Source organism: Haliotis rufescens, unplaced genomic scaffold (genome assembly GCF_023055435.1).
Source record: "Haliotis rufescens isolate VD_foot unplaced genomic scaffold, xgHalRufe1.0.p SCAF_22, whole genome shotgun sequence".
NCBI classification, from domain to species: domain Eukaryota; kingdom Metazoa; phylum Mollusca; class Gastropoda; order Lepetellida; family Haliotidae; genus Haliotis; species Haliotis rufescens.
In genome coordinates this window covers 12,051,230-12,109,640 of record NW_025963913.1, presented here as the reverse complement: position 1 = coordinate 12,109,640, position 58,411 = coordinate 12,051,230, and the positions used below count along the sequence as shown (strand labels likewise).

The following is a 58,411-nucleotide window of genomic DNA, read 5'->3' as shown; positions in this document are numbered from 1 at the left end:
AGGTGCTTGAGGTATAGTGAGACACAACCAGGAGGTGCTTGAGGTATAGTGAGATGCCGACACAACCAGGCCATGACTGAGGTATAGTTAGACACAACCAGGAGGTGATTGAAGTATAGTGAAAAACAACCAGGAAGTGATTGAAGTATAGTGAGACACAACCAGGAGGTGATTGAGGTATAGTGATACACAACCAGGAGGTGCTTGAGGTATAGTGAGACACAACCAGGAGGTGATTGAGATATAGTGATACACAACCAGGAAGTGATTGATGTATAGTGAGATGCCCACACAACCAGGCCATGACTGAGGTATAGATGCCGACACAGCCAGGCCGTGATTGAAGTATAGTGAGACACAACCAGGAAGTGATTGAGGTATATTGAGACACAACCAGGAGGTGATTGAGATATAGTGAGACACAACCAGGAGGTGATTGAGGTATAGTGAAATGCCGACACAACCAGGCCATAACCGAGGTATAGATGCCGACACAGCAAGGCCTCGATTGAAGTATAGTGAGACACAACCAGGAAAAGATTGAGGTATAGTGAGACACAACCAGGAGGTTATTGAGGTATAGTGAGATGCCGACACAACCAGGCCATGACTGAGGTAATGATGCCGACACAGCCAGGCCGTGATTGAAGTTTAGTTAGACACAACCAGGAAGTGATTGAGGTATAGTGAGATACAACCAGGAAGTGATTAAAGTATAGTGAGACACAACCAGGAAGTGATTGAGGTAAAGTGAGATGCCGACACAACCAGGCCGTGTTTGATTTATAGTGAGATGCCGACATTCAGGAATTGATTGAGGTAAAGTGAGATGCCGACACAACCAGGCCGTGATTGAAGTATAGTGAGACACAACCAGGAGGTGATTGAGGTATAGTGAGACACAACCAGGAGGTGATTGAGGTATAGTGAGATGCCAACACAAACAAGCCGTGATTGAAGTATAGTGAGACACAACCAGGAAGAGATTGAGGTATAGTGAGACACAACCAGGAGCTGATTGAGGTATAGTGAGACACAACCAGGAGGTGATTGAGGTATAGTGAGATGCCGACACAACCAGTCCATGACTGAGGTATAGTGATACACAACCAGGAAGTGATTGAGGTATAGTGAGATGCCGACACAAACAGGCCGTGATTGAAGTATAGTGATACACAACCAGGAGGTGCTTGAGGTATAGTGAGATGCCGACACAGCCACGCCGTGAGTGAAGTATAGTTAGACACAACCAGGAGGTGATTGAAGTATAGTGAAACACAACCAGGAAGTGATTGAGGTATAGTGAGACACAACCAGGAGGTGATTGAGGTATATTGAGACACAACCAGAAAGTGATTGAGGTATAGTGAGACACAACCAGGAGGTGATTGAGATATAGTGAGACACAACCAGGAGGTGATTGAAGTATATTGAGACACAACCAGGAAGTGATTGAGGTATATTGAGACACAACCAGGAGGTGATTGAGATATAGTGAGACACAACCAGGAGGTGATTGAGGTATAGTGAAATGCCGACACAACCAGGCCATGACCGAGGTATAGATGCCGACACAGCCAGGCCGTGATTGAAGTATATAGTGAGACACAACCAGGAAGTGATTGAGGTATAGTGAGATACAACCAGGAAGTGATTAAAGTATAGTGAGACACAACCAGGAAGTGATTGAGGTAAAGTGAGACACAACCAGGAGGTGATTGAGGTATAGTGAGATGCCCACACAACCAGGCCATGACTGAGGTATAGATGCCGACACAGCCAGGCCGTGTTTGATGTATAGTGAGATGCCGACACAAACAGGCCGTGATTGAAGTATAGTGAGACACAAACAGGTCGTGATTGAGGTATAGTGAGACACAATCAGGAGGTAATTGAGGTAAAGTGAGATGCCGACAGAAACAGGCCGTGATTGAAGTATAGTGAGACACAACCAGGAAGTGATTGAGGTAAAGTGAAATGCCGACACAACCAGGCCGTGATTGAAGTATAGTGAGACACAACCAGGAGGTGATTGAGGTATAGTGAGACACAACCAGGAAGTGATTGTGGTATAGTGAGACACAACCAGGAGGTGATTGAGGTATAGTGAGATGCCGACACAACCAGGCCATGACTGAGGTATAGATGCTGACACAGCCAGGCCGTGATTGAAATATTGTGAGACACAACCAGGAAGTGATTGAGGTATAGTGAGACACAACCAGGAGGTGATTGAGATATAGTGAGACACAACCAGGCCATGACTGAGGTATAGATGCCGACACAACCAGGCCGTGATTGAAGTATAGTGAGACACAACCAGGCCGTGATTGAGGTATAGTGAGATGCCCACACAACCAGGCCATGACTGAGGTATAGATGCCGACACAGCCAGGCCGTCATTAAACTACAGTAAGACACAACCAGGAAGTGATTGAAGTATAGTGAGACACAACCAGGAAGTGATTGAGGTATAGTGAGACACAACCAGGAAGTGATTGAGGTATAGTGAGATGCCGACACAACGAGGCCATGACTGAGGTATAGATGCCGACACAACCAGGAAGTGATTGAGGTATAGTGAGATGCCGACACAACCAGGCCATGACTGAGGTATAGATGCCGACACAACCGGGAAGTGATTGAGGTATAGTGAGATGCCGACACAACCAGGAAGTGATTTAGGTATAGTGAAACACAACCAGGAGGTGATTGAGGTATAGTGAGATGCCGACACAACCAGGAAGTAATTGAAGTATAGTGAGGTGCCGACACAACCAAGCCGTGAATGTTTTGTGATGACACAATGCCCAACCAGGTCGTGATCAGGGTATGGTGACACACAGGTCATGTATATAACTTCTTTTCGTATCTTTGAATTATGACCCTAAGAGAGCACTTGACAGGACGTTGAAGTGAGTATGTCATAGACAGACGGTATAGTAGCATATCGTTATGTTTGTTCTTCATGAGTGCTGAGGATCATTATGAATGCATGCAAATTTATCGCTACTAACAATTTACACTTGAAAACGTTAAACGTAATAAACAAGGTGCCTTCACAATAACATTTTCAACAATGATCAACATACAGATGGCATACGAATAATACAAATAAATAGTAATAAAATCTAGTCTTCACGTAAAGGACACGATGTCTAAAAAAACATGCAATATTAACATTCAGGAAGAATAGAATTTCTACTTCATGTCTTCCTTTTCAAATTGTGTGTCGTGCTGTGTTGTATCCCATGTGTCGTGCTGTGTTGCATCCCATGCGTCGTGCTGTGTTGTATCTCATGTGTCACTCTGTGTTGTATCTCATGTGTCGTGCTGTGTTGCCGTGCTGTGTTGTATCTCATGTGTCACTCTGTGTTGTATCTCATGTGTCGTGCTGTGTTGTCGTGCTGTATTCTATGGCATATGTCGTATTGTGTTGTATCTCATGTGTCGTGCTGTGTTGTATCTCATGTGTCACGCTGTGTTGTATCTCATGTGTCGTTCTGTGTTGTCGTGCTGTGTTGTATCTCATGTGTCGTGCTGTGTTGTATCTCATGTGTCACGCTGTGTTGTATCTCATGTGTCGTTCTGTGTTGTCGTGCTGTGTTGTATCTCATGTGTCACGCTGTGTTGTATCTCATGTGTCGTTCTGTGTTGTCGTGCTGTGTTGTATCTCATGTGTCGCGCTGTGTTGTATCTCATGCGTCGTGCTGTGTTATATCTCATGTGTCGTGCTGTTGTATCTCATGTTTCGTGCTGTGTTGTATCTCACGTGTAGTACTGTGTTGTATCTCATGTGTCGTGCTGTGTTGTATCTCATGTGTAGTGCTCTGTTGTATCTCATGTGTAGTGCTCTATTGTATCTCATATAGGGGCGGTCGGGTAGCCTAGTGGGTAAAGCGTTCGCTCGTCACGCCGAAGACCCGGGTTCGAATTCAGACATGGGTACAATGTGTGAAGCCCATTTCTGGTGTCCCCCACCGTGATATTGCTGGAATATTGTTAAAAGCGGCATAAAACCAAACTCACTCACTCACTTGTATCTTATGTGTAGTACTGTGTTGTATCTCATGTGTCGTGCTGTGTTGTATGTCATGTGTCGTGCTGTCTTGTATCTCATGTGTAGTACTGTGTTGTATCTCATGTGTTCTGCTGTGTTGTATCTCATGTGTCGTGCTGTTTAGTCGTGCTGTGTTGTATCTCAAGTGTCGTGGTGTTGTATCTCATGTGTCGTGCTATGTTTTATATCATGTGTCGTGCTGTCTTTTATCCCATGTGTCGTGCTGTGTTGCCGTGTTGCCGTGTTATGTTGTTTCTCATGTGTCACGCTGTGTCGTATCTCATGTCGTGCTGTGTTGTATCTCATGTGTCACGCTGTGTTGTATCTCACTTGTCGTGCTGTGTTGTATCTTATGTGTCGGGCTGTGTTGTATCTCATGTGTCGTGCTGTGTTGTATCTCATGTGTCGTGCTGTGTTGTATCTCATGTGTCGTGTTGTGTTGCCGTGCTGTATTGTATCTCATGTGTCGTGCTCTGTTGTATATCATGTGTCGTGGTGTGTTGTATCTCATGTGTCGTGCTGTGTTGTATTTCATGTGTCGTGCTGTGTTGTCGTGCTGTGTTGTATCTCATGTGTCGTGCTGTGTTGTATCTCATGTGGCGTGCTGTGTTCTATCTCATGTGTCGTGCTGTGTTGTCGTGCTGTGTGGTTTCTCATGTGTCGTGCTGTGTTGTATATCATGTGTCGTGCTGTGTTGTATCTCATGTGTAGTATTGTGTTGTTTCACATGTGTCCTGCTGTGTTGTATTTCATGTGCCGTGCTGTCTTGTGGTGCTGTGTTGTATCTCATGTGTCGTGTTGTGTTGTATCTCATGTGTCACGCTGTGTTGTATCTCATGTGTCGTGCTGTTGTATCTCATTTGTCGTGCTATGTTGTATCTCATGTGTCGTGCTGTGTTGTATCCCATGTGTCGTGCTGTGTTGCCGTGTTGTGTTGTATCTCATGTGTCACGCTGTGTTGTATCTCATGTGTTGTGCTGTGTTGTCGTGCTGTATTGCATCTCATGTGTCGTGCTGTGTTGTATATCATGTGTCGTGCTGTGTTGTATCTCATGTGTCGTGCTGTGTTGTCGTGCTGTGTTGTATCTCATGTGTCGTGCTGTGTTGTATCTCATGTGTTGTGCTGTATTGTATCTCACGTGTCGTGACGTGTTGCCGTGCTGTGTTGTATATCATGTGTCGTGCTGTGATGTATCTCATTTGTCGTGCTGTGTTGTCATGCTGTATTGTATCTCATGTGTCGTGCTGTGTTTTATCTCATGTGTCGTGCTGTGTTGTATCCCATGTGTCGAGATCTGTTCACGTGTGTGTTGTATCTCATGTGTTGTGCTGTATTGTATATCACGTGTCGTGCAATGTTTTATCTCATGTGTCGTGCTGTGTTGTATCTCATGTGTCGTGGTGTGTTGTATCTTATGTGTCGTGCTGTGTTGTATCCCATGTGTCGTGCTGTGTTGTTGTGCTGTGTTGTATCTCATGTGTCGTGCTATGTTTTATCTCATGTGTCGTGTTGCGTTGTATCCCATGTGTCGTGACGTGTTGTCGTGCTGTGTTGTATATCATGTGTCGTGCTGTGTTGTATCTCATTTGTCGTGCTGTGTTGCTGTGCTGTATTGTATCTCACGCCTCATGTGTCGTGCTGTGTTGTATCCCATGTGTCGAGATGTGTTCACGTGTGTGTTGTATCTCATGTGTTGTGCTGTATTGTATCTCACGTGTCGTGCAATGTTTTATCTCATGTGTCATGCTGTGTTGTATCTCATGTGTCGTGCTGTGTTGTATCTCATGTGTCGTGCTGTGTTGTATCTCATGTGTCGTGCTGTGTTGTCGTGCTGTGTTGTATCTCATGTGTCGTGCTGTTTTGTATCTCATGTGTCGTGCTGTGTTGTATCCTATGTGTCGTGACGTGTTGTATCTCATGTGTCGTGCTGTGTTGTATCCCATGTGTCGTGCTGTGTTGTATCTCATGTGTCGTGCTGTGTTGTCGTGCTGTGTTGTATCCCATGTGTCGTGACGTGTTGTATCTCATGTGTCGTGCTGTGTTGTATCTCATGTGTCGTGCTGTGTTGTCGTGCTGTGTTGTATCTCATGTGTCGTGCTGTGTTGTATCTCATGTGTCGTGATGTGTTGTATCCCATGTGTCGTGACGTGTTGTATCTCATGTGTCGTGCTGTGTTGTATCTCATGTGTCGTGCTGTGTTTTATCTCATGTGTCGTGCTGTGTTGTATCTCATGTGTCGTGCTGTGTTGTATCTCATGTGTCGTGCTGTTGTATCTCATGTGTCGTGCTATGTTTTATCTCATGTGTCGTGCTGTGTTGTATCTCATGTGTCGTGCTGTGTTGTATCGCATGTGTCGTGCTGTGTTGTATCGCATGTGTTGTGCTGTTGTATCTAATGTGTCGTGCTATGTTTTATCTCATGTATCGTGCTGTGTTGTATCCCATGTGTCGTGCTGTGTTGTCGTGCTGTGTTGTATCTCATGTGTCGTGCTATGTTTTATCTCATGTGTCGTGCTGTGTTGTATCCCATGTGTCGTGACGTGTTGCCGTGCTGTGTTGTATATCATGTGTCGTGCTGTGTTGTATCTCATTTGTCGTGCTGTGTTGTCGTGCTGTATTGTATCTCATGTGTCGTGCTGTGTTGTATCTCATGTGTCCATATCACAGGGAGTTTAATCACATAAACATAGCATCGACAAAAACACAGAAACCAAGACTCCTTCAGATGCGTTACATCTGACCACTTTAATATTGATAGATGTGCCTTGAAACAGTATTTGCATGTAAATGTGTCGATTATTGTGAGAGAGCTTTATTTCAGCAAAGGGGCCACCGGCCAAGACATGATATCAGAATTAGACAATTTCAGCGCCAATGAGAAAGTAATATAAATTTACCTAAAGCATTAATTATGCATGGGGTTTTAGATGTACAGAGTGTTACAAATTTATCAAAAGTTACATTTGTGTAAAAATAATAAGGTAGAACATTACGTCTCAAACTGCCATAATATGGACATTGTAAACAAAAATGATATTCAGCTTCCAGCTTAAGGTCTTACACAAAATGGACATAGTCTCTTTGCTCTAGGTATATTGTACTTCCTTCGATTTTCAATTAGCAAAGTATGACCAGAACATCTAAATTTACTCATGCAATACGATAGGCACTTACTGGAATACAATCTAGATACTTTTCAAATACATTATATTGCTTAATACAAGAATAAAAAGAAAGTTTTGAGTAAGTTCTTAAACTGCTAGACCACTGTTGGTTATCTATATCAATACATCTTGTTTTAAAAATATCAATAAAACCAATATGATTTACTCCTTGACTATTCCAAACATGGCCCACACCATATGAAAAAAGAAGTTGTTTTACCTTTAGTGCCCAGCAATTTATTCCTTCTTCTGCCAGATTGTATTGATATGAATAAGCATGACTAAGGATTATATTAGTTTTTTAGATACAAGTCGGAGCCAATATTTGACAATACGAACATGCTGATTGACTTTAAGTGAATAACGTCCAAGATCACCACGAGCAACTATCACAAAGCATCGACAAAAACACAGAAACCAAGACTCCTTCGGATGTGTTACGAGTCGTACATCTGACCACCTTAATATTGATAGATGTGCCTTGAAACAGTATTTGCATGTAAATGTGTCGATTATTCTGTAATAATTAATTGCTTTCATAAGTTTTATTTAAAACCCCAATTTTTCTGAAAAGTAGGTGCTCATTCGGTAAAAAACAAGATAAGACCGGAGAAATAACATAATGTTACTACACAATATAGAAATAAACTGGGCATTTATATTACATGTATACATATCAAGTTTGCCATAAAAAAGCCTTCTGCACTCAACCATATCATTTTTAGGGCACTAAAATCAAATTAGACAGGGAGTGTTCTCTTTCTGAAGAACATCACTTTCTGAAGACGATCTCGAACAAACGTTTGGTAACAGGGACAGCAGTGACACCAAAAGGTGAAATTAAGCACTTTACAAATAAATTCGGCACAACAAAACAATTGATTACTCTTGACGATACAAGGATCCTGCAGCCTCGGTCTGGTCAGAGCTCCCCAGACCTCGGGTCTTCCGGCCCTTGTATTCGCATAATGACGGCGCAAAGAGTGCTTATTTCTATACTGTCTCGTAGTCGTAGTAATTATATTTGGACTAATTCATTTCCTGACGACTGACCTGAGATCTAGACATAGTTCAGGTTTCACAAGGCGTCAAGGAGCAGTATCTTGAGGTGAAGGAGGATCAACTGGGTTGAACACTCACACAAATGGGGATTTTGCATGGGACAAATCACATTAACACAATCATTACCTGATTGCTATTTGGTTTAAAGCCTTCATTTGGAGGCAGTATTTGAAAGATATGAGGTGATGCATTTCAACAGATTTATTAAATCTTTCCATTTGTTAACAACATGAGATATATGACAAAACCAAGTTATTCTCTATCAAAATAAATACACAGTAAAAGAACATTTCAGGTGTGTTTGTTTGTCTGTTGTTTAACGCAGCAATATTCACGCAATATGGCGGCGGTCTGTAAATTATCGAGTCTGGGCAAGACAAACCACTGATTATCATCTCGCAACTGGGATATGATGACATGCATCAAACCAAGTCGGCGAGCCTGACCACCCGATCCTGTTAGTCGCCTCTTACGACAAGCATAGTCGCCTTTTAAGCATGAGTTGCTGAAGACCAGTTCTAACCGGATGTTCACGGATCTGAGTATAAGACAAGAACACCCATTATATATCCCATATCACATACATCGTTTCTACGTGGATTCATATCATACATGTATCTATCTAACAAAGGTTATACGAAACGCTCTCAAATCACAATAATAGGATTGAAATATGTAAGAAATTATACTTGTACTGAGTACTGCGTAGTGCCTACCATTTATGTGGACTCAGGTCGTAAGTAATGAAAGTTGCTCACTCAAATGAGCATTGATATGGTAAATATCGAAGCCTTATGTGTATAATAGACCAACGATTGCCGGCATGTCTAGGGTTAGGACCGGGTTACTAGAATGGGGCCATTCTCCTCATCCAACGTCATTGCACCAAGCTATCGACGGCGGGTCTCGGTAACACCCACCACCTGATGTCACACCGGAGTCACACCGCTTGAGCTCTACTACAGGTTGTGAAGCTGGTCACTGTCAGCTTCCTGTTGTGTCGGCCACTCTCTGGAACAGATAAAAGATTTAACTCATGATGGCAACTCGTCGTATGTCCATATTTGGTCAATTTTACAAGCAATGTACACCACAAAAGCATAGTAATATTCATTGTTTCCATAGTGAGTGAGTGAGTGAGTATGGTTTTACGCCGCTTTTAGCAATATTCCAGCAATATCACGGCAGGGGACACCAGAAATTGGCTTCACACATTGTACCCATGTCGGGAATCGAACCCGGGTCTTCGGCGTGACGAGCGAACGCTTTAACCACTACGCTACCCGACCGCCCCGTTTCCATGGTGAACGTTGATCTTTATCATTTAAAATAAAAACAGATTTAAATTTACATACATGCGACTTTTATCTGCAAATTGATGTTAATAAAAACAACAATTAGTAGTGTAACAATATTACTTGTATGGGTTACCTTGTATATGCCATAGAATTCTAGGTTGTTGTACTTCTACAATTAATAAATTAATGTAAAGACACCGATCACTAAATTTAAACAATGTGCAGGTTTCTGTAAGAGCTGTAGGTCGAGTGATATACTTATGGTCCCATTGTGAAAGCATCAGTCCTCATAATAAGGAGGTGACAGAAACATAACTGCTGAATTGATTATGACAAACAATGTAAACATGTAACAAATGCTATATTTGGGATAACACTTTCTTAGTAAAGTACAGATGGATGCTAGTATTTTTTTCGGTTAAGTCCCATCCAGGATTCGAACCAACACTGACATAGTGAGGCACCTAATCGCCAGCACACAAAGTCAGCGATCTAACCTACTCAGCCACCGAGGCTTCCATGAAATGAAAGTCCGACAACTGGTAGTCTAGATCACGTACTTTGAGTACCCCCCTGACAAGTGTAAATTGGCATGGCTCCCATGGCCGAAAGCTATGAACACACAATGCCATTTAGAAAATGGTCAAATGTAACAAATGTTATATCTGGGAAAACACATTCTTCGTAAAGTACAGATATAACATTTGTTACATTTGACCTCTTTCTAAATGGTTTCATAGCTTTCGCCCTGGGAACCGTGCCAATTTCCACTTGAGTGGTGTCGACTTTAGTAGTGTCGATTAGGAGTGGCTATATCATGTCAAGCGTTGTCACAATATGCCTGCACATACACTCTATACCATAAATATTTAGGTCATACTGCGTCATGGCAGAAAGTAACGCAGTGTTCGATTTCAAATTAATTCAATAAATAGTGTGATAGGCTATTCAACACAGCCCCTGCCCGCATCGGTTGCTCATGGAGGTTCAAGTAGAAATGAAAAATCCTGAAGATGAGGCTGATACCTTCATTTTAGCAAACCAAAAATCTTAATCAAATATGTCATAATAAATCAAGATATCATAGCTATATTCTAATCGTTATTGAATGTTCTTATTCAAAAGAGTCGGAGAGAACGCATATTCGAATCCACAGACCTATTCCTTGTGACTGTTAAAATGAGTTGAAATTCAACAGTCACTATGATATCTGACGCTTGTAGAAGGTCGCATGAAAACTTTCTCGTAACATAATTTGTTTCTTAAGGCTTTACCAAAGAAATTATTTCTTCTTTGAAAAATACACATCCCATTAAATGTAAATCGTGGAGAGTTTCTAGTGAAGCACCTGCAATGACAACCAGAATGTTCTTACCATACAGAGTGGTGGCAGGCGAGTTCAGATCTCCCTCGTGTTTCCTCCTGACAAGCCAGCAGCTGCAGGCGAGGGGGAGTAGGACAAACAATCCCAGAATAAAACAGATAAGAGCAATTTTCAGAGCGTCCAGCTCCATTGTCGTTTCGTCCTGTTTTTCTGCTCGGAGAATTCCATCCTTGAATCATCAGTTATTGTTGCTGAGCAACGGTTTCAAAACAACCGACAGCTGCATATACTGATTATCACACCAAAGCTAAATGTATATAAGTCATATTATGCAGGTCTTTGATTTCCAAGTCATGTCGGCATCTGTCCATGAGTTTGAATGTTCGTGATTACATGCCCAACATTATAGTTACAACTGTCTCTACCGACATGAAGATAAAAGAATAAAAACATAAGAGGAATACACGTTAATGATATGGAATATATTTTGTCACAATTTGCTGATGACACCACATTAACATTAGATGGTAAAGAAATATGTCTCTATGCTGTGCTTAATGTTCTTTTTTTGCACTTTTTAGGATTAAAAATAAATATAGGAAAGACCAAAATATTTTGAATAGGATAAAAAACAGATCAAGACACAAACTATGTAAAGAGTGGAATGTTGAGTGGGCACAGACAGAATTTACTCTGATAGGGTTATGTATTTATATCTACCACGAAAATATGATGAAAAGCCCCAAACCCATCAACTGATACTATGCTCATCTACAAAAATTATGCTTTAGATTTATTTGGAAAGGTAAAACGGACAAGGTAAAACGCGAGATATTTAAGACCTTTATTCCAAAACATTTGGTAATCAAGATACAAAATATTAAATAAACTATATCTGCCCAAAATGTTAGACGGATTAATATTTTAATATTTGATAATCAAAAGTGGGCTGTTTTTCTTAATAACATGCTTGATAAAAAGATTTTTATTTGACATGGGGACAACCCTCATATTGATAAGGAAAATAATACCAATATTTACAAATATTTCAAGGAAGGACATTCTACACTCATGCTCGTCGCACAGTGCAGAAGGGAATCTGGTAAAGAATCTGAAAAATAATCACAATCCATATGGCATCTGTACTGTCAACTCCCACACTGAGATCTCTTTATATGGAATGGTATGTACTGTCAACTGCCACAGAGAGATCTATTTATATTTAAAGGTATGTACTGTCAACTCCCACACTGAGATCTATTTATAAGAGACCGCCTCCGTGGTCTTCTGGTAGAGCGTGCGCCCGGAGAGCGGAAGGTACGGGGTTCGATCCCCGGCCGCGCCATACCAAAAGACGTTAAAAGATGGTACTTGTTGTTACCCTGTCTGGCCCTCGGCATTAAAGGGCTAAAACAAGGACTGGTCGGCTCGGAGTCAGTATACTGTGTCTGAGTGGGGTATTCATGTTAAACTGCGGCATGATATCTCAGTGTGCTAGCACTATAAATCGGCATCATTCCGGACCAGTACAAGCAACCACACACACACACACACGTGCATGCACGTCGCTATATAAGTGCAATAATCTTGGACGCAACGTTAAACCCAATTTCATCTCACCTCACCTCACCTCACCTAATTATAAGGAAAGGTATGTACTGTCAACTCCCACAAATAGATCTATTTATATGGAAAGGTATGTACTGTCAACTCCCACAAAGAGGTCTATTTCTATGGAAAGGTATGTACTGTCAACTCCCACACTGAGATCTATTTATATGGAACGGTATGTACTGTCAACTCCCACAAATAGATCTATTTATATGAAAAGGTATGTACTGTGAACTCCCACAAATAGATCTATTTCTATGGAAAGGTATGTACTGTCAACTCCCACAAAGAGGTCTATTTCTATGGAAAGGTATGTACTGTCACTCCCACACTGAGATCTATTTATATGGAACGGTATGTACTGTCAACTCCCACAAATAGATCTATTTATATGAAAAGGTATGTACTGTGAACTCCCACAAAGAGGTCTATTTCTATGGAAAGGTATGTACTGTCAACTTCCACAAATAGATCTATTTATATGGAAAGGTATGTACTGTCAACTCCCACACAGAGATCTATTTATATGGAAAGATATGTACTGTCAACTTCCACAAATAGATCTATTTATATGGAAAGGTATCTACTGTCAACTCCCACACAGAAATCAATTGATATGGAGAGGTATGTACTGTCAACTCCCACACAGAGATCTATTTATATGGAACGGTATGTACTGTCAACTCCCACAAATAGATCTATTTATATGAAAAGGTATGTACTGTCAACTCCCACAAAGAGGTCTATTTCAATGGAAAGGTAAGTACTGTCAACTTCCACAAATAGATCTATTTATATTGAAAGGTATGTACTGTCAACTCCCACACAGAAATCAATTGATATGGAGAGGTATGTACTGTCAACTCCCACACAGAGATCTATTTATATGGAAAGGTATGTATTGTCAACTACCACAAATAGATCTATTTATATGGAAAGGTATGTACTGTCAACTTCCACACTGAGATCTATTTATATGGAACGGTATGTACTGTCAACTTCCACAAAGAGATCTATTTATATGGAAAGGTATGTACCGTCAACTACCACACAGAGATCTATTTTTATGGAAAGGTATGTACTGTCAACTCCCACAATGAGATCTATTTATAAGGAAAGGTATGTACTGTCAACTCCCACGCAGAAATCAATTTATAAGGAAAGGTATGTACTGTCAACTCCCACACTGAGATATATTTATAATGAAAGGTATGTACTGTCAACTCCCACAAATGGATCTATGTATATGGAAAGGTATGTACTGTCAACTCCCACACTGAGATCTATTGATAAGGAAAGGTATGAACTGTCAACTCCCACACTGAGATCTATTGATAACGAAAGGTATGTACTGTCAACTCCCACACTGAGATCAATTTATATGGAAAGGTATGTACTGTCAACTTCCACAAATAGATCTATTTATATGGAAAGGTATGTTCTGTCAACTCCCACACAGAGATCAATTTATGTGGAAAGGTATGTTCTGTCAACTCCCACACAGAGATCAAATTCTATGGAAAGGTAAGTACTGTCAACTCCCACACTGAGATCTATTTATATGGAAAGGTATGTACTGTCAACTCCCACAAAGAGATCTAGTTATATGGAAAGGTATGTACTGTCAACTTCCACAAATAGATCTATTTATATGGAAAGGTATGTACTGTCAACTTCCACAAATAGATCTATTTATATGGAAAGGTATGTACTGTCAACTTCCACAAATAGATCTATTTATATGGAAAGGTATGTACTGTCAACTTCCACAAATAGATCTATTTATATGGAAAGGTATGTACTGTCAACTTCCACAAATAGATCTATTTATATGGAAAGGTATGTACTGTCAACTTCCACAAATAGATCTATTTATATGGAAAGGTATGTACTGTCAACTCCCACACAGAAATCAATTGATATGGAGAGGTATGTACTGTCAACTCCCACGCAGATCTATTTATATGGAAAGGTATGTACTGTCAACTCCCACACAGAGATCAATTTATATGGAAAGGTATGTACTGTCAACTTCCACAAATAGATCTATTTATATGGAAAGGTATGTACTGTCAACTCCCACACAGAGATCAATTTATATGGAAAGGTATGTACTGTCAACTCCCACACTGAGATCTATTTATATGGAAAGGTAAGTACTGTCAACTTCCACAAATAGATCTATTTATATGGGAAGGTATGTACTGTCAACTCCCACAAAGAGATCTATTTATATTGAAAGGTATGTACTGACAACTCCCAAACTGAGATCTATTGATAAGGAAAGGTATGCACTGTCAACTCCCACACTGAGGTCTATTTATATGGAAAGGTATGTACTGTCAGTCCACGTCTATCTATATGGTATGTACTGTTAACTTCTGTGCTGGAGATCTATTTATCTCAATTTATGTGGAAAGGTATGTGAAATCAACTCAAAAGATCTCCATTTATGTGGAAACGTATGTGAAATCAACTCAAAGATCTCCATTTATGTGGAAACATATGTGAAATCAACCCAAAGATCTCCATTCATATAGAAACGTATGTCAAATCAACTCAAAGATCTCCATTTACGTTGGAAGGTATGTGATATCAACTCAAATATCTCCATTTATGTGGAAAGGTATGTGAAATAAACTTAAAGATCTCCATTTATGTGGAAAGGTACGTGAAATCAACTTAAAGATCTTCATTTATATGTAAAGGTATGTGAAATCAACTCAAAGATCTCAATTTATATGGAAAGGTATGTGCAATCAACTCAAAGAACTCCATTTATATGGAAAGGTATGTGATATCAACTCAAAGATCTCCATTTATATGGAAAGGTATGTGAAATCAACCTAAAGATCTCCATTTATGTGGAAAGGTATGTGAAATCAACTCAAAGATCTCCATTGATGTGGAAAGGTATGTGAAATCAACTCAAAGATCTCCATTTACATTGAAAGGTATGTGAAATCAACTCAAACATCTCCATTTATGTGGAAAGTTATGTGAAATCAACCCAAAGATCTCCATTTATATGGAAAGGTATGTGAAATCAACTCAAAGATCTCCATTTATATGGAAAGGTATGTAATATCAACTCAAAGATCTCCATGTATATGGAAAGGTATGTGATATCAGTATGTTAGATCTATCTATGTGATTAGGCATACTGAGTCAACTCCTGTACAGGTCTGGGAACTGTACAGCATTCAATATATCAGCTCGCATAACTGTACAACATAAGATAAGCCAGAGAATAACTAGCCTCGATTATATGCCTCAACAGATTCTATTGGGCATAAAAGGCAAAATAGTGACGAAAATTATGTGAATGGATCACTGAAAATCACTGACGATACCAGGTGGTTGCAAAAATGGTAAATATGTCCTGCTCTACCAGTAATACCCGTCACTCACACAACTTGTATATAAAAAATGAAAGCTACTTGCGAACATGCACCCAGCAATACTCCTGTCATATGAGACTGGCCTGTAAGCAATCATGTTTGGAATAGACAAGTCAGTGACAGCGAGTTATTCAACTAAAACAACCCTCCCAGCAACAGGCCTACACATAATTGCAAGGCATCACATAAAACACTGGGAAGTTTCACTTAATTTTATTAATAGTTTTAGAGAGGTAATGTGAATATAATATAAAAAAACTTTCAAGAACAATCCAATAAATGAATGTTATAAACATACAAAATATATCACAGCAGTCCTGTCACAGGCTCTGTGGCATTCTTACAGGACTACTGATGCTACAGCAGCCAGATACAAGAAATGGACAATAATTCACAACCACAAGCAGATGGCAGGTGCCCCTGACAAGTAAAAGACCATCATGTTGAGGAATCACGTGTGTCAACATTGTTCCATATCTCTGATCAAATCGGGTAGGGTTTGAGGCTTTTCATTTTGGGGCAGTAATAAATAAATCAAGCAAAATGTTATAATCAAAAGGCCAGTAAAATAATGGTTTCCTTTTCTAGGACCAGTTAGCTCCACATACAAAAGAATTACTGACTAAGAATCAACATTAGAAATCTTATAAATCAGAAATTAAAGATCTGAAACATTCAATGCCATTCAGAGTAAAGCAATGGAAGTGCTTGCATTGTCAAGAATATATACTTGGACTAAAGTGACTACACACGACACTGCACACATATTGTAAAAGTACCGGTAGCTGAGATAAAGTTTATAGTTGATATACAAATTGGAGACACGTCACTGACAGCTCGTTGGAATGTGGACAGTACACATTCTTCATAAACAATTTGGTGAAATGCATTAAATGCTGGCTAAAACTACTTCATATGCCATCTAATAGACTTCAATTTAAGACAAAAGTGTTATTTAATCATAATTCAGTAGGCAAACAGAACTGGGCAAGTAATGTTAGACTTATTCTATTTAGTTCCGGTCTTGCCTATTCTTGGGACTACCAATTTGCTGGATGTAAATAAAGTTAGTTTTCTTAGCCTTTTACAAGCCAGATTGAAAGATATCTACAGCCCAGAATGGACTAATATGTTTTCATGTAGTAATTGATATGAATGTTGTACACTTTTTAAGGTAAGCTTAGCAGCCAGGTAGTATTTAACAAATTCAACTTTGTATACATTTGCTATCGATTTTGCTCATGCCTAAGTTGGATGTGAATGTCTTAATATTGGTACTGGGAGAAAATCCAAAATCTGAAAGAATATGTACATAAATACACATTGTAACCTACACAATATCGGAGATCAGTATTTTTTCACCTTTACATGTCCTCAAAAGACATTTGAAAAACACATACCAAACAAATATGTAATTTGCTCTTCGGAATAACAATTTATTCAACGTATGGCAATCATAAAAGGCTTTCATGCGAGGAAATGTACTTAAATTAAACATGTGAATCTATTTGTAACATGACCCTGCACTGTATAGTATACACTTCACGTATTGGCCAAATGGCCTTTCACATAATACACACTTGAACTAGAAAAAAGTAGTTACCAACTGAGCTCAGTGCCCATATCTTGCATGTGAAGAATATTCATAGTGGATTCAACCAACACAAATCTCAGATTGTACCTTCACCCAAACAGATTGGTCACACATCTACCATTACATGCTAATGTATACTTCACTCAAAGCTCTACTACAGCCCACCTGATACAGTTTCATGTATATCTGGAGCCAAGTGATACCTACGTCAAATTGTTCACGTGTAAGTTGTAAACATTGAACTTGACTTTACAATATGGGTCTGTTCAATGTGAATAAGCATGGAGCTCAACAGAGGGGTGGCCTAGTGCACTCACACAAACAAATAAACAAAGAAACTGACATTATGATAATTGTTTTCTATACCTTCCACAGCCTAGAATTAGTCAAGGTACTTTTCAATAGACTGAACGTTTGATTTGATAGCAATGTTACACATACTTTCTGAAAACTCTAAATTTAAGTCCCTAAGCAAGAATGAAGAGAGAGCCACAAGACTCCCCTGGCTTATCCTCACCACACTTCAACATTATTCACACTTGTCAATCACAGTTTTGCTTTTCAATTCTCAGCTGCATTTTTGCTTTGAGAGATTAGGATGAAATAGTTTAGTGTTAAATATTTTGGCTACAGGAAACTGTCTTGGAATTTCAACCCAAGCCACTTTCACTCGCTACATTTGTTAAGAATTTATTCAAATGTCTACTCACCCTTGTAGTGTCACTAGCAAAGCTTGTGCCTTCCTCGATCCTTACTATGATCCACATTATCCTTACAATATTCCCTCCTACACTTTACTGTCACAAAGTCACCCAACAAATGATTAAATATGCTGTCATTCAAGTGTACTCATGAATTCATAGTCTGATGTTTTCAGATCAAGCCATATCATCTCATTCCTCACCACTCGGTATCTTGAGGATTACAGAACAGGACGAGCATGCCAATGGCATCAAGGACACTCATTAGAACCCAAAACTAAAGTCACAAGACACCATGCTTACCTGTAACCTTTGTAACAATCCAATGGTCAAGGGTTTGAGTCTCACAAATACTGATGGCTGGTGTGAGTGCTATGCGACCTATACCAGAGTGTGTGGTTCTGAATTCTAAAGGTGCTCCAAAATGTTGAACATGCAAAAGTTAATGACTGGCAAATGACAGACAACGGTTTATGACATAAGCTCATTTGACTTTCAGTCAGGTTAGCAAAAAAATTAAAACTATTCCTGAATTAATCTATGATGCTTTTTGTTTGCGTTTTAAAAATCAATACTGCATCTTGGGCAAAATCTCAGTCTGTCAGGATCACATTATCACTAAGCCTGGACACTCCATCCATTTCATCTCAAAACAAGCACAGGTTGCTGGGGACCACTACAGAAACAAACTCTTCTGCCTTCATTTGAACCAAAGTCTAGCTGCTTTAAATGCCCCAAGATCTAAAAATCTTTTACAATCCTGTTTAACGAATGGCACCAGATCAGCCAGAGTGAGTGAGTGAGTGTGGATTTACGCCGCTTTTAGCAATATTCCAGCAATATCACATTAGGGGACACCACAAATGGACTTCACACATTGTACCCATGTTGGGAATCGAACCCGGGTCTTCGGCATGACGAGCGAACGCTTTAACCACTAGGCTACCCAACTGCCCCTCAGTCAGAATTAATGAAAGAAGTAATCAACACTTTATTAGTAATGTTCCAGGAATGAACCCTACTTTCACTTGAAGCTAAGTACAAAAAAAACCCCACAAAAATGTCTATAGTTTGTGAAAAGCAAAAGGCACCAGTTCAGCAAATGCATAAGTATGTGTATACAAAGTGTATGCCAGACAGAGCCTGTTTCTAGTGTAACACCTATATTCACTCTACAACACTGTCATGGGAAGACATTACAGTCACATGACTCTCCAAGCTTCTGGGAAAGGAAGGAAGAGGGAAATAGGATGGTTTGTGACTGTCTTCCTGAAGCTATAACCTCCTGACCTTTACCGTGTTATTGTCCATGTGCTTGAAAGTATGTATTCAATGAAATAAAGACAAGAGTTATAATGATTGCATAAACAGATGTCATAAGCTCATGTTACAATAGAAACATCAGTGAAGTCATTGGGGAAATGTATAACACAATAACCAGCAGATCATCTAAGTAGACAGGTGGTGAGTTTCTCTTGGTAGAATCGACCTCCTTAATCCTGGAAGGCCTTCACCTTTCTTCTAAGATATTTTCTTCCCTTATTATCTAATCGCATTACACTTGCATCAAATTATCATCTGTAGCAGTGATGTCAGACACAAACATCAAAATGGTATTTTACACACATTAAAAGCAACAGCATCAGTGTTTGGAGTTTTCCATGCTGTCAGTCAGTGATATTGTACAGCTTCACCATAGGATGGTGGTGGCTGGTCCGGCTCCATGGGGTTGAAGTGTGTCCCACCCCTTGATTGCACTCCACCGTCAGGAGGGCCTGTGCTGGTGTTCGGTAATGCTGCTGGAGAACTTGGAACAGTGTCACTCTGGTAACCACGGAAACCACTGCTGGTTGGAACAAAACTTGGAGAAAGCGAGTATGGAAGAGGGGAATTGTTAGAGGATCCTGTAGTGTACCCATTGTTTCGGATTGATGACTGTAAAATGGCATCGTTGACTTGACTGGTAGAGGTGGGGTAGTTTTTTGCCATTGTATGATGTCCCCCACAGGCAGGGTGGGATCTGCTGTCTACCTCCGAATTGTAGCAGTCCATACACGTCAGTACCAGCATCACCAGGCCAGCTGTGACAGCCACCGACCCCAAAACCACCGCCAGCACCATCACCTCGCCACCCTCACTGCTCACTGCCAAACAAAACACTACATATATAAAACACTTCATTTATTTGTCCCTCTGGATGAAGAGGATCTTGATTACAACTGGGATTAAAATGTTATATATACACTCCATAATATTTTCTGCAAAAGATGTGAAAAAGATATATTTTCCTGAGTGAGGCTCCTAGGAAAGAAAATACACAGAGGTCTGTTACCTGATACAGCAGCACCCTGGGCAGGGGAGGGGGGAGACACAGAGGTCTGTTACCTGATACAGCAGCAGTCTGGGCAGGGGGAGGAGACACAGAGGTCTGTTACCTGATACAGCAGCAGTCTGGGCAGGGGGAGGAGACACAGAGGTCTGTTACCTGATACTACAGCTACAGCCTGAGCAGGCGGAGGAAGAGACATTGAGGTCTGTTACCTGATACAGCAGCAGTCTGGGAAGGGGGAGGAGCCACAGACATCTGTTACCTGATACAGCAGCAGCCTGGGCAGGAGGGAGGAGACACAGACATCTGTTACCTGATACTACAGCTGCAGCCTGAGCAAGGGGAGGAGACACAGAGGTCTGTTACCTGATACAGCAGCAACCTGGGCAGGGGGAGGAGACACAGAGGTCTGTTACCTGATACAGCAACAGTCTAGGCAGGGGGAGGAGACACAGATGTCTGTTACCTGATACAGCAGCAGCCTGGGCAGGGGGAGGAGACACAGAGGTCTGTTACCTGATAGAGTTGCAGCCTGGGCAGGGGGAGGAGACACAGAGGTCTGTTACCTGATACAGCAGCAGCCTGGGCAGGAGGGAGGAGACACAGACATCTGTTACCTGATACTACAGCTGCAGCCTGAGCAAGGGGAGGAGACACAGAGGTCTGTTACCTGATACAGCAGCAGCCTGGGCAGGGGGAGGAGACACAGAGGTCTGTTACTTGATACAGCAGCAGCCTGGGCAGGGGGAGGAGGAGACACAGAGGTCTGTTACCTGATACAGCAGCAGCCTGGGCAGGAGGAGGAAGAGACAGAGAGGTCTCTTACCTGATACAGCAGCAGTCTGGGCAGGGGGAGGAGACACAGAGGTCTCTTACCTGATACAGCAGCAGCCTGGGCAGGGGGAGGAGACACAGAGGTCTGTTACCTGATACAGCAGCAGCCTGGGAAGGGGGAGGAGACACAGAGGTCTGTTACCTGATACAGCAGCAGCCAGGGCAGGAGGGAGGAGACACAGAGGTCTGTTACCTGATACAGCAGCAGCAGGGGGAGGAGGAGACACAGAGGTCTGTTACCTGATACATCAGCAGCCTGGGCAGGGCAGGAGGGAGGAGACACAGAGGTCTGTTACCTGATACAGCAGCAGCCTGGGCAGGGGGAGGAAGAGACACAGAGGTCTGTTACCTGATACAGCAGCAGCCTGGGCAGGGGGAGGAGGAGACACAGAGGTCTGTTACCTGATACAGCAGCAGCCTGGGCAGGGCAGGAGGGAGGAGACACAGAGGTCTGTTACCTGATACAGCAGCAGTCTGGGCAGGGGGAGGAGGAGACACAGACGTCTGTTACCTGATACAGCAGCAGCCTGGGCAGGGGGAGGAGGAGACACAGACGTCTGTTACCTGATACAGCTGCAGCCTGGGCAGGGGAGGGGGGAGACACAGAGGTCTGTTACCTGATACAACAGCAGTCTGGGCAGGGGGAGGAAGAGACACAGAGGTCTGTTACCTGATACAGCAGCAGCCTGGGAAGGGGGAGGAGACACAGAGGTCTGTTACCTGATACAGCAGCAGCCTGGGCAGGAGGGAGGAGACACAGAGGTCTGTTACCTGATACAGCAGCAGTCTGGGCAGGGGGAGGAGGAGACACAGACGTCTGTTACCTGATACAGCAGCAGCCTGGGAAGGGGGAGGAGACACAGAGGTCTGTTACCTGATACAGCAGCAGCCAGGGCAGGAGGGAGGAGACACAGAGGTCTGTTACCTGATACAGCAGCAGTCTGGGCAGGGGGAGGAAGAGACACAGAGGTCTGTTACCTGATACAGCAGCAGCAGGGGGAGGAGGAGACACAGAGGTCTGTTACCTGATACAGCAGCAGCCTGGGCAGGGGGAGGAGGAGACACAGACGTCTGTTACCTGATACAGCAGCAGTCTGGGCAGGGGGAGGAGACACAGAGGTCTGTTACCTGATACAGCAGCAGTCTGGGCAGGGGGAGGAGGAGACACAGACGTCTGTTACCTGATACAGCAGCAGCCAGGGCAGGAGGGAGGAGACACAGAGGTCTGTTACCTGATACAGCAGCAGTCTGGGCAGGGGGAGGAAGAGACACAGAGGTCTGTTACCTGATACAGCAGCAGCAGGGGGAGGAGGAGACACAGAGGTCTGTTACCTGATACAGCAGCAGCCTGGGCAGGGGGAGGAGACACAGAGGTCTGTTACCTGATACAGCAGCAGCCTGGGCAGGGGGATGAGACACAGAGGTCTGTTACCTGATACAGTAGCAGCCTGGGCAGGGGGAGGAGGAGACACAGAGGTCTGTTACCTGATACAGCAGCAGCCTGGGCAGGGGGAGGAGGAGACACAGAGGTCTGTTACCTGATACAGCAGCAGCCTGGGCAGGGGGAGGAGACACAGAGGTCTGTTACCTGATACAGTAGCAGCCTGGGCAGGGGGAGGAGGAGACACAGAGGTCTGTTACCTGATACATCAGCAGCCTGGGCAGGGGGAGGAAGAGACACAGAGGTCTGTTACCTGATACAGCAGCAGCCTGGACAGGGGGAGGAGGAGACACAGAGGTCTGTTACCTGATACAGCAGCAGCCTGGGCAGGGGGAGGAGGAGACACAGAGGTCTGTTACCTGATACAGCAGCAGCCTGGGCAGGGGGAGGAGGAGACACAGAGGTCTGTTAACTGATACATCAGCAGCCTGGGCAGGGGGAGGAGACACAGAGGTCTGTTACCTGATACAGCAGCAGCCTGGGCAGGAGGGAGGAGGCACAGTAGAGGCAGCCATGACAGATACATCTACAATACAAGTACAATGTCACACATTACAAAATGATGAATTTCAATAAAAAAATATATATCCTAATCATGCCATTCAACATGAGTGCTGATAATTAATTTCCTGACAGCAATCACATATGTGACCATGTGACAAGATGGAGCCCACCATTTGGTAGTATCATAAGCTATAAAAGGGTGTGACCACATTTCATGCTGTATTCTGAAGCCGTTTCACCAACGGGGTCAAACTGCCTTATTTTGGTATAGCTACAAGTCCCTAGGATGGAGTATTGAATTGCATGGTTTCAAAAAAGACTTAACATTAAAAAAGATGGGGTTGCACTATAGCAGATTAGCATGATTACAAAACTTGCAGGATGTTCAATGACATCAGCCACAAAAAGTCATCATGCAGTGTTTCCGATTGCCAGGTGTCACCACTCGGAGCTGTGCCCCCCATGTGTGCCCTCATGGTTTATTCTCCCTGCAGTGTTTTATTGTATGATAAACAACTCCCACTTATCATTTGTTTCTTAAATAAACAACATACTAATAAGATGCCAATTGTTTAATTGATGACAATGATACTGGTCACCTTGGGTGCTGTCTTGTTTGATCGCCTTTACAGGGATGGCTGGTCATGACGATGTTCATGACGAGTGGGTCATAAACCATGGGATGGCCTGTATTACTCAACCAGAAAAATAGGTGGTGGTCTAATGCTTGAAGAAGGTCCTATGCCCCTGACACAAAGGTAATACACGGCAACATCAGTTTTAAAAATTAATGGGACACTTGTCTCATATCATGTCCTCCCATCAATCTGAAACGCTTAGTTTTTCAGTATTACTGACTTTTGCTGTTATGCAATACCACAGCTGTAGACTCAACCCTGGGAATAAATCCTACATGCAGTTTACCAGCATCCACCAGGTTCTGACATCCATGTGTGTTGGGCTGTTATCAAAGTATGCTGCAACTTCACATTAGGATTAATCATGTTTGGGATTGACTATAAAAAACAAGAATGTGTTTTTACTCATAAAAACAGATGTCTTCCCTGCTCCTCTTTTTTGATACATTAATTGAAGTTGTTACCATAAATGTGTTTGCAAATCGGAAAAACAATAATAGCAAAAAAACTACCAGTACAGATTAATGCATTAATGAAGCAGCATTACAGTTGATGCCATGTTGACTCCTAAATGGCAGATAAGACTATTTACATTTAGTACTAGCGACTCAATGTTTTTATTGCAGGTATATCATCTCATGTTTACAATTTCATCTTCTTCTGTAGCGTAATTGCATGCACGTTTCCTCAGAAGTTACGTAACCATCTCGTGGTGACATCATCACTACTTCTTGAAATGCTATTGCTACTCATCACTTTCGAGACAGCCTTTCATCGCATCTCATATCGCATTATTATTGACGGTGAGCTATGGCTAAAATACATGTTCCCGCAGTCAGGGCGTCTACAGGTCGGTGGTTCATTCGGTTCAGCTGACTGCTTCAGGTGTTTCAGACCCAGCCCTCAACGTATGCTACACACTCAACAAACATCGCCGGTGCAAAAATTGTACATTTTCTAATAAATTGTATATTTATATACTTATCCAAATATTTGTTTTTTATTATACGCCGATGATGTTGCCAACATGCTGATACCACTGGAAGATTACAACAACAGATCAACTGTATAAGTGAATTTTGTAAAAATTGGGGACTGTCTCTAAATATGAACAAATCAAAGATAATAGTTTTTAGAAATGGTGGACCTTTAAGGAACTATGAAAATTGGACTTACAGAGAAGAAAAGATAGAGACTGTTTCATCTTATAAATATTTGGGACTATTTTTCACTCCTACATTGCTATGGACAAAAGCAACGGCAACACTTGAACAACAAGCAGAAAAAGTATGTCATTATATCTATAAAATAAACTATCTATGTGGAGGATTACCAATCACTACTGCAATCAAGATGTTCGAATCCATGGTTTTACCAATATTAACATATGGCTCTGAAGTTTGGGGTTTCCAATACTACGAAACTATAGAGATGGTACAGACTAAATATTACAAACGGATTCTTAACCTACCAAATAATGTAAGCTGTTCTTGGTGAAACTGGAAGACAACGATTATATGTGTATTATATCAGTAAATGTATTTTATACTGGACAAAATTAATCTCTATGAACACTGATCGTATTTAATGATGTACAAATTAGATGAAGCTGGCCATATATCCTGGGCAACATACATAAAAAAACATTCTTTTCAATATGGATTTGGCTACGCCTGGATAATTCAAGATGTTCGAGATCCGCAAATTTTCATTTCACAATTCAAACAACGTATCGTGGACTGTGATCAACAACGTTGGATTAAAAAACCTATCTCAAAAAACAAAACTTAAAACATATTTAACTTTCAAATCGGTATTAACAATAGAAATGTACCTTCAGGATGTAAACAAGAAGATCTATCAAGAAACCCTAACAAGATTCCGATGCAGCTGCCATAAACTTATGATCGAAACTGGACGTCATACCAATACAGAAGAAAACAAAAGATTTTGCCCACAATGTCAAAAATTGGACTTCAACTACATTGAAAATGAATATCATTTCCTTCTTTTTTGTACTTCATATTCAACATTACGTTTACATTTTATTGATACACATTTTCACACTAATCCATCATATGAAAAATTTGTAAATCTTATGTCTTCTAAATGTAAATACACCATTACACAACTTGCTAAAAATATCTACCACACTTTTAGATTACGCGAGTCACTCACAATTCACTGAGTTTCCAGCTTCAAAAACACCACTCACCCAAACACATCCCATACATCACCAAATCACCACTGTGATCATGGTTCATGCACCACTAAAAACCTGTGCGACAGGACCCGTGTCAGATAGGAGAGACATCGTCAGACAAAAGCTTAAAAAAGAACTGGATCTGAACAGAATGGCAGGACCATTAATCACTTGCCCCTTGGCATGTTCTCTCCTAGAAGTCTAGTCCCAAAGAAACAGTCAGACTCACAATGATAAGATGATCCTCGTCTAATACATCATTTGTCTTATCCCAAAGGTGGGTCAATAAACGACCAGACAGATACACAAGCATGTTCCTTCTCTTACGACAAGTTCATAAAGCTGTACAAATGGTGCAACACTTGGGAAAGGGAGCGCTGCTTGCAAAGTTTGACATCAAGTCAGCATTCAGAATTATATCAGTACACCCGGATGATTTTGAACTGCTGGGTATCCAATTTGAAGGTAAATTTTACTTGATAAATGCTTACCATTTGGCTGCTCAATATCATGTGCTATCTTTGAGACATTCAGCTCATTCCTACAATGGTGCATAAGTCAGCGTCTCCCAGCAATACTGATCATGCATTACCTCGATGACTTTCTGACCGGGGAACAGCAGGGCACAACACAATGCCAATCCTATTTGCAGTCTTCTTTAGACATGCTAACTCAGCTAGGTATTTCCATCGCCCAGGACAAAACAGTTGGCCCAGTGTCTCAACTTACATTTCTGGATCTTGAAATAGACACGCTAGCTACACAGGTGAGAATACTGGAAGGTAAGATCAGTGAAATCACAGCTCAAATACGGCACATCCTCGCCACATCCAATTCAAAGGCAACGAAGAAAGAGTAACAGTCGCTCACTGGTAAGCTCAATGTTGTATGCCATCCCAATGGGTAGAGCGTTCTGCCGAAGACTCATCGACCTCCTCTGCCAAGGTAAGCAACCTTTCCATCATGTTCAAATCACAGAATGGGTTAAACAGGATCTTCAAATGTGGCTTACATTTCTCACGAACGTTAACGGTGTATCAGTTTTTCAGGACAAGCTGTGGGTAGACAACTCTCACCTTCAGCTTAACACAGATGCAGCAGGCAGCATAGGTTTTGGGGCTCCCTCCAGGACAAATGGTTCTGCGACAGATGATCTAACCAGTCGGTTAAGGATGGGTTGGTTGGTTGGTTGTTTTACACCGCACTCAGCAATATTCCAGCTATTTGACGGTGGTCTGTAAATAATCGAGTCTGGACCAGACAATCCAGTGATTGACATTATTAACATCGATCCATGCAATTGGGATCCACGCCTTTTACGGCAAGCATGGGTTGCTAAAGATCTATTTTACCCCGGATCTTCAGGGTCTTAAGGATGGGACAACACTTGACATGGGACAACACTTTGTGGAGCTGTTTCCCATTGTCTTGGCCATCCAGTTATGGGTGATGAACACAACTGATGAACAAGAACATACCTTTCAACTGCGTCAAGCAGGCAGTGGTGTCAATTATCAACAAGCAATCAACCAAAGCCCCTCGGGTGATGAATCTTCTCTGTCGCATTATCCTTTGTCTTAATCATAACATCTTGTTTAAATCTAAATACATTGCAACCAATGCTAATGTTATAGCCAATAAACTCTCAAGGTTTCAGCTCAATCGCTTCTGGGCAGCAGCACCAGAAGCATACCCTGCGCCAACGCCGGACCTGGACAACATATGGCAGATCTAAAACAAGACGCAGACAGGCTACTGCAACAGTCCCTATCTGAAAATATCTGGTCGACCTACAAGACAGGCATCAACACACTGAAGTAGTTCAGATCTGTACATCAGCTTCCAGAAACATGGCCAGTACCCCTTGATCAGGTCGTAAACTTTATTGCTCACCAACACCAACCATTCTCCCAACACAGTAAAAACATATATCGCAGCAATAACTTCTTACCATTAATTTGATGGCCTTGAGGATTGTACCAATCATTTCCTGGTTATGAAACTAATAACATGTATGTACAATCAAGCTTTATGGCAAGGGCAAGGCTACAGCTATCCCCACAGCGTCCGGAGCTGGTGCCCCACAAAAGGAACTTGTTGTTGGCGAAGGGCAGCCTCCGGTGGAATGAACTGGACCAAGTCATAGATGCTCAGGTCAAGGCAACGCGGTGCAGCCCTTCATCTGTGGTTATACACCAGGGTGTTGTTGTACAAAACAACCTTACTGCTATGACTGTCATAAGTCTATGTTAAGGTATGGGAGTTAAGTACTATCACCTTAGTGCTAAGATCACTATGTACAAAGACACCCTGGGTTGCAATGACCAGGGCTCCACAAAGACAAGCTGGCTCCTCCTTGATATGGAGACATCCATCAAGTGCGCACCTGCAGGGTACCTCATGTTTGTTTTTCTGACATTCTTCCACGTCGTTACTGGCACAATGCACGCGACCCACGTAAGATGGAAGAGAGCCAATCTATGCTAAACAGGCAGCTATCCAACCAACTGTCTCTGTGACATAACAATCCCCCATCCCAATAGTTGCCACTGACTGATCCTTGTTTCAGTGGGAGGGAACCCACCTTAGCCTTAAGGGAATAAAAGAATATGTCAGAAATATCCATATCATTATTTGTATTAATACAAATATATATATACTAATAAGGGTTTCTGGTTACCTGCTTTCCAGCATAACCTAGACTGTCCCAGAATTTAACTCGGGAATCAAGCAACAATTATATTTTGCAGCACAATTTGACAAATAGCTGGGCCTGGCGGCGTTCGTTTCCACTTAGACCCCCAGCAATGGTCGGATAGAGATGTTTCGGTCATTTGGGCCTTAGCATTAATTATATATTAACAATGGAGCATATGGTCATTGCACATGCATAGTTTCATAAAAATTATTTACTGCTTTGACTTATGGCTCGGAAACAAAGCCTAGAGTTCTTTGAGACTAAGTTCAAATTGTTTCCATGGAAACACAACAAAATCAAATTTAGAAATATTTAAATGAGCAAATGGCACTAGGTAAGCTGATGAGCAATGCATTTCCCAATGAGACATACGGTAATAAGCACCCTAGGGACTCAGTCCTTCCAAGGTGTACCGCTTGCATCTGTTATACTGAGAAGAGTAGGACACAGCTAGACACCTACATATACTAGCCACAAAAAGCAACTGTACATTGTCAAAATTATTTCAAATTTTCAAATATAACAACAATGAAAAGTTTCCATGTAAACACAATGGTAAACTTTAATAGGTGGATATTGAGATTATAAGTAGATGGCAGAACAGCATGTTTAATGTCCATGACATTGACGTTGAGGGGTCAAACAACAATGTCACAAACTCTATAATGTGTATGCCAACCGTGAGCAGTGATAACAGCAGTGCATCACTGACATAAAGAGTCTATCAAATGGGCATGGAAGTCTTGTGGAATGGCTAGCCATTTTCTCTACAACTCTGCTGCCAAAACACAAACGTTATGTGGCGGATTTGGTACACGACGTAGACGTCGCTCTATTTCATCCTACACATGATCCACAGAGCAGAGATCTAGTGAATTTGCAGGCCAAGGCAGTACTTGAACATTGTGCTGTTGAAAAGCCATGGCAGCCCTAGCCTTGTGAGGACGGGCATTATCCTGTTGGAATGTCAAGCCTGTGCTATGACATTGACGAAACTGAATTGCCACTGGTTCGTGAATCTGATCTCTGTAGCCCACACCTGTCAAACTCCCCTGTTCTTTGATGTGCACATATCCCACCCCAAATCATCATGGAACCACCCCCACAGCGATTCCTCTCCATGACACAGTCTTGGGCATAACGCTGCCAAGACATCTGACGTCCGTCACTGTGGGAAATGTTAATTCTGGACTCATCTGTCCGAGGTTGACGGATGTGATTTCGGCACCACCTTTGACGGTTTGGACGATGACGCTGCACCAGGATAGGTCGTATGACGGGACAACGTGGTTGTATCCCGTAATCACGTAAGTGGTTCCTATCAGTGTTGGGGTGGATACACTGAAGTCTGGAACCAGTGGTTCACCCGTATCCATCTGTCCTGTCATGGCGCATGGACGTCCTGCACGTTGTGATCGGCAACTTCATTATTGTTCTGATAACGTCTCAACAGGGCAATGGAAATGTGCAGCCACCTGACGATAAGACATTCCCCAACGGACCACCCCAATAGCCTCATGACGTTGTGCAGTCGTGAGTCATGGCATGATGTGTGGTTCATTAGCTGCTTAATGTTGTGAATGGTCAAACAATCATGCTTCCCAAATTGACAGCAGTTTTTGACATTCATGTGCTCCACACAGTTTATCAAGAGTGAGTGAGTTGGGTTTAATGCCGCTGTTAACAGTATTCCAGTTATATCGCGGCGTGTCAGCTTAATGTGGGAGGAAAGCCCGAAGTGATGCAGGTCTCAGATGTTTACCACTTCGGTGAAACCCACGAGCACGTGTATGGTGCTGACAAACCTAGAAACGTAATCGGGGTGAACCGGGATTAAAACCCACAATCATAGGTTTCTGGTGTGCCCAAGGGACGCAACTCTGCACAGTGAATTGCGGCACCTTAGTAGACCGGGCCACCTGTGCCCCCAGTCTATCAAGATACACATGCACAATGCACAAACATGTTGCATGTACCGATGCCGTAACCACTGCCAACAAGAAACGTTGCACACACATGTGTTCAATTCAATTCACTAATTACTGTGTTTAAATCTATATTTATGTATACATGTAGTTCCAATATATATTTTGATTTCCTATGTGCACAGTTTCCTTCTGTGGCTAGTATATATAATACAGGAAGTCATATCTGAAGGAAATGTTTTCAAAATCGGATGGCTTCCACAGGAGATATCACTTTTTGGAGAATGGCAGTGGCACTGTGGTATTTTACATTATTTTTATAAATACTTTTATATATAACATAGTTATCAATATTATACACTTACCTGTTCAGTTTATCCTCATCCTCAGCTTAAAATTTCACATTCAATCACGTTTCACAAATATTTGTGTTTGCATGTGAACCCGTGAGTTTAATTTCATGTATTGCGTGTTTTAAAAAAAACTATTAAGTAAAAAATAATAATTAGGTGCCGTTTTCGCCTCGCAATAGTACATGAAGTAGCCGCTTTTGCTTTGGGTGAGGTTCCGTGTTCGCTCGGTGATTTTTTTGCGGAGGGTCGTTTTAGCTTTACCACTCAATGATTATATGATACAAACATTTCCCCACAACACAAATTAACATTTCAGTTGGAGCCATTTGTTGAACTTTGTGGTCTGAGTTTGAACTATTTTCACTGTCCATCAAGTTATGACAACATTCCTAAAGTTGATTCTCTACTGAATAATCAATAAAATGCCATTCATTTCAAGTAATATCATTTCAGATAGTTTCTGAACTACATATTTTCTGTTATAATGATGGTACGGTCACACGGAAATTCACCTTCTTAGCTGTCACAACTTAGACGTCTTCTTCGCAGCTACGTTAACGGTGGAAACTTGCGATACCCAGAGTTGAGCAATAACATCAACATGTTGCCAGTAAACCCGGAAGTATCTGACATCTAAGGGAAATAACTCCAAACTACTACTTGGTTCATATTATTTGTACGCCAGTGGATATTTTCACGATCTTTCCAAGCTGAGAAAGACATGTTTTATTGACTAACTGCACTTAATTATTAAACTCCCGGACGTCTGATGAAACCTTCCGGGCGCCCCCTGGACGTAGGACCCGTTTTCGCGTGTTATGTGTGCATGTATGTATGTATGTACATGTACGTATACGCGTCTTTGGTTCGACCAGAGACCATATAATAGATTATTATATGGTCTCTGGTTCGACTCATATGAACCGAACACGTGAAGATTCCGGCTTTGAATAGGTCTGATGCATGTCATCGATCCCAATTGCGTGGATCGATGCTCATGATATTAATCACTGGATTGTCTGGTCCAGACTCGATTATTTACAGACCGCCGTCATATAGCTGGAATATTGCTGTGTGTGGCGTTAAACAACAAACCAACCAACCAACCAAATCATAGGAAGAGAATCATGTTTAGTTCCCCATTAATCGTATAATTTCCAGTGGAGTAGAAAAGACGAAAGGTAGACACGTGAATGTCGCCTTCCACTGCGCAACAGGATATGTTATAAGCGGAAAGTAATAAATAAAATGCCTAAGTCGCTCCCGTGTAATACCAATTTTATTAATTTCGTGAATAGTTGTGGTATCTCCCTGACTCCCTTTCGCTCTTCTGAGAAACCAGAAATATTCACTCGTTGGGAGCAGATTTAGTTATGCGTTATTCTTTTAAAATCATAAATCGGGATATATTTACTGTACGCCCTTTTGTTTGATTCTGGCCTTAGTTCGCAACTGTCCTGTCAAATCCATAATCAACTGGTCAACTTACGTTTATAATCTGCAAGTCATCTCTTGGCATTTACTAAAGAATTGGAATCAAACGAAAATGCCAAAGAGACTATGGCGTGTCGACCAGAGAGTCCTGAACCCATGTTGGGCAAGTCTTTCAGATTCGCAGTTGTCATCAGTAGTCTGAGACAAATCCGTGCTGATTACACTGCATGGGAAGAGCTGTTGAAAGAGGATTTATCAAGCACGGGGAAGTGAAGTCTTTACTTCCCCTTGCTTCATCATAAGTCCCCTCAATTAGAACAGTCTGATTTGTCCAAATGGCCGTTTTGAAGCACAGTATTCACGACTAGTTCACCCCACGACAGATGAAATGGAAGAATATTCAGCCAATTCATTAAACTGCAACAAAATATACTTGAGCAACCAACTGTTGACATCAGACGATGGAGAGGACGCTGGAAAGACGTCCCTGCACCCGAAAAGCCACCATTCCTATTAGCAACATTGGATTTTGCAAAAGAAGATCTTTATCCAAATAATTATGCTGCCGTCAAAACACTTGTCACAATATCAGTATCTTCTGCTACTGATGAGCGTTCGTTCAGAGCGAGACGTGTGTTGTGCCCTTAAACCTGCAGTGGTCTTAAATGAACACTGGGAGGAACTTATCTGATCATGTGACACCATCTCCCGCAAAACTTGTCGTCTCGGCAGTCATTGCGTGATACGATGTTTCACTTACTATCTGGATATGGGGTATATAACATGTACTTTATGTGTCTTTGAAGATTTGCTGTACTGTATTTTCGAGCTGCGACTTCAGAAAGGTCGTAAGTTACGCGAATTACAGAGTTCACCCACTCGCCTATCTCCGAAACATTCAGTGGTGCACAGTAGCCCTCGTGCATTGACATGTCTTTGCTACAACCTAACTTTTCACAGCAATTCACCCCAAAACATAGTAAAAACATCTTGTCACCCAACACAGTACTTGTAAGAAACAGCTTTCCCTATTTGTTATTAACGAGGTTAAAGCAATCTCTGCGTATGGCAAAAGTAGGTCAACCACAAGATATTTTTCAATTATCAATTTTCATTTTCAGAGTCAAAAATGTAAAGTATACACCTAGGGAGTAGATTAACGTGTTGATAAGACTTCTGCCCGTACCCACCTTAAATAGATATATGAGGGGGGATACTGGCGAAGTCTTTCAGAAATAAAGTGAAATATATATATATATATATATATATATATATATATATATATATATATATATATATACTCACACGCAAAAGAAACGTAAGTGGTTTTAAGCAAATAGGTAACAAACACGGAACCATAAATTGATACGAGTTTTAGCATGTAGTGAAGCCTGACGGTGTTATCAATATTTTTAGTTGCATTTTGGAAGCCCCGAGTAAAAAAGTAACATAAAAAACGAATCGCCAAAACGCACCATTTCAATGAGGTGAGGTGAGGTGAAATGGGGTTTAACGTCGTGTCCAAGATTATTGCACTTATATAGCGACGTGCATGTACGTGTGTGTGTCTGTGTGGCTGCTTTTACTAGTCCGGACTGATGCCGATTTATAGTGCTAGCTCACTGAGATACCATGCCGCAGTTTAACATGAATACACCACTCAGACACAGTATACTGACTCCGAGCCGACCAGTCCTTGTTTTAGCCCCTTAATGCCGAGCGCCAGACAGGGTAACAACAAGTACCATCTTTTAACGTATTTTGGTATGACGCGGCCGGGGATCGAACCCCGGACCTTCCGCTCTCCGGGCCGACGCTCTACCACCAGACCACGGAGGCGGTCACCATTTCAATGAATATGTGGGTATCATGCACCCATTTCTCGCGAAATCGAAAATGCACGAACTGTCACGAACTGTACTGGGTATAAAACTGTGGCCGATTCTTGGGCCTACCACTCCTTGGTCAACAATGCCACGCCTAACTCATATTCAGAGAAACCAGGCTATCGGACGTTTGGAAGCTGGAGAGTCTGTCCAAGATGTTGCCCGTCATTTCAACGTTAACATAACCACAATTTACCGTCTCCTGCATCGACACAATGCTACACAGACCACAGATGACCTTCCTCGGAGCGGTCGTCCTAGGGTCACCACACCTCGACAAGATCGGCAGATTACCCGTCAACATCCGTTCCTAACTGCAAGTGAAAGTGCTCGACAGACCATAGGAACACATAATCGACACATTAGCCGGGACACTGTGATCCGACGTCTGCGTTCCAACAACCTCAGATGTCGCCGACCAGCACGTCGTCCTGTTCTCCAACCACGGCATCGACAAGCACGACTTCAGTGGGCACTGGGTCATCGCAATTGGCGTCATCGTGAGTGGAGGCGTGTCATCTTCTCTGATGAAAGTCGCTTTTGTGTCTCCCATGCAGACGGAAGAGTCAGAATTTGGCGGCGTCGAGGTGATCGTTTCGCTGACAGAAACGTTGTGGAAAGGGATCCATGGGGTGGACCTAGCATCATGATATGGGCAGGGATTGGACTTCATGCGAAACTTTGACCCTTGTGCTTTCTGAATGTTGGTCAAGATCGGGGACACGGCGTCACTGCTCAGCGGCATATCGACCAAGTGATCAGACCCCACGTTGTTCCATTTTTTGCACAACATCAAAAACACATTTTCCAACGCTCGTCCCCATGTTGCCAGAGCTACCATGGCCTTTCTGCAACAACACAACATCCGTGTTCTACCGTGGCCAGACCTCAGCCCTGATCTGAACCCAATCGAACACTTGTGGGATGAGGTTCAAAGGCGTCTGCACAATGTGCGCCCAGTCCCTACAACTGCCAATGAACTACGCACAGTTGCTCTTGATGTGTGCAGGAGGATCCCTAGGGCCTTCACAAATCGTCTGATCCACTCAATTTACAGGAGATGTGTGGCAGTGATCAATGCTAATGGTGGTCACACCAGGTATTGACTGACATTTTGGGTATTGACCCAAAACTGTGTAAGCCCTTAACATTTGAAAAAAACAATTGTCATCTGCCTGTTAATCCAGTAAACTGTCTTCAGTCAAAATTTTGTCAATCTTGCCCTATTAGTATTTCTTGTCTTTACTGTTGAAAATAAATGACATGTATAGTGCATACTCGACTTGCGTTTCTTTTGCGTGTGAGTATATAAACTACCAGGCAAAAGAAAGTTTTCACTTTAAAAATAGTTGTATAAAAAGCAAAAAAGCTGGTACAGGTTTGAACCCCCGCAGAAAACATTCGCCCTAATGCAACATGACCACAACCACAACGCAGATTTTCGAACGCAACTTTCCAAATCATGCATTGTTGAAAACGTGCAAAACGTGATTTTGAGACATTGGTCCAAATGCACGTGCGTGATTGTGGCATAAATACCGACGTTGGACAGAGCAGGCATTCAGTAGGCAAAAAAACACCAAGAATATGCCCAGACTTACACAAACGCAACCAGACAGAGCGATCGGTATGGCCAATATGGGGGCTACTCATCGTCAGATATCCAGAACCTTCAACTGCTCCCAGACCACCATCAGCAAGTTGATAATCCGCTACCAACAGGCAGGACAGACTCAAGACCGGCCAAGATCGGGAAGACCGAGAGTGACAACACCGGCCGAAGACCGCTACATCCGGCAGATTCACCTCCGAAACAGATGTGTGACGGCGACGTCAGCGGCGGCAACAGCACTAGGGCATGCCATCAGCAGACGAACAGTCCTTCGACGACTTCGTACGGCCGGTATACGAGCCTACCGACCCTTCCGTGGAATGGCCTTGACCCGTCTACACCGTCAACGCAGACTGCAATGGGCACGAACTGTACGTCGGTAGCAGCGACGTGACTGGGCGAGAGTGTTCTTTACAGATGAAAGTCGGTTCTGTCTGTTCAGGAACGATGGCAGAGTTCGAGTTTTTCGACGAAGGGGAGAGCGACTGGCGCCAAACTGCATTAGAGAAGTTCAACTGTTTGGAGGTGGAGGCGTCATGGTATGGGGTGGTATGGGGTGGCATGTGTGGCCAGATTACAAGAAGGCTGGCTATCATCCGAGGAAACCTTAATGCTCAGCGATGAAGTGTTGAGACCTGTTGTTGTGCTGTTTATTCAACATCAGCCAAGAGGATTAATTTTGCAACAAAACAACGCAAGGCCTCACACCGCCCGAATTGTTAAAGACTACCTGAACAATGTTAACGTCAACATATTGCCCTGGCCACCTTGTTCTCCAGACATGAACCCCATTGAACATCTCTGGGATCATCTTGATCGTCAGCTGAGACAACATGTACCGCCTCCAGCGAACCGACAGGAACTTGAACAGACTCTATTGAACTTATGGAACAGGATTCCTGTTGACGTTATCTGCCGACTGAAGACGTCAATGAGGCGTGTGTTGGCGTGCATGGATGCCCAGGGTGGTCACACTCGCTATTGATGACGTGTTACCTGACTACTATGTCATTAATGCACTTCATGCACTTTTTCAATGAACTCTGCTTTGTGTAATTTTTAAATTGGACCCCTTGACTCTTTCTTTGTGTATTGCGGAGAATGCAATATCGGCATTACAATGCATTTTCATTCTAATTCATGGAAAATGATTTCTGTTTATAAATTAATCATCATAAATCTCACATATGCCCTTGTTTTTGGTGTTTGGTCAAGTGAAGTCGGTGAAAACTTTCTTTTGCCCAGTAGTTTATATAAAATATATAATAAAATCAAAATGGAGCCTAGAACAATGTTTTAACATGCCAAGGGCTGAGACAATCAGGAATTGTCAAATCATTCTTGAGTTGAGTTGGATTCCTTTCTCAGTTTGTTCTTTAGATACGACTACCCAGTCAGGTGCAATCCACTTTCATGCTTGTCATAAGAGGCAACTAAGGTATCTGGTGGTCAGGCTTGCTGACTTGGTTGATGCATGTCATCGTATCCCATTTGTGTGGATCGATGCTCATGATGTCAATCACTGGATTGTCTGGTCAAGACTCAATTATTTACAGACCACCGTCATATAGCGGCATTTGGCAACAAACAAACAAACAAAAGCAATCCTCTTTCTGGTTGATTTATTGTTTTACGCCGCACTCTGCAATATTCCAGCTATATGACAGAGGTCTGTACATAATGGAGTCTGGATCAGACAATCCAAGAATAACCATACAAACAGAATTTTTTTTTTTTTCCTACTTTCATCCACACAACACTTTAGCAAGACGGAAACTGAATGGTTCATGGTCTGACATTTTAATCTGAAATAAACAAGAATTTGTTGGTATTAATCGATGCAGTAGTCTTTACTGCAACCACCTTAGTGTGGAGTCTCAAGTAACATTAAATGTTTTGACATAAATTTGGGCCCAGTCAAGATTACTATTATTTGCAAAGTGGCAATCTTTTCATCTAAGTAGTGATTACACAAGTAGGTTTGAAGTTAACAGAGTTTTTGTGCTTTTGGGTCAATCAATGTAGCAAAGTTTATCCAGAATACCGAGATAGTGTGCACTGATCGCCATAGGGCTGCATTAACTATATATACTATTACAATCAATGATGATTACATTGCAATAATATTTGAAAACTTGTAAATTGTGTATTTTAAGAATATTTCATTGGTCTTCAAATCACCCCCAGAATCTCTAGTAAAAGAAGTCTCTTAAGTGCTGGTGCAAAGGCCCCTAATGATCCCTTTGACCATGCACAACTCCATCTGGACTGAAATATTTCATTCACTCTCTCAAATTTCAGCAAAAATGGGCGTCTTCTTCGGCGTGTCAAGGTGGGCAGTCAGTGTGCACCTCAGAGGTTCTGCCAGCTTCAAATCAGCCCCATGCACCCAAGGGGATTAGTAAAAAATCAAATCCACCCTCTCTTTCTGTCTTTTTGTAAAGGACCTGTGTGCACTTACGACTTCCCATAGGAAACCTTAAAGCTACAGATTGTCTTAAGTGCACAGTGTTGGGTTGGCCCCTTCCTGGATCCTCCAGGCAGTCATGGGCTGGTTCAGGGGCCCCTCCTGATCCCTTTGACAATGCCTCCCTCAGACTGAAAAGTTTCATTCACTCTCTCTCAAATTTCAGCAAAAATGGGTGGCTTCCTCGGCATGTAAAAACAGTTGTTTGCCAGGTGAACTTCATAGCTAGCCAGTATATTTGAGAATTTAAAAAGAGCGTTAGATAGCAGGTGCATTGTAAGAGCTGAAGTATTATTGAAATACTGAGGCATCACTGTCCCTTAAAAGAAAGAAAGCCAACGTGTGCCTGTTGATCTTTATTGACTGCACTCAACCCCAACCACTCCGTAGTGTGACATCAAAGTGTGCTACATGTTGTCCTGTAACTACTACAGGCACAAAGGAGCATGTCCTACATACTACATCATACTGCTTGAGCAATGGACATTTCCTCATCTCATAGCTTGGGGTTCTAACATCAAATTTAGGAATGATGTATAATTCTGACTATTATTAAAATGCTACACTCTTGTGTAACTATTTATTGTTACACATACATAGCACCATCATGTTGTGGGAGACACTCAGTACTTGGTATTGTCTGTTAGGTATCCTACTACAAGCAAAGAGTCCATTTAATCAAAAGTCCTCCACATACCCTGCCAAGTAAGACCATCCTTCCTTCCAAGTTGAGGTGTGAGCCCAACATGTATCTACTTTTCTGATGTTTCTCTTCAGGATCAAACACATTAACAGTTTACTGATATGGAATCTGACCAGATCAAAATAACAAAACACTGGTGTTGTCATAGAAATACAAAAGAGAAACTTTGGATTAAAACTGATAGAATTAGAAAGGCACCACTTGAAACTTCCTCATGTACATGATTTTCAAATAGATTTGAACTGTATTCAATAATAGCTCCAGAAAATAAAGTTTACTGCAAATGAATGGATTTCAATAGTCAAAAAACATTTTACAAGAGAGAGGGTAGGAGCTTTAGAATGGAGAGGTTCACTGAGGTGCTATGGGGACAGGGAGTTTATAAATGGACCTGTGAGCAGAGGTACCAGGTTGTATATAGGGACAAGAATAGATCTGTGTGCAGAGGTACCAGGGTGTATATAGGGACAAGAATAGATCTGTGTGCAGAGGTACCAAGGTGTATATAGGGACAAGAATAGATCTGTGTGCAGAGGTACCAGGGTGTATATAGGGACAAGAATAGATCTGTGTGCAGAGGTACCAGGGTGTATATAGGGACATGAATGGATTTGAGTGCAGAGGTACCAGGGTGTATACAGGGACATGAATAAATTTGTGTGCAGAGGTACCAGGGTGTATATAGGGACATGAATGGATCGTAGTGCAGAGGTACCAGGGTGTATATAGGGACATGAATCGAAATACTACAGGTCAGCAAACTACAACTACTTTGTTACATGGAATTTGGTTGCAATGTGCAGAATTTGTTGCTTCACAAAATAAAACTCATAGGCACAATCTCAAAAAAATGTCTGTATTACCTCACCGAAATAAAAAGTTCATAACTAAAATGATTGCACATAACAACTGGTTTACTAAGGGAATAATAGCAAAAATGAAACCTCATGACAGTTTGAGACATCATAATTACACTACAATTTATCTATTTTGGGTTTCTTTCCCAGCTTCTAGATGATGGCCTTTGCCACTCCAATTTGGACAATGATAAAAACACACCATATGTATCTTTTTTAAAACCTTACTTTGGCAATCTTTCAGCCATGTTTCACCCTTGTTAAATATTCACACTTCTTTGTAGAGCACATTTTTTAAACGCACTTATAGATGTATGAAGAATTGGGCAGAATTAGGAGAATATCTGCCTTTGTTGATCTTAGGTACCGACCATTTAATATTCTGGGATTGGGGGGTGGGCAATCGGGGCTGAAATTTTATTAAAACAACCAAACACTTCTTGAAAATAAAAAAACAACTTATTTAGGCTGTTAAAAAAATGACATAGTTTCAAGAAACTTCTGGCTCATAGTTTTAAATACAAAAATGTCTGTTTTTGTTGCTGTAGCAATAGCTGTAAAAAATCTAATCTTGATACAAAATCCCAGCCCCTCACCCAAACCCAGAATATGAAATGGTCAGTCCCTTACCGTTCACAGGCACAACACAGTTGTCCTTGGAAATAATTGTAGGATTACATGAGACATACAAAGAAGTAAGTGGGTAACTTAGAGGTGCAGCTGTGTACAATAACCTTCCCCAGGATCTCTGTATGTCAATAAAATAAGAAAGCATCCTACAGACCATCATTTTACACTGAATATCAGATTAAGTGATAGCTATAGCAATAAACTTTGTACCTCAATATAATATTCACTATCAGCCGATTTTAAATTATTTCTTTCACATGAGCAAATGTCTTTAGTATTAGGCTGCATACAGGGCATATCTAATGCAGTTATTATACATTCTCACGAGACTAATACTAAGCGTCCTTAAGATCAATTATAAAAGTGACATCAATCGGAGAGGGGGATGTGAAGGAAAATCTTTCCATCATGAAAATAACCCCTTGAATCAATCAAACAATAATATGAAAATGCAGATATTGTGAATGTCATGGTCGCAAGTATTGGAGATATGCTGATTTATACAAAGAAGACACCAGGCTATTTACATGTTCCACACACAACACGACAACTTGGACAAGGAGATACATTCACTTTACCCACAACTGAAAAGGCACAAAATTCACTGCCAGAAGCCTTGCCACCCTCCTGTATCCCACTTCAAGCAGCTGTACAGGTTCTTCAACAATGTGGCATCATTGGATGGACAATGTCACCAATCTTTCCTCAGCTTCACAAAAACTCATAGGCACAATCACAGTAAAACGTCTGTATTATCTCACCTGGAGGTTATCAGGAATAAAAAGTTCATCATTAAAATGATTAGACAAAATATCTTATTTACTAAAAAGGAAAAAAAAACAGCACAAAACTCATGACAGTTTGAGAGATCATAATTACACTACAATTTATCTAATTTGGGTTTCTGTCTCACTCTTCTAGTGGATGGCCATTGTCCAATCCAACTGTTGGTTTTGATATAAACACACCATATGTATCTCTAAAAATCAATTATGTTGGCAATCTTTCAGCCTTCTTTCAACCTTGGTTAAATATCCACAAAGAGATATCTTTGTACAGTAGATCTTTGAAAAGCACTAGTAAATGTAGGAGCATATGGAAACCCTGCTAGTTAGGGAAGGAACAAGAACACAGTGAGAATATGAGCATACAAACAACATAGGAATACACGATCTCTGTACATCACAGGTAGACATAACAGGGGAACTTGGTTACCTTAGGGCATGGAACAGATGTGGAAGAATCAAGTCTTGACATTTAATATATACATGATTAAAATTGTATGATGCTGTAAAAAGAAAATATGTAGTCTGGATGAAGATGTGTAATCATGAAATGGACGTATGAATTGTCAATAAATCTTGATACTTTGTGTTGCCTGGGATGCTGTTACTAGTAATAGACTCCAGTGAAAATAAGTGTTTTGACAGTATTTAGAACAACCATAGCCATGACACCTCACTACTGATCTCCACTCGACATCATGCTGATGCCCAGACTCACATGTTCACACGCTACCAACACTTGCCAGAAGGTAAGCACAGAGCAAACTCCAGTATTTCCCAACCCAACTCAATATGTTTTCTTTGCCTTTTCATATTCTTGTATTAGTTTTATAATACATTTCAAACTGAGAGTCTATGTAAATATGTGTTCATTGTGCTGGCATGCATCAATATTTCACAAAGTAATATCATAAAAAAATGCCATTTTGGTACAAGGTAACTTATGTTTAACATGCAAATAGACAAATGTATTGATTTATCTTCATAAGTAATTCCTCATAATAACAAAATTCAAAAGAAGCTGCTAAACATTAAAACGAAAACTCATCTAAGTTCCACCTAGACACATGCCATAATTGGGATTGTATTCAGCATTAAGAACATTAAATGTAGTGTGGAAACACTTGCCATCTGATCATCCAAATAAACCCCACTGAGGATGTACCTCCACCGTGTCCACATGTTTGCAACCTCACAAGTGTGCAAAGTACATATCAGTGTGCTCAGATGCCAGTCATTATCACAGAAAAACAGGAAGTATGTATGAAGACATAAATGCTAAAAGAACTGCACATGAAATGTGTGTTACACTGAAAGAAGCGCAGTACTCTCTCACTATCCCCCTTAGGTTGTTTGGCAAAACATATGAATGGCTTGAACTTCCAATGATGCTGTGGAAAGAGTTTAAAGAATGTAACCTGAAATACCCACCTCAGCAACTGATATTGTTTCTCAGATATTCCATGACTGACACTGTCATACATTTATTGCCAAATTATGACACTCAGTTTTCTTTGTCAAAATGGCATAACTGAACATTTTTTAGAGAAAATTCAACAATTTATTCCAGAAAGAAACAGGTTCCACCTATTTAGTCCCAACCTACCTATTTCTACAAGGTGTTATCCTGTACAGTTCACGGAAAGCATACAAAGCTTTGCACCACCTTTAGCAGAATATCAGCTACACCATCAAGAATAAGCTATAGAAAGTGTATCCCTGTGAGCCCTGTAACACTCAGCCAGCATAGTAAGGTAGTCATATGTTCTACCAATGTACATAATGAATGATAATATTTAATTACAAAGTGCTTGTTATTATATACAGGAAATGATACCATATGACAGTATTTATATGAGAACTAAAATATTATTTGTCCCATATGAAGTACATGTCTGCCTGTCTATGTAACTAGGCCAATAGTGAGTATAGCTTACACCGTTTTTAGCAATATTCCAGCAGTATCACGGGCGGGGGACCCAAGAAATGAGCTTCACACATTGTACCCACGTTGGGAATGGGCGTGATGAGCAAATGACAAAGTAGCAACCAGGGGAGGGATATGAAGCATTCTTTTAGCATTTGTAACACACTATACACAAACTTTAAGTTTATACAGCTAGATACTGGATGCAGTGTATGTATGTAAACAGATTATTTGCCATGATCACTGTGATGAATTGAAATAAATCTTTCCATGGTCCATGAAGATGCAACCAAATACAAAACAAATTAATGAAATCTGATTGGAAATAATGCCCACACTGCCTTAGTGGTCAGTGAAGCCTATAGAACAACCACAATATGAGTCAGGTGAATAGCTGCAACAGATGAGGTTGCATGCACAACACTAAAACATGGCAATTTAATTACAAGAAATATTTGTGGGACTAAATGAGAGAGCATGGTTACAGGTGATGTACGACACAAATTTTCTTTCAGGTTGTCGGTTGTCATCAAACACTGAAAAATGGCGGACCAATCTCACCTTTTCCTGAATGCCTCAGAACTTTGTACATCAAAAACCTGTATCCTGAACTATTTTGATAGTGACATCAGGAATTAATTTGAAATTTCCTGAAATTTGAACCATGTTTCATAATTTAGCTGTAGTGAAGCTCACCCAAAGGTTGATGTGTGTGAGACCAATCCCTGGAGATTTTGTGTACCAAGTTTTGTCATTTTTCAAATCCGAAATACTGAAGTTATCATGTACACAAGCTTTTTTTACTACCTAGTTCATACAGAGTGACCATGACTTCCAATGTCATATAATCACATGTCATACAAATGTCCCAGGGGTATTTATCAGGGATGAAGTCTTTAACATCTGTCAGAAGCACATGTTTGAGAAAACCTGCTACAGCAGCAGAACTCAAATTCGAGCAACTACATTAAGCAGCGCCCTTTACAGGAGGTAGCTTAATGACCATGTTCCAACTTTAGTATCTCCTAAGATCATAGTGCGCAGAAGTATCTGCCAGCTTGCTAAGATTAGGTTAGTACATAAATGAATTTTTAGATCATGTGCTGGAAAAAAGAGTAACACTCACATAGTTGTGAATGCAATGTGTCTTATGCATGAGGAACACCAAAGGCTTTTACTTGGTTGTACATACCAGCCTTGTCCATTCCAGACACAGTCAGTACTAGATATGCAGTAATGCCCACTGTATCAATACCAAGTGAGGGGCAGTATGCTGTCCAAACAAAACTAACATCTGTATCCACAGAGAGGAAACTAATAAACAAAAAAACAAAAATGAATAGACATGAATAACTTTGACAATGTAGGAATGATTAAACACAAATTTGCAAGGCAACTGCAGCCTCACAATCAGGACTAGGATATGTAGAATGTCACAGCAAGTTATAGTAACTCTTTGCTGAAATAGCATGTGCATGTTGTTGGTATTGAGTGACAAATATTCAACATTTCACAACTCTTCAATAAACATTTTGCTGCCAGTGTTAATTCGATATTGGTGCCGGCAACTAGCGGGGATGCATGCGAGGCTTCCTCATCACATATGATGTCAAATTTAAAGTCCTGAAGAGTAAAGTCTCATGCAGCACAGCCTTTAAACTAAAGTGGAAAAGTGAGCTGAACTAGGCATTGGCATAAATGGGAGAATCGGGTGGTTTTGGCATTTCAAGTGCTTCTTCATAAGATGGGGGCATGTCACCCTCCAAGTCCAGAGAACCTTTACTCTCGGTGCAGTATTCTGGAGGGATCACATCCACATCTGTTGACTGGGGCATATGGCCATTAGTTCGTGAACTGTTCTGGTTTACAGTCAGCAGTGATCTTCTCTCATCCTGGGAGTTGGTGCCATGAATGCCGCCATTCCGATGAGCACCTTCAAGTAAAAAGAACATTTCAGAGATAATCTACAAGTACAGCACCTTGAAGTAAATAGCACATTCCAGTGAGAAACTACAAGTGAATTGAGTGTTCCAATGAGCACCTACAAGTACATAGAATGTTTCAATGAACACCTACACATACATGGAATACATACACACATCAGACACAGTGGCAGAAAACGATAATTTACTAACTACCAGGTGCCCACTAATCCCATACATATGGCTTTGGCCTGTAAACACGATAAAAGTTTTGCAAGAATTTAGTCAGCATATGGAGGACGTTTACATCTTGTTTACATCTCTGAAGCAATCTCTGAAGCAAACGCTAAATCTCCTGGAATTAATCCTACAATGTTGAAAGGAGATGTATAACGAGCTCCACGGATTGTATTACATTGAAAAACAGCAGCAGCCCCATCCCCGCCATTTCCTAAATGCCCCAAAGCTTTCCCATCAGACTAACATATGTAAAACACCTTTTAGCTGTAAACATCAGGTGACATTTGTCTTCACACATGCCTAATGCATGAAACAGAAAGTCCTATGCCGCGAACTACCTTATTAACAAAGTCAAAAGCACAGTTAATCAAAATTTCCTAAATTATTAACCATTTCATAATTTGACCTTCAGTGACCTTGACCTCACTTGGAGGTAACCCGAAATTTGATGTGAGCAAGACTCCACCTCAAGGACCAAGTACACTAAGTTTTGTCACATTACAATCAACAGAAGGCTGCTGTATGTACCGACTATGTACAAGAGTAACATGTCAGTTGTTGAATCCTACCCATTTTTAATACCTGTGTGAGTGTTAGCACCATTCTCTAGCCTCTGTCCTGGCACTGGTGTATTAGGTCCTATGTCTTGTCGATCCAGCTCCTGAGAGTTGTAGATGTACAAGGCTGATTCTATGGCTCGTTCCGCTCGCCTCTCTCGCAGGACAGAATTTTTCAAACGTATGTACTTTATAAGAATAAAAGCAATGATAGCGATGACAGCAATAAGAGCTGCTGATATTCCAATAATAACAGCAACACTTGGACCTGTTTTGGGTGGACCATCTGGAAAGAACAAAGAAGAACTGTGAGGACCAAATCAGACCAAATTAGTAAAATCTAAATATTTTTTACATTTCTATACTTATACTGCATTTACTGCTGTTCTTTGACAGAAATACAAAGCAGTGAGAGGTCCAGCTGCAGAAGAAGTTGTTCCAACAGGTTGCGTGGCAAATACCCTCACACAGCTGCCATTTGACCCTGGAAGTGGAGACGTCTTGCTTAAGCACATTACTGTTTACACATTACAGCACACCTGAAGACTTTGTGCAATTTCAGGGTTCTTAGATGAAGTAATGCAGGATAAGTATACAAATGTAAAAAATATTTAGATTTTACAAAATTTTAACTTATCCTGCATTAATCCTTCATGCATCTTTATGAGACAGTACTAAGGGGGGCATACCTTCAGAAGTGATCCTCATGAGACCCTGGTCAAAATGTCCCTGGAACCATCAAAGCATCCTTTGCGATGACCAGAACTGTGTGACCATTTTTGTCAGAAAGAAACGAGAGTGTGGGGGATGCAGGATATCCAGGTAACAGTACATTAATAGCAAAAAGAGTGAGCTTAGGTCTGGACCTATCGTACCGAGCTAATGCCAGTAGCACATAAGCCCTCTATTCTGGGGTGACAAGCACCACAGAGGTCAAAAGGTCAGCTCTGGGCATTGGAAAGAGTAAATGGCCCTTGGGGTTGGTTACCTGCAGAGCAACAACCATGGGGCCAAAGCTGTGGATGCCCTCCATGTCCTCACTATGTAAGGCTATGTCTTGCTGGTAGTGGTTTGGGAGGAATGTGTCAGAACGCCAGAAGCAACTTTCCATGATGGATGGGACGGAGCGGTTGCTGTGTAGAGCAACGGTGGAGGCGATTGCTCTGATCTTGTAGCCGGAGCCAAGTGACTCAAGGGATGCTGAATGCAGCCACCTTCCAAGAAACACCTTGCGTGTGTGCTTTTAACAGTATTACAGTTATATCACGGTGTGTCAGCTTAATGTGGGAGGAAAGCCCGAAGTGATGCAGGTCTCAGACATTTACCACTTCGATGAAACCCAGAAACCTAGAAACATTCGCGGCAAACTGGGATTCGAACCCACAATCATAGGTTTCTGGTGTGCCAAAGGGATGCAACTCTGAACATCGAATCACGGCGCATGAGACGACTGGACCACCCGTGCCCCCTGACACCTTACAAGGAAGCTTTCCTTCCTGACCTAGATAGAGTATCTGCCAGAATGTTCCTACATCTGAGAATGTGCTTGACCCAAAAGCGTAGGACCTGCCGATCTGTTGAATATCTGTTGAAGGAGGGAGTGAGTGTGTGTCGTCGCCTGATTGCGTAGGCACCAAACCAACATGATGTTGTTGGTGGAAAAAGCGAGTTAAGTGTACCGGAGATGCTCCTGCCACTGTCATATCGCCAATATGAGTGCCTTTAAATCTAGGTTGTTGATGTGCCAAGTGCACTGTGTGTCTGACCACAGGAGGGACGTCGGGGAAAACTCTGTTAAGGAGACACCTCCTAAGATGTTTGACTCTTCCGTCCACCAGCTCAGATAACTCCTGAGGTGCGGATGTAGAGCAACGGATAGGCAAGGGTCTCGACGTCCTATGTAAGGGGCCAGGAACTGTTTGATCGAACCCAAGTGTAGGCGACCTCTGCTGGGTTGACGTGAGCAATCACATGATTACTTGTCCCTGATCACTGACAATGTGTAAGCGGCTGTTGGAGAGCGGGAAGCGGATTTAGATTAGGCTTTCTATGAGACTGTAGAGTTGAAAAGTCAACTTCAGGAGGGTTTCTGATCGTGTCGGGCCTTGACGATACATGTAAAATTGTGTATGTCTGTGAACCAATGCCAGATCCCATAAACATTGTTAAAAAACAGCAGTAAATGCATTAAAGAGTAATGCAGGATAAGTTAAAAAATTCATGTGTTAATTGCAGATTGGGTGACAGAAATTCTCATCAAATAGCGTCCAGGCACAGTTTCTCGTCAGATACTATCTTAGTGAGCTGAATGTTATGTTTGGTGAAATCTGTATGCATCAAGTGGAGACATTGATGACAGCTTGATACAAAAGGACAGTAGGATCTCAACGTAATATTCTAAAAATTGGGGTTGGGAAGATACTTTAAATGAACAGTTTGTTCAGAAATATGCCAAAAATGAATAGTTTGGTGTCAGTGGCGAATAAAAAGAATACAGGAGAACACAGAACATGGAAAGAGCAAACAAACAGACACCACGAACTGTAACAATATCCCTGATTTATCTCCTTTGTATTATCATATAAGATTTACATACATAACAAACTTCTTACAGCAAACTAACGGATATAGCGAACTGATATCTGATCACCCGACAAGCCCAAATACCACTAAGTAGTGATATGTATAGGCAACTGGGAAATCTTCCTCAGTGTCAAGTGTCACTTACAATTGGCTATATGGAATAAGCCGCAATTCAACACAACCGCGGCAAATTAACTCAATCACCTGTGATGATTCCATCTTGTTTTAGGTGCGGAGGTGAAATTTGGTTTAACATCACATCCAACATTATTGCACTTATATAGCGACACTGTGTGTGTATGTGTGCTTGGACCTTATGTTGCCGATTTATAGTGTTACCTCACTGAGATACCATGTGGCAGTTTAACATGAATACACCACTCAGACACAGTATACTGACTCCGAGCTGACCAGTCCTTGTTATAGCCCCTTAATGTCGAGCGCCAAACAGGGTAACAACAAGTACTATCTTTAAACGTCTTTTGGTATGGCGCAGCCGGGGATCATACCCCTGACCTTCCGCTCTTCCCTCCATGTAGTTTGACTAATCTTGTCTGTAATACAAACATTAAACCTATGCAGTTTTACGAATGCAGTCAGCAAAACGAGACCAGAGCACAATCACTGACTACACATCTCCCCGTATGTAAATCACAAAATGCTAAATACATGTTTGATAAACAAGGTTCTAAAAGAATTTTGAATTTTTTTATTTTAAAAGAATTTTGTGAAATGTTATCAATTGAATGCTATGAAGTGATCACTGCTAATACAAGTCAATGCTCCAAAATTTACTGCTTATTTTTGACAGAAATGAAGCTGTGCAAAGTCTAAGCTGCAGAAAAAGGTTGTTCTAACCAGTTGTGAAGCCGACCCTCTTACAGCTGCAACATGATCAACCGGAAGTGATGACGTCCCGGAATCTTCATATTACTGCTTGTCACAGGACAGCCATGTTGTGTTTATAAATGCAGGGCTCCATATAATGTTTCAGCAGCAGGAGAACTTACTCATTATTTCAATAAAGGAGTACTGGCAAAACTATAGAGTACACTTAGAGTACTGAATGGATGTTAATGGATAATACTTGTTTATCATTTTAGATATGTACCACAGCATTACTACTCTCATACAAACAGGTAAAAAACAATAAACAATACCCTTTTAGTTGTACATGTATGTCTAAACGAACAGATGGTAACAATCTTGGTAAATACAAATTTGAAATTTTAAAAAAAGTATCACTAGACATGATGATTCATTGTTTAAATTGTATTTCCGGTTTTATATGCAGAGATTTAAGATTACCATGTGAATTTTCTCGTAAACTAAGCTGGAAACAGCCATCAGTTGTACATAACGTAAAAGAATTTTGATGCAGTGATTGGAAGAACTATACCTGAAACTACTATTTTATCAAGAATAATATATTCCAATATTGTGTTATTTTAGTTGCAGCTTTACTATAATATTTAAAATAATAATAACCACACAAGCGTAATACAAACTTTGGTAAAGCTGATCACTATTGATGGATATATTTTACGTATGGAACAATCGAGGCTCTCATCAACGTCATGCTTGCAAAAAAAAATGTGACTACAACAAATGTGCCTTAACGAGTCAAAGTATAGCAATTATGATATGACATATGTCTTTGTCAACTAAAGTTTGTTTCAAAGCATCAATAGCGGTAATCTGACCATGGCTGCTGTATTTCACTCGCAATTTGGCCGAAATTAATGTAGACAATATTGAATGAAATTTTGAACAAAATCAATAAAATAGGTGACAAACAAGTCAAGATATACATTGAACACTTGAAATCACAATATAATTTTTGGGAAATTTGTTTATAAATGAATGTTGGACCGTACATAAATGCTGTGATGTGTATCTGATACATTTTCTAAATTATCCCCCACCGTATCGTGCATTTTCATCCATACATACGCCGAAACAGCCTTTATCTGGAGCCCTGTAAATGGTCTTCATATTACTGCTTGTCACACGTAATTACATCTGAAGATATCGTGGGAAGATAGGTTGCGATGGGTAGGCTCTTAGACGTAGTAATGCAGGATAAGAATACAAATGTAAAAAATAATTATATTTTACTGACTTTTTAAACTTATCCTTCATTACTCCTTAATGCATCTATATCAGATGGTACGGCAGCAGGCATACCTTCAGATGTAGTCCTCAATTTAGATAAACCCTCACGATGCAAGGTCTGGTTAACCTGTTAGTATAGTGCGTCAGTTGCGCAGATTGGCACTACTAGCTCAATCCTATCTGCGGAAAGAAATAGAGATTACTACACGAGTGACTGTCAGATACCATTGATCGTACGAGTTGTTTCAAAATGTATCTAACGAGCGAAAGCCAATGAATGGTATCTGACAGGCATGAATGCTGTAATCTGTTTCTTACACACCCTAAAATCGCACATTTTTAGCATCGAATCGATGCATTTTGTCTATTCTCATGATCGCAGTAGCGCATTAATATGTAACACCACTGTCATAAGTGACGTCATCCTATCTGTGGATTATCTAGGAGATGATGATAATGCAAACTAGACAAAAACAAAGAACACGCTGGAGCTGGATGCTCAAAGAAACTACAAATATGTACAACAATGTGACTGACTTTTACAAAATGGCGTCTGCCATCTAAACACACAGTAAATAACACCGTGAATTGTGATTTGGCTAGATTTACGATGTACCTAATTTTCAGAAGTCACTTTAAGTAAATATGCTTTGCCTAAAATGACAGTAAATGATAAACAGAAGGGGGAATTCAAAACTGTGATGTGAATTAGTTTGCATGATATATTTTGAATTTTATTCGACCTCAAAGTGAGGGTTGAAGAGGATTGACATATGTGTCACTGTGGCATCCAGGTGGTTTACACTCTAAAAAATGATAATGTTGACATAACAACAGACAATGTAACTGATAGTAATAACAAACAAACTCGCAGAGCAGGGAGAGTTTGTTATCATCCATGAGTATCCGTCATCATCTGACCTCAGGTCATCACCATGGATTAGCCAATCATGGGCCTGGAATTCGATCTCACGCATATGTTAGATACCAGTTATCTCAAATGGGTTCCTCACCCTCAGGTGTGTAAGAAAATGAGAGTCTGATGACGTCCAGGTAAAAACAGCAAGAGAAATTAGAGTGCGCTAAAGTCTAGAGACTGAATTCGTGAGCCAAATGTGGGTTGCAGAATAACCCCACTAACAGGCGTGTACTCACTGCACAAGTTGGGTAAGGCTGGCTCTGGACAGGAGGAGCTTTTGGTGGCGTCGAGGATTGGTAACCTGCTGGGCTACGAGCAGCTGGCCAAAACTGTGAACGTCTTTGAAGTCCACGTCTCTCAGATAGTGGCTTTTGAAAACTGTGTCGAACCTCTAAAACCATCTTTCCATGACTGCTCTAATAGCACAATTGTTATGTAGAGCCATGGTAGAGGCGACAGCCCTTATCTCATGAGGATTGTTCACTCTAGGTTGATCAAGGTTTGCGATCTCATATACCTAAAGGATGATAGCATGCAACCATAAAGATATGGTATTGCAGCTGACTTCAGCCGTTTCCACACATGAGAAACGGTGGATGAAAACTTGTAATGTGCACAGGGCACAGTAGGAGTTCTTCTTCCTCTTCAACACCCACAATCTCGGAGATAGGTGGAATGGTGAAGGACCAGTCAGGCTGTCCTGGGAGCTGATTCTTTGCGATGAGCACAGCCGGAGGTGAAGCACTACCACACTCAAAGCGTACGTGGGTAATATCGAGAGCAAGCAACTTGCTTACCCTTGCTGCTGTGGCTAGTACCAAGAGGAAAATTGTCTTCTTGGTGAGGTTATAACAGGATGTTTCCCGGAGAGACTCGAATGGAGGACACAAGTACCATATTCAAATCCAATGCGGGAGGTCAAAACTTTGCCTTCTGATCCTCAAGCTGAAATGAGCGCAGGAGGGCCTGCAGTTCCAGAACTTTGGTCATCTTACGATCCTCCAGAACTGACAACACTGAATAAGAGCCACCAAGTACGTGGTGCTGCCTTTCAAGTGTAGTTTGGTATGCAAATGTAGGAGGTGCAGAGAGATTACCCAATCGCAAGGAAATAAACCAAAGTTTTATTATTACAAATAACAAGTGTGAGACACTTGATAAGCCAATTAGCAGCTACAGGTACTTATAATATAATAAATTACAACCCAGCAACTGAAAAGGAAACGTTTGACTTGAAAAAAGGAGGCACAGAAGCTAATTCCAGATAGCGGATTAGAACAACAACATGTAAACAATGAAGACAAGTGTCCCTTCACGTACAAGTTTAGAATAATATATTATTACACAAATACACGCCTAATAAATATATAATCCGTCGCAGTATTGTCTGGTCCAGACTAAGTTATTTACAGGCCACTATCATATAGCTGTTACACTGGCCTCAATTTAGCTATGTAAAACATGCAAATATGCAACCAATTATTTAAATATGTAACCTAATATTTAGCAAGGACGGCTGCACATGTTGTTTATCATAGATTATGATAATGATCAAACAGAAAATATGTCTTACCTGATAAAGAAACGTTGATTCTGAAATTATAATTTCTCAGGTAAATATCCTCCCTGGAGAGTGTGATCTGAACTGTGTAATCCTTCTTAGCATAAAGAATTCTAGGACTGGCCTGTTCACACTGTAGGTGCACCTGAAAAGTGATTCATTCAAATCAAGTTTCCATGTACATGGTAATTTTTCATGTATAATCAACCCCTGCAGACTAGCTTCTCCAACTCACCTACACAAATGAAAACACCAGAAAACTGGACAGACATGCTCACAGCCATGTCCCCCATGTTATACACTGAGGGCTAACAGTTGATGCTTTTGTGATACAATGACAATAGGCATGTCACCCAATTAAGTATTATGCTTGATCAGCTCATCTAACAACAATAGTGTGTAAATAACCCAGTCTGCCAAACATCCGACACAACATCAAGCATTCATCTGGAGTAAACATGTACAGAAACTGACACAGTGGTGCACATTATCATCACAACCTAAAGAACCATGGCATAGCTTTCGTTTACATGACCTTAATTGGATTTGATCATTGTAGGAGAAGGAAGACAATGTATACCAGTTTTGCCACATCCTGCTCAAACGTGCTGTCTGGGGACTGGGCTATAGTGAGGCTGATGCCGCAGTCATTGATGTAGAAACTCTCAAACTTGAGGCTCAGATAGTCGCGGCCTTTCTTAGATAAAGGCTTAAACTTTATCTTGCAAACTTTGGATGAAGCCTGCTGTATGACTAAAGTGTTTTTGCCAACAACTGATGCACTCTTCCCATCTTCGATATACTTCATATGTATTCCATCAGTCAGACATGTTGCCTTGTTATCCATCCCATCTGCAGTACAAACATCTTCATTTTAAATGTCTTATACAAATGACAATTAGGAACAAATTGCTTCCTACAGGTTTGTCTATAGGAATAGGTTGGAAATCAACAGTAGCAACTTACCAACAAGTCACCGTGTGAACCTATGTTAAATAACAGACTGCATTTAAAAACTAGTGATGTCAGGCCAACAGGTTTATTCAAATGGAGACATTTTAACTGAATTACATTCCTTCAGAGCTTTCTGTATGTTAAGTGTATTTACCTGGCCGAAATACACATTACATATGTCAACTTGTGCAGCTCTCTTGATAAGATCACAACCAACTTGTAGCCTTTGACTTATACTGTCCAGTACTATCATTTCTATATTTTATTAGACCAACAATGTTTGGAATTTATCACTGATGACATATTGTGTGGTAACTATTTGAACCGTGGGACCCCCAACATCCGTTTACACTCATCACGCTCATTTCTATTAAGTGGAACAGAAGTCCATCATGTAGCATGTGTCTAAACATTTATAATCCAGGATACTAGCTATACCCATAGTAACTACACATAAATCTTCTCATTTACTTGTTTCCACTATATTGTGCTTGTGGGTATCTCAACAAAATTTGCAAATTATCCCAAATTGTGATGTTTCTCTAAAAGATTTTGAATTGATATTTTTGTTGATTCAATGTAACTGGGATAAGGAATCAGATGGGGGTACACTCTGAGTGACATGAAGGGAACTTTAGTAATCAACAGCGATACATGACTTCACAATCTCATTAAAATCAGATATTAGTTTTCGCTACCGCTAAACAAAGATCTGAGGACATCCCATTACGGGTCATGTCAGAACGACCTCTCGCGAACTTTAACCGATCAACCGACATTAGCCAATCAGAAGGCAGCTTTCTTGAGCATTACGACACTAGTTTCAAACTGGCGACTACGCTTCGAAACACATTTTGACGTATTCTCGGTTACAATTTTTTAAACTGATAAAAAGAACATTCTGGAATGGCTTACAGATGGCCTATAGTGTATGGATATAATCATAAAACCCGTAACTGTCGTTCGGAATACCCTCTGTTAAATATTTCGAGGTTGCATGATCAGAAAACACATTCTGACTGTCACTTTCATGATCTGGTAAGCGACGCTCTGATTGGTTGGACAAAAGGTCGTTCTGACGCGACCCATAGTGGGATGTCCTCAGATCTTTGTTTAGCGATAGCGAGAACTAAGATCTGATTTTAATGAGATTGCTTGACGCCATGAATTGTTCAAATGTAGTGTCTATGACTCTTACATGTCTGTGCATTTCCACCTGATTTTGTCCAAAGAGTGGCCACAAAAACAAGAAAAGTCAACAGTGGTCTGGGCGACTGCATTTGTCACCTGAAACACAACAGAGAATAAATGAATGACACAGGTCATAATTCTGTGTTGGACATAAGTCAGTGATTATCACAACTATAGTTTCCAAAAGTTGAATATTCCATTTCCATAACTTGGGTGACACAGCGCTTGGCTCCAGAACGTTGTTACAACAGAGATGGGTCACTCACAGAAAAAACTTTTGTCCATTTTTTAAATGCTAAACTCAGAAATATTCCAGCCATGTGATGATGGCCTGTAAATAAATTAGCCTAGACCAGTCAATCCAGTGATGAACAGTACGAGCAACAATCAACAATGTCAGTGTACGATGATACATGGTCAACCAAGTCACTGAGCCAGACCACCCAACCCATATGATCACCATTGCTTCCTGGGGACCTATTTTCACCCAAGATGTAAGGAATGAGAAAGACACTATATCTACTGACGTGTGGTTAACTGTGAAATGCTAAGAAATGAGTAGAAATTAGCGCCACTGTAAACACACTATACATCCATTCTACACTGTAATATTGATTCCCCGAAGCCATACAGAACCAAGTAAAAAAAAGTGAAACTTTATTAGAACAGTACACAATATAAAAAGGTATCAGTCTGTTGCCATGGATTTGAAAAAATACTTCTGAAAGTTACATCATTCAGTCCAAGTTTGTAATGTTAAAACACATGATATATCAAATATATGTCATTCCATCTTCGTTGGGTATAGCTTCATGGTATCCATGAAGAGGGAACGTCATACAAGTACTCAATGAACCGAGGACTTCACTTGTAGATATCTTATAATTATAGTCACTTATTTCTAATTTTGATGTATTTTTCCTGAATGAGTAAACTCAGTAAGTATTGACAAATGATTTATGTTAAAGAAAGTGTCTGAACATATCAATACAATCTGAGAGGACAGTCAGAAGATATTTACAGAACAATCTACAGGCTATAAGGAATTACCAATTATTCGTCTAAAGCATATTCATTTTTGGAAGTCTGAGTGTTGGCGAAGAGCTTTCAACATTAATTCATTAGGGACAGATAATTAGTAGTTCAGAGTTGCAAGCAGATTAATCCTTATATTACACATAGGCCATGTTTCTGAGAAAATGTAGAAAAATGGGGGTTTCATGAAAGTGAGAATTACTGAGAATAATTTCACCCATATGGGTAACATTGGATGTTTTCTCCTGTTCACTTGTGTACTGCTACTCTAAGTTTGAATGGGTCTTCAGCAACCCATACTGACCCATGTTGAAAGTGGCGACTAACGGGATCAGGTGCTCAGGATTGCTTATTTGCTTTATACATGACATCTTATCCCAATTGTGCTCATGATGTCAATCACTGAATTGTCTGGTCTATGTTTGATTATTTACAGACCACAGTCATATAGCTGGAACATTGCAGAGTGTGGCGTTAAACAACAAACAAAAGCAATGCTACTCTCAGCATGTTCAGTTTTCTTCAAGATATGAATTTTACTTGTTGCTAAGAATATGATGTCATATATCATCGGATCATAAGTTTTTGGACATCATACATTTTCAGAGAACCATATGTTTATTGTGATAACAAGGGGAGTGGCGTCACACAGACATTGTAAATACCCATATGATGGCTTGGTTTTGAGAGAAAGTTGTCTTTTATAAGCGAGTGAGATGTTTTACGCTTGTTCTTGTGATCAGCAATAAAATATGAATGTTCCTTAAGTATCTGAAAACCCATAACGGGGGATAAGTCACAATATTTATTATCACTGATTAATTTAACACAAGAATTATAGCAAAAGTGCTGTACACAAAAAAAGAAAGAAAGTATGGATAACAAATTAAAGGCCCTACAAAAGCCACATAAATCAAAAGATCTGAAAACAAAACACACATGAGCACTGATGAGCATTAAAACAAGACTACTGTAGATTCTGCCCAAAAGGGTTTCTGTGGAAATGAATATACTTTACCAGCATGAACTGCGCACGTCCTAACCTAAGTCACAATTACCATAGAACGTGCAGAGTGCCTACTGAACGAGTTCCACAGATTCCCTAATGAATAATTCGACAACATAGCTTGTGTCATAATGAGTTGTAAGGTGTTGTAGTAGTGTTGTACTACACGTAGGATGTAGTAGTAAAATAGGGCATACAAGAAATGAAATATAATTGTCCCCTCTTGACCATGCTGGCGTGATAAACAACAGGCCACTGCAGTGAACGAATAGAGCCAAAACGAATATAGAACATATACATGGGCCCCGGTTCAGCAGCTGCCTGTTACTTTTCTCAAATGTTTGGCTTAGCTTACACATTCCAAATAAGAAAATTACCTTGTGTGATTCTCACACACATTGAGAACAGATGGGGTGTTGGCGAGAACGTTTAACATGCACGACTCATCATCAACGTACACAAATATTTATTTTTCTCTCTCGTAACACTTATCTTGTATGTCAACAAGTGCGCAGTGGCGCCACCTAACCTAAAGATCCGGAGTAAGGGGGGGTTAACTCTAATTAGAATGAAAACCTGCGCGCAACTAAAAACGAATTATATTTACAAACGCATAATAAATTTAAGAAACAATGTCATGGCATAGTAACTCACCAAGATATATAGTCAACAGTTTAAAATGTCGACAAAAATTACTGTCTGCCATGATATTCAAAAGTATTTATACATACTGCAAAAAATACTGAGGATTTACTTCACACTAAATTCTATTGATTTGCACAAAATATGATGTTTTCAAATAAGAAACATGCATGAAAAAGTTCAGTTTTCTCGTTCTGGTAACTTCAGAGGAGGAGGTGGAAATGAATTTACAGATAATACTAGA

The 58,411-nt window shown here is 41.0% G+C and overlaps 2 protein-coding genes across 2 annotated transcripts; one reads left to right on the top strand and one right to left on the bottom strand.

Moving 5' to 3' along the window:
• Positions 1 to 36,099: 36,099 nt before the first annotated feature.
• On the top strand, positions 36,100 to 36,697 carry LOC125383253. Its single transcript, XM_048401575.1, has 2 exons — positions 36,100 to 36,364; positions 36,516 to 36,697. The coding sequence occupies exons 1-2, from the start codon at positions 36,100 to 36,102 to the stop codon at positions 36,695 to 36,697; spliced, it is 447 nt and encodes a 148-aa protein (XP_048257532.1).
• A 2,186-nt stretch (positions 36,698 to 38,883) lies between these two features.
• LOC124146417 lies at positions 38,884 to 58,049 on the bottom strand. Its single transcript, XM_046516697.2, has 6 exons — positions 57,903 to 58,049; positions 55,492 to 55,580; positions 53,920 to 54,191; positions 53,352 to 53,484; positions 46,187 to 46,447; positions 38,884 to 45,375 (listed from the first exon to the last, which is right to left on the bottom strand). Exons 2-6 carry the CDS (start codon positions 55,571 to 55,573, stop codon positions 45,125 to 45,127), a joined length of 999 nt encoding a protein of 332 aa, XP_046372653.1. The 5' UTR covers positions 55,574 to 55,580; positions 57,903 to 58,049; the 3' UTR covers positions 38,884 to 45,124.
• Positions 58,050 to 58,411: the final 362 nt, after the last annotated feature.

Bases quoted from the DNA above. Each gene is read 5' to 3' on its own strand.
- LOC125383253 (XM_048401575.1), top strand. From the start codon at position 36,100: ATGGGGGCTACTCATCGTCAGATATCCAGAACCTTCAACTGCTCCCAG. The intron at 36,365-36,515 runs GTATACGAGCCT...CTGTCTGTTCAG, and splicing joins TCGACGACTTCGTACGGCCG to GAACGATGGCAGAGTTCGAG.
- LOC124146417 (XM_046516697.2), bottom strand. From the start codon at position 55,573: ATGCAGTCGCCCAGACCACTGTTGACTTTTCTTGTTTTTGTGGCCACT. The intron at 46,448-53,351 runs GTAAGACATATT...TGTTCTTTCCAG, and splicing joins AATCAACGTTTCTTTATCAG to ATGGTCCACCCAAAACAGGT. The intron at 45,376-46,186 runs GTATTAAAAATG...TTTTACTTGAAG, and splicing joins TGGTGCTAACACTCACACAG to GTGCTCATCGGAATGGCGGC.